The sequence below is a fragment of the Anomaloglossus baeobatrachus genome, chromosome 9 (assembly GCF_048569485.1).
Source record: "Anomaloglossus baeobatrachus isolate aAnoBae1 chromosome 9, aAnoBae1.hap1, whole genome shotgun sequence".
NCBI classification, from domain to species: domain Eukaryota; kingdom Metazoa; phylum Chordata; class Amphibia; order Anura; family Aromobatidae; genus Anomaloglossus; species Anomaloglossus baeobatrachus.
Genome location: NC_134361.1, coordinates 191,674,572 through 191,746,660, shown reverse-complemented (window position 1 = coordinate 191,746,660; position 72,089 = coordinate 191,674,572).

Below are 72,089 nucleotides of genomic sequence, written 5' to 3'. Positions count from 1 at the left end.
GCGAAAAGAATGGACATGTGAGCGAGGACTTGGGCAGAATTTATAACCATTGGGTTTCCTCATTTGGAAGAAAACAGGCTGTTTTTAATTAGTGTGCTGAATCTGATTTTCGTCAGTGTAGTGCCGGAGTCCCTGGAGAGACGCCTACTTACTTACCGTGCCGGCCGGGTCACGTCCTCCCCCGCACTCTCCCGGCCATCCACATGTGCTCCTGCTTCCTTCCCCTCCCGGGGCCTGTGCATACAGCCCAGGTCTCCTGGGAGTGTGCTTAGGGCATGCGCATACTAGCGTGCTATTTCCAGGAAATGCCTCTCAGCCATAGGCTGAGACGTACTATGTATTTAAGGCACCTTCCCATTAGGGTAGGTGCCTGCGTAACGCCTTAGTTATTCAGTTTACCAGACTGTCTAGCTAGTTGTCAGGTGCTGAGCTCCTGTCCCGTTATCCCTGTGTCCATCACTTACACCTGCCTTCCCATGCCCATCTATCTCTGCCGTGCCTCCCATGCATACCTGTCCGAACCCGCCAACTTGTCTGCCCCAGCCATCCCGCTTGAACGCTCCTGACTATACCTGAGTCCATCTCCTGTCCTGGGACTCAGCTGCCACATTCTCGGTCACAGCCCTGGGAGTGGTATCTGGCATCTGCCTCACGGTAGGTGCTTAGTTATGCCTCTACCACTAAAGGGTAAGCCTGAGTCCCCCCTCTGTGATCGAGTGAGTCCACTAATCCCGCTTGCTGCCCCTACACTAGCCGCGAGCATTACAGACAGATTTTAATATCTATGTGTCATCCGTTTTTCCTGCATGCAACAAAATAACTAATGGAGGATTCCCAAGCTTCTAATACTAAATAGTCAGTAAAAAATTAAAAAACACCATGTAGATGCCACTTTTGTTTTTTGGAATGTGATGAGCCTTTAGTAGGTGTCAGTCCTCACTGCAGTTTTGGCATTCTGCTCATGGATTTGTGACGCCCTGGCCTATCAGGTCGTCACAGGGTATTGTGCAATCTGCCCTTGTGCATGATATCCAATCCTCCTTGGTTACGGATCCCTAGCCTGTGGTGTTGCTAAAACCAAGCTAATCAAAATCCTAGAAACACTCTGCACCACACCCACCAGACACACCAGTGGACACCCTGAAGGGAATAGGGCTGGACACTTGGGGGGTTGGTAAGGGGAGGTTAGGAGTGTCAGGAGTAGTCAGTCAAGTGGTGACTCTCGAGAGGAGAGGTCACAAGTCAGTTGGAGGAGGTCAGGAGCTGGGCTCCTCAGTTACTAGGTGGCAGACGTTGGTCTATGCCTGGTAGGAGCTGGAACCCCGGTCACAGGGGATCGTGTCAAGGGGCACGGAACTGCCGAGCAGGGCAGCCGGCGGCCTTGGGCCATCTCCGGGCAGGGGCTTGGGCACGGCGGGGTACGTGGACCCTAAGCCGGGAAGTAGCTTCACGCGTCCTGGTAATTTACCCGACGATGGCGAAGACTTCACGATTCGTCCTCCACCTGCTTCAAAATCAGGGTACTAGCGCAACGCGGGGGATAGGACTTTCCCGAAATACAGTCCAGAAAATCCCAAGCGTGAACCCTGAGAGCAAGCTCACTCCGTTACCCATACGGGTGAGCGGGACCCGTTCAGTTTCAAGCTGAAAGGGACCAACTGTAGAACAAGGTGCCAAGGTCAAGGTAACAGGCTAACAGGAAACACCATTGGGCACAGGATCCCTGCGTGCTCCCTCCCTGCTACAGAGGTGCTACGAATTCTGGTTTACAAGTTGTCTGTGTCAGCGTTATTGGACTGAGTGAGTACGTAGTGCCCCTTTCCTCCCCAATGGTGCTCCCCTCTCACCATCACCAAGCCCCGGGGCCTCTCCCCCTACCCACGGAGGGGTTAAACATCTGGCTGCCATTCCACCGCCACTGGGCGCTCCCAACAGCAGCGGTGGTATCCCACCTTACCACACACCGCGGCTGACGTCACAAACTCTAACCACAAAATCCCCTGTAAATACCCCCCTTTTAGTTCGAGTGTTTGCGCGACCCCACTCGGGTCCGGAGACCCCTCGAGCCACCCCGGATCCGGATCCGAGCGGCGACGTTGCTGCTGGCGCTGGGGCGGTACAGATTAGGGAACAAAGGGTGAAAAATGTCTGACCTAAATATAGGAGCATTTATAAGTGCAACATTAAGAGAAATACTTTTTGTTTATGAAACTTGCTTTTCAAAATGACTGGGTCGTTGGCAATAACCCGTGGTTCTTCCAATTATTGCAGTGACATTTCATGTTGCTTTAAAGCCGGCTTCACAGCATAAAGGTTTAAAAATAATTTCGGATCATATTTGCATTATATTTTATTATACTTTTTTCATATAAAGAAGTCGATCATGTCTCCTGACACAGGGTGTTAAACATAGAAATCTTTTATTATTTTTTTCGCTTTTTTTCCTTTTTTTTTTCGGAAAGTCCTGACACACAGCGCCTTTCAGGCGTCCTTGCTGGTGACAGAGCAGCGGAAGAAAATGTGCTTTTTGATACCATATCTGGAGATTCAGAACGAGCTTCAAGGTCGAGAGTAATGCCATGGTTCATAAAGAAAAAAAAAATCCCAAAGATGCGTTTTAAAAGCCAAGCCACGGAGAGCGCCTAAAAAGAATTCACTCTCCATTTATATTTTCCATTTTTTGAAAGCAGGCGTTAAATCATACACTGTGGACATCAGATAAGAGAAGGAGGCATCGGAACATTTTAATGCTTGTCTTAATACAAAAATATACCCGCAGCTTCCGCTCCAACATCTGCCATAAAAAGTTTTGGAACATGGTATAAAATAGGACTTTGGAGCAGCTGTTTTACAGTCTCAAGGTCATGATTGCAGAAGAGCTGCAAGAAGCTGGAAAACACTAGACGGATAGAAAAAGGGGCAAGATATATAGAAAAAGAAAACAGGAGAAACAATTACTGAGGACAATGGATGACTTGTGCCGAAATAGAATGAGGGGACCGTTTTTAATCGTCATATCTTCCATTGTTAGATGAAAACATGAGCAATAAAATTGCTTGAAAATCAAGTTATCTGAATTTGAAAATATTTGTATACTGGATTGGGACTCCTCATTTTGGGATAGTGTAGAGGCTGGACTAGCCCCTGTACTGTTTATGCCATGTATTTCATGTGTATATCAATTGTATATGCTAAGATGTTATACTGCTAGCCGAGTGCAGGTTCTCGGTACAGTGGAGCAGGATTGTCACCAAAGGTGAGCTGAGATAGCGGCAGAATGGAAGAGATGGACGAGATAGGGTGAAAGGGGAAGTGACAGATGCAGAAAAGAGGACAGATCGGAGCTCAAAAGAGGAAATAGTGTAGAATATGGTTCAAGAGTGAGAAGACGTGGCCTGAGGGCGAGGGCCAGTCAGGGAAGCTGAGGTAATCTCAAGAGGTCTGGAGCCTACGGCTCACCCCGACGGGCTTAGAGAGTTGTCCAATTAGAGAGCCAAGGGTGAAGGAATCAGGTTTGAAGGAGACACAGACCCCGAAGATTGATGAAGAGATCTAAGATAGTGGAGGGGAACAGGTCAAGGAGTAGTACACCAAACTGAGAGGAAGGAAGGAAAAGAAGGCCATGTCTGTCAGAATGGTGTTTCTGATTGGCTAACCGAGCTCCGGTGTTGCATATGTTACTGACTGTCGATGACTACTGCCAGCAGGGTGATGGACACCAGCCTGAAGATATCAAAAGGAACCTGAAGACCCACCTCTTCCGACAAGCCTACAACCTGCCGTAACAGTCTGTCTGATACAGCGCCGCACAATCAGCTCTACCCTCACCTACTGTATCCTCACCTATCCCTTGTAGACTGTGAGCCCTCGCGGGCAGGGACCGCTATCCTCCTGTACCAGTCTGTCCCTTGTATTGTTTATGATTATTGTACTTGTCCCTATTATGTATACCCCTTTCACATGTAAAACGCCATGGAATTAATGGTGCTATAATAATAAATAATAATAGTAGTAATAATAATAATAATAATAATAATAATAATAATAAAGTGTCATGCACCCTACCCAAAGTCACATTCGCACACAGAGTTCCCTTGGCGAAGAAGTGCGGCGCACGTTTGGCCTGGGGCCTGTAACTTTCTTCCAAAGCATTACTTACCATTGTGATTCAGCATAAAAAAGACTATAAAGAGACATTTCACGTGTTGAACTTAAGATCCTTAGAGAAAATTTACAGGATCATTCATCGTTACATAACTTATGGCCTATCCACTGTTTAAAGGAAAATGGAAATTTCATCAATTTTTTGTCCTTGTTTCCATTTTATCATCAATGTGTAAAATGGATTGATGACAAAAAAATCAATGAAAATTGGATCCAGGGCACCGACAAAAACATAAAAACCATCCTGTTTTTCCTTTTCTGCACAAAAAAAGACATCTAAATAAGACCTTACTTCGACTTTACATATTAGTGGTTTTTCTCATGTGCAAAAAATGTAATTATTAAATCGGTGTGGGTCCCTGTTACGGTTCGGGGTTCTCCTGAGCCTCGAGCTGCTCCTGCTCTGTCTTCATCCCCTGCTGGGGTGCCGCTGGCATTCTTGCGCCACCTGTCCAACGCTTCAGTCGCCTGGTTGCTAGGTGTCCAGGATCATTGTGAGTTCTGACGCCCTGTTTTGCCCTACCGTGCATGCACGGGTTCCCACTGCCTCTCCTGGCTCTAAGTGCGGGATTCGCGGTACTGTGCATGCCCGTGACATTACTAGTGACGCGGCGGCTTCTGAATGGCCGTCTCTGACGTCATTGGTGATGTGGCGGTCCCTCATTGGCCGCTGATGACATCACTGATGATGTGGCAGTCTCTGATTGGCCACTGCCAGTGCCATTGCCATTTGGTGCTTGGCTTGTGGCAGGGCTAAAGGGTACTTTACACACAACGATATTGCTAATATATCGTCGGGGTCACGTCGTTAGTTACGCACATCTGACGCCGTTAGCGATATCGTTGTGTGTGACACCAAGGAGCGACAATCAACGATCGCAAAAATGTCATAAATCATTGATCGTTGACACATCGCTCCTTTTCATAATATCGATGGTGGTGCATGCCGCTGTTTTGTTCGTTGTTCCTGCGGCATCACACATCGCTATGTGTGACACCGCAGGAACGACGAACATCTCCTTACCTGCATCCACCGGCAATGAGGAAGGAAGGAGATGGGCGGCATGTTCCGGCCACTCATCTCCGCCCCTCCTCTGTTATTGGGCGGCCACTTAGTGCCGCCGAACGAACCGCCCCCTTAGAAAGGAGGCGGTTCGCTGGTCACAGCGACGTTGCTAGCCAGGTAAGTCCGTGTGATGGGTATTAGCGATGTTGTGCGCCATGGGCAGCGATTTGCCCGTGACATACAACCGACGGGGGCGCGTACGCTCGCTAGCGATATCGATAGCGATATTGCAGCGTGTAAAGTGCCCTTAAGTTTTAAAGATCCTGGACGATGCACATGGCTGCACGTGCATCACATATGCTCTGTGGAGTGGTTCAGAGCTGTGCAGCCATACTGCAGCATTAGTTCCATTACAGTCTGAAAGCAGTAGACAGGGTTAGGCGGCCATACCCGTCACGCTAAGGTCATGTGGTGATCTACTTTTAGAGTCAGTCACTCCGCTTCTCCTCCACCAATCCAGTCCTTCAGTGGCAGCTCAGTGGTGTCAACTGAGCCGCACCTTCTGTCCTGGTGTGATCCGTTCGGCCACAGACAGCCACCTTCAGGATTTTTTTGTGCAGTTAACAAGGGAGGTCCTGTTTCCAGCGAGTGTGCAGTTAACACTGCCTAGTGTATTTATTTTTCTTTGAAGCTGTGTCATCTGTCTGCTTGTCCATCTGTAGCCTTATCACCTGCTCAGAGGACCTTGGAAGATGTTAGCGCTTATATCTTTTTGGGCTCTAACTGTCCTCCCGCGTAACAGGTCCCAACTATGGTATGCCCACCAATTGATCCAATAGGGTATTCGTGACCCCTATTTTCTCCTGGCTGCAACATCGCACATCGGGGAAAAGAGACACTAGTCATCTTATGTATCCTGACACTCCATTCTAAGGATATGGCACTAAAGATGTGACCATAGCCTAATGTAGGAACGGGCATACCATTGGTGCTACTGTTGGGCCCAAGAGGTAAAGGGACCCACTTTCACCGCTAAAGAAGGTGGAATTGTGCATTATGACGAGCTCTCAGACTGCAAAGTGTCCATATACTATTCTTACACAGAAGCCTTCTTCTGTCTCTGTCTGCTCCTGGTCTAATGCGATGTTCAATGTTTAATGTGTTCAGCCGGCTTCTAGGTGATATAGATTAAAAGAGGAGTGGTCGGGTATATGCACAACTGGCAATTCATTACAATGGAAGGCAGATGTGCAGTACCCAGCCGCGTCCGCTATCAGAAAACGGAGCAGCTCAGTAACTGAGCATTTCCGGGGCCTGCTGCCACCGTTGGGACCAGGAACAGCTAATCGGCGGAGGTGCGGGATGTCGGACCCCGGCCAATCAAACATTGATGACCTAACCTAAGGATAGGCCATCAATGTAAAAGTAGTGGAAAACCCCTTTAATTCCACAGCACTTTACAGACATCCTCACTATCCCCATTTGGGCTAACAATCTACATTCCCTATCAGTATGTCTTTGGAGTATGGGTTGAAACCGGAGAACCCGGAGGAAACCCACGCAAACACGTGAAGAACATACAGACTCCTTGCAGATATTGTCCATCATGGGATTTGAACCCTGGGCCACCGTGCTGCCAAACGAAGAAGAAAATAAGAAGACATGTCCATACAGTTGTAAGATCTCCCCATTCATAGTATAAAGTATACCGTAGTCAGCATTTTAGTGCTCAGTACTTTTTTTTTGTGAAGAATTAGTGTCTATATGATTGTGCTGCAGTTGTATTACTGTACTCAATGGCTGATTGTTATCAGCACCATGGACAGAGCCTGGAAGGCTGAAATGTGTTTTGTAAAATCTCTTCCACTTGTTCTTCTAAACAATACCTCAAGTCCTCTGTAGCTCCAATATGTGATTGTAACTAAAATGTAGTGTAGGAAAAAAAGTGTAAGAAAGTGGACCATAATGTCCAGTCTCAGAGATACTTATTTTGGGAAGAATTCACTGTGCATTTTCCGGCAGTCCTATACAGAAAGAACAAAGTGATGGTCGAACATGTGCACCCTCTGCTCCATTCATAATCGGACTGCCAAGCCCAGTTCTCCGGTTCCAGATCCTCGTTCTTGTCATCCAACTGTTGGGACCTTCAGTGATCAGTAACTTTTTTTCTCAATCCAATGGATGTGGCAGAGCCTCATATTTTGGGAATAACCTTTTAACACTTGAGGCATATCATGAGGATACATTGGTGGAGCAGCAGCATCTGTTATTGGTACACCCATTATAGTTCAGAAAACCAACCTCCTTGTACAGTTTTAGTTTTAGGTCATTTTGAGTTACTAGAGTGGATATTTTCTTTAGGGAGCTCATTTCTTGGCAAGAGTGGAATGCAGTTACAGTTTACAGTCAATCACGGGGGGTAACAGCAGGACATATTCTTATTGGACTCTTCGATCTTCAGGAATTGCTAAAAGTGAAAACCCTTTTATACCTGTGACCTCAATGACTTTTCTTGATGAGAGTTCAAAGTTACTGAGATCTTTAATCTAAATCAAAGAGGTCGGACCACCTCGTTGAAAGAACATTTTCAAAAAAAGGCTCATTTAGGATTTTATTTATACAAAATTAGTAAGGGAAGGTGGTAAAATAAAATTAATAACTTGTAATCACCTGGTAAATCCCTCACTAATTCTCCATTGCTGGTCTCCACCAGTGTTGTAGACTTCTCCTAAATTGGAGATCTTTAATCTAAACCAAATAGGTCAGACCACCTTGTTGAAAGAACATTTAAAAAAAAAAAAAAAAAAGGTAATTTAGGATTTTATTTATACAAAATTAGAAAGGGAAGGTGGTAAAATAAAATTAATAACTTATAATCACTTGGTAGATCCCTCGCTAATTCTCCGTTGCTGGTCTTCACCGGTGTTGTAGACTTGTCCTAAATTAGAAATCTTTAATCTAAACCAAATAGGTCAGACCACCTTGTTGAAAGAACATTTAAAAAAAAAAAAAAAAAAAATAGGTAATTTAGGATTTTATTTATACAAAATTAGAAAGGGAAGGTGGTAAAATAAAATTAATAACTTATACTCACCTGGTAAATCCCTCGCTAATTCTCCATTGTTGGTCTTTACTGGTGTTGTAAACTTGTCCTAAATTGGAAATTTTTAATCTAAACCAAAGAGGTCAAACCACCTTGTTGAAAGAACATCTTCAAAAAAAGGCTCATTTAGGATTTTATTTATACAAAATTAGTAAGGGAAGGTGGTAAAATAAAATTACTAACTTGTAATCACTTGGTAAATCCCTCGCTAATTCTCCGTTGCTGGTCTTCACCGGTGTTGTAGACTTGTCCTAAATTAGAAATCTTTAATCTAAACCAAAGAGTTCAGACCACTTCATTGAAAGAACATCTTAAAAAAAGGGTAATTTAGGATTTTATTTTTACAAAATTAGTAAGGGAAGGTGGAAAAGTAAAATTAATAACTTGTAATCACCTGGTAAATCCCTCGCTAACCCTCCATTGCTGGTTTCTACCAGTGTTGTTGACTTGTCCTAAATTGATGACATACGATACATGTGTAGGTGATCATGAGACTACAAAGGACAATGATTAGGCGCTACAGTGATGAAGATGAAGTTGTAGAGATAAGTAGAGCCTTTCACTGCTGAATTTTTTACATTTTTATTAGAGTTGGTGGCATTTATTCATACGACCCAGTTCATCAGCCTAGACAATGGTTTGGCTGCAGGAATGGGGGAGAGTGTGTCGCCTCTCACCTGCTCTTCTTTTGATTAGCTGGCCTGGTGTGACATCATTGTTGCCGCGTGATGTCGCACCAGGCCAAATAATCAAAAGAAGATCTGCAGGCTTCATCGGGTGAGAGGCGACACACCGTCTCCTCTTCCACCCACCACAGACCACTGTCAACGCCAATGAAAAGGAAAGTGGAAATGAATTCACACCAACTTTAATTTGAACCTTTTATGGCTTTAAGGAGATTTTCTAAAGTTTAAAAAAATCTGGAGAAAAAATGCCACACTTGTCCACAGGATGAGTGCGGTATTGTTGCTCAGTCTCATTTTCTCTACATTGCGAATTGCAACCTACGGACAGGTATGATGCTGTTTCTGGAAGAAATCATCCATTTTTTTTCTAATCCTCAACCACCCCATAACAGAGTGAGTAATGAAAAGATAAGAAAAGTTATAGCGCATTCTTAAAATTCAATTAACAAATAAAGAACTTCCACCGTATTTCAGCTCGGTGCATGATCCCCACAGCATCTGTAACTCATTTCTAGATACCTTGTATAGGCTGTAGAGAGAATGTAAAAGGATGCGGGGACGGATCACACACCCCCTATAAAAATGCTAAAGTTTAGCAGTATTTTTGTGTGTACCGTGAGTCTGTCAAAGTCTGAACTCTCCCTCACATTTCGGCTGTGGACAAATGCCCCGCTGTGGGCTTGAAATCCTCTCCCATGGAACAAGACAGTGTAATGAATTGTAAGCAGATGGCTCTATGGAGAGTTACAATTCATGCTTTGCTGATCTGTCTGCCTCAGTCAGAGGAGATATAACATACCAGATTTTACATGTCCGCTCTGTGAAACTTAACTCCCGAACTGCTGCACCGCTCGGCGCTGCTAGAATTATATACATTCAGCAACTCCTACAAAAATGGAAAAATTATTCTAAAGTACGTTACATAAATAAAGCATGTTTTACCATAAATGAAAATAATACATAGCTAAATTTGAAATAAATATATTATATATGTGTTTTATTTATACAACATACACTTACATTATTGCATATATATTATTATAGTATTTTTATATAAAATATATACGTTATTGCATAAATATATTACATATATATTATGGTGTGTGTGTGTGTATATATATATATATATATAGATATATATATAGATATATATATATATATATATATATATATATATACATGTATATTATGGTGTGTGTGTATATATATATATATATATATATATATATATGTATATATATATATATATATATATTTACATATATGTATATATATAATTATTTTTTTGTGTTCCCTATATTTTTTTTTATACACAACTAAATCTTTAAAACATATACAGCATTGCATAAATATATGACATTTATATGTTGGTATTTTATTTATATAAAAGGGGAAGAAAAGCGATTCCAGCAGCTAAATAGGAGAGGGTTCTTTACTGTTAGAGCAGTCAGACTGTGGAATGACAACCACAAGAGGTAGTAATGGCAGATACTATAAAAAAGGGCTGGATCATTTCCTCAGTACACAAAACATTGTTGGTTCTAAATGACTTAATGATAAAATCTATAATTGGTGGAGGAAGGTTCAGCTAGTTAAACCAGGGTCTTTTTTCAACCTATGTAGTTGTGTAACTATGTAAATCACACATTTTTGCATATTTATGTTTTTTTTTATATCAAACATATAGTTTTGCATAAATATATTATGGTATATTTATATAAAACATACATTACTGCATGTATATATTACTAGAAGGTGGCCCGATTCTAACGCATCGGATATTCTAGAATTTACGTATTGTGTAGTTAATGTATGATTTTTGTTTTATATATATATATATATATATATATATATATATATATATATAGATGTTGTTGTGTGTAGTTGCCAAGTGTTTGTGTAGGGCGCTGTAAATGTTCTGGGTGTTGTCTGGGTGGGGGGTGGTGAGAGCGGTGTTGTTTGTGTGTTGCGTTGTGTGTTGCATTGTTTGTGGAGCGCTGTGTGTCTGTAGCGTTGTGTGTGTGTGGTGCTGTGTGTGTTGCGCGGTTTGTGTGGGTGTGTGTGTGTGGGGTGCGTGTGTGTGTTTTGGGGGGAGGTGGGAGGTATGTTTTGTGCAATGTGTGTGTTGCGCGGTATGTGCATATATTTGTGTGGGCCGCAGTGTTTGTGTGTTGTGTGTGTGAAGCATTGTCTGTGTGTGTGTGGGTGTCTGTGTAGGGTGGTGTTTGTGGTTCCGCGTGTGGCGGTGTGTGTGTTTTAGGGGGAGGTGTGAACCCCTCATCGTGCTCCATCCCCCATGCTGCGCACCCCTCATCGTGCTCCATCCCCCATGCTGCGCACCTCCCATCGTGTTCCATCCCCCATGCTGCGCACCCCCATCATGTTCCATCCCCCATGCTGCGCACCCACATCATGCTTCATCCCCCATGCTGCGCACCCCCCATCGTGCTCCATCCCCCATGCTGCGCACCCCCTATTGTACTCCATCCCCCATGCTGCGCACCCCACATCGTGCTCCATCCGACATGCTGCGCACCCCCCATCGTGCTCCATCCCCCATGCTGCACACCCCCCATCGTGCTCCATCCCCCATGCTGCGCACCCCCCATCGTGCTCCATCCCCCATGCTGCACAACCCCCATCGTGCTCCATCCTCCATGCTGCACACCCCCCATTGTGCTCCATCCTCCATGCTGCGCACCCCCCATCGTGCTCCATCCCCCATGCTGCGCACCCCCCATCATGCTCCATCCCCCATGCTGCGCACCCCCATCATGCTTCATCCCCCATGCTGCGCACCCCCATCGTGCTCCATCCCCCATGCTGCGCACCCCCTATTGTACTCCATCCCTCATGCTGTGCACCCCCCATCGTGCTCCATCCCCCATGCTGCGCACCCCCCATTGTGTGCACCCCCCATCGTGCTCCATCCGACATGCTGCGCATCCCCCATCGTGCTCCATCACCCATGCTGTGCACCCCCCATCGTGCTCCATCCCCCATGCTGCGCACCCCCGATCGTGCTCCATCCCCCATGCTGCGCACCCCCCATCGTGCTCCATCCCCCCATGCTGCACACCCCCCATCGTGTTCCATCCTCCATGCTGCACACCCCCCATTGTGCTCCATCCTCCATGCTGCGCACCCCCCATCGTGCTCCATCCCCCCATGCTGCACACCCCCCATCGTGTTCCATCCTCCATGCTGCACACCCCCCATTGTGCTTCATCCTCCATGCTGCGCACCCCCCATCGTGCTCCATCCCCCATGCTGCACACCCCTCATCGTGCTCCATCCCCCATGCTGCGCACCCCTCATCGTGCTCCATCTCCCATGCTGCGCACCCCCCATCGTGCTCCATCCCCCATGCTGCGCACCCCCCATCGTGCTCCATCCCCCATGCTGCGCACCCCCCATCGTGCTCCATCCCCCATGCTGCGCACCCCTCATCGTGCTCCATCCCCCATGCTGCGCACCTCCCATCGTGTTCCATCCCCCATGCTGCGCACCTCCCATCGTGTTCCATCCCCCATGCTGCGCACCCCCATCATGCTTCATCCCCCATGCTGCGCACCCCCATCGTCACGATCCCAGCATCGCAAGGTTATGTCCGCTGGGGGCGGGGCCGAGTGTGCTAACGTGTGGCGGAGGTGAGCGGGCGAGGCGTCAGCGTATGCCGACTCCCTGCACATGTGTACCGGGAGCTGGTGTACGCTGGAGCGAGCGATGCGTGCAGAGGGCCGGGGCGAGCGGCCAATCCATGCGGGGGGCGGGGCCAGGCCGAGGCGAGCGGCCAATCCGTGGGGGGGCGGGGCCAGGCCGAGCCCAGCGGCCAATCCGACAGTTGTCACTGTAACGACACTGTCACGGTGACACAATTTTGGAGCAAGACAGACAGACAGACAGACTGACAGAATAAGGCAAATTATATATATAGATGCTACTTTTATAGCATAGACTTTTTTTCATAAATATATTACTTCATATATATTTTTTATAAAAAAAATATATATACCTATATTTGGTTTGTTAAAAAACAAACAAACATACGGTATACAGTATTATATATAGTACATGTATATTATGATATTTCATTTATATAAAACACATTATTGCATATTTATGTTGTTCTTTATATCAAACATACATTTTTGCATAAATATATTACATCATATACAGTATATGCTATATATATACGTATATATATATATATATATATATATATATATATACATACGTATATATATAGTGGTCAAAAAAGTAAAGGGAACACTTAAACCACAAAATGGTATTTTAGTGTTCCCTTTATTTTTTTGAGCAGTATATACAGTGTGTGTGTATATATATATATATACATATATAATGGTATTTTTATTTATACCATATATTGTGATCTGCTCCAAACTTGGCATTGTCATGTCAAAAAGCTGCTAAAATAGTGCGCTTCATATGCCCTCTTCAAAACAGCATCAAAATACTCTTCAAGAAACGGGACAGAACTGAAAACCCCATGAAAAATATATATAGATTTCTGATGCAAATTTATATATAAAACTCTGCTGAATTTGTCCACATTAAAAAAAAATCTGTGTCAGCATATTCGTAAGTTGTTTTTTTTTAAAAATAAAATAAAAAAAAAAAACAAAAAAAACCTAACTTTTGTTTTAGTTGGTTTTTTTATTTGATTATTGATCAGCCTTTGCAAAGTTATGAATATTTGAAATATACACCTTTTCCTTATCTTTTTCCCAAAATCCATGCTGAGAGAGCTGTTTAATCTCCCTTGTTCAGGCACTTCGAGTAGCTGTTTTGACCTGCAAGTCAAACAAATCTCTTAGCTCCTGTGTGGGCTTCTCTGCTCCTTCCCCCATGCTGAGCCAATATTTACAAACTCTTTACCTGGGAGACCTTAGGGAAGTAGAATCAACTAGGTCAGACTGGATTATGGATATTTGTTAAACCTGTAGTTCAAAACAACTGCTCTAAGTGCATAAACAAGGCAGATAAAACAGTCCTTTTAGCATGGAGCATGGGAGAAAAGGAAACAAGATAAAATAATGGAGTAAATTACAAAGATTCATAGCTTTGCAGATACTGATAAGTAACTAAATAAAATAAATGGTTTAGTTATTCTTTAAGGTTGTGATAGCCAATATGTACGCCCCTCAAACACTTGCAAGTTAGTTGTCAATCCCTCGAAAAGCTGTAATGGCAAACCTATTAGTTATCATGTATCTTTAAAGGGGTTGTTGTCACAATGTTACTTTGGGATAGCAATTGGCAGAGGGCTCGTATGCTGTCCCTTATGCTAGGGAACCCTAGGTTATCCCTCACATCTAAATTACTCCTAATGGTGGAGACACCAGAGTCCTGTGCCTTTCTATACTCCTCAGAAATACTACTCTAGTACTCTAATACCCAGGGAGGGACAGTGCAGGAGCGAGATGGCAAACAGATAAGGACAGACAAGGGAAATCCAAAACTCTGACACACTGCACACACACACACAGGAATAGACAAAGAGAGACCAAGGGAAAAAACAAGAGCAGGAAGTAAGCAACAAAAAGGCAATGAGAGTAAAGTCCACAACCTCACACAGCAACAGGTATCACACCAGATAGTCTGGATCACCACACCTCCCCAGACCAACTAAGATAAATTATAGTTGGCATATGTGGAAGGATCCAGCCAGCATATATAGGAGGGGAGCAGATGTGATTGGCTCCCTACAGCAGGTGATGAAAGGAGACTAACAAGCAGACTAGTGGAGATTAACCCCTGCTAGCCTGCCTCTGAATTAACACTATGCAGGTTGATGCCCGAGTCTGCCTGCCTAGATCACCAACACCAGAGGAGTTCTCAGGCTCAGTGTTGGAATCTGTAGTCTGAATAGAACCCCAAGCCGCCATGACAGACAAAATATAGACAAAATCAACCTAATTTTTATGTGACATTTATGTATACACTAAAGTACAGAGGTAGCAAAGCATTTTTTGTATATATACTGTATATTTTCTTTAGCATTTCACAGCAGACCTGCTTTATGATGTCCTATATGCATGCATATCTTGGTGGTTTCTAACGTTAAGGGATCTGACAAGTTCCCTTTAAGCAATGTCAGTGGAATGCCATAAAGGGGTTGTTCAGAAAATATATTATTAGCAAAAATAATCCAACCACTGTGCCTAGCAGAGAATTGGCCAAAGACACAATGCAATTTGATTTCAGGCACCTTTTTTTTTAGGTCATAAACCCCTTAAATGGAATCTGTCAGCAGGTATTTGTTATGCAAGCTGAAGCCAGCATGCTGCAAGGGTTACACAGGAAATTCAGGCATGCCTGTCTTGTCACAGTCCTACTTGTTGTTTATTTGCTATGTTTGTTTAAGCAGCAAGACCCTCATCATTACTCGGACTACATGCGCACAATAGTCTGACACACCCCCTCCTCTGATTGACACCTTACTGTCACTGTACAATCTCTATAGAGAGGCTCTCAGCTCTGCTATATGTCTAAAGCTAAAAATTCTGATTGTGTGAGAATGGCAGCACCCACTAATCTAAATGATACATTGTTGGATTCAGAATCTCTTTGCCTACATCATGCTGCTCTCAGATGAGGTAGTAAAAACCTGCTGACAGATTCCCTTTAATACATGTCTAAAGCTGAAAATTCTGATTGTGTGAGAACAGCTCCACCCACTAATCTAAGTGATACATTGTTGGATTCAGAATCTCTTTGCCTACATCATGCTGCTCTCAGATGAGGTAGTAAAAACCTGCTGACAGATTCCCTTTAACACATGTCTAAAGCTAAAAATTCTGATTGTGTGAGAACGGCTCCACCCACTAATCTAAGTGATACATTGTTGGATTCAGAATCTCTTTGCCTACATCATGCTGCTCTCAGATGAGGTAGTAAAAACCTGCTGACAGATTCCCTTTAACACATGTCTAAAGCTAAAAATTCTGATTGTGTGAGAACGGCTCCACCCACTAATCTAAGTGATACATTGTTGGATTCAGAATCTCTTTGCCTACATCATGCTGCGCTCAGATGAGGTAGTAAAAACCTGCTGACAGATTCCCTTCAATACATGTCTAAAGCTGAAAATTCTGATTGTGTGAGAACAGCTCCACCCACTAATCTAAGTGATACATTGTTGGATTCAGAATCTCTTTGCCTACATCATGCAGCTCTCAGATGAGGTAGTAAAAACCTGCTGACAGATTCCCTTTAACACATGTCTAAAGCTAAAAATTCTGATTGTGTGAGAACGGCTCCACCCACTGATCTAAGTGATACATTGTTGGATTCAGAATCTCTTTGCCTACATCGTGCTGCTCTCAGATGAGGTAGCAAAAACCTGCTGACAGATTCCCTTTAAACCTCTAGAAAGTGACCATACAACATCCAAGCTGTCCGATAATTTCTATGGTAAGTGCCTGGCAGCTCCCAGTGTTTCTGGACCATATAGAACTGAATATAGGGTATGGCACAAAGGGAAGAAACATTCCACTACTCATATTGTAACAGACAACGTCGTACTTCTGCCTGACTTGTGCCGACTTTCCGAGCTTTGCATGTAAAAGGCTGATCTGACGTCTTGTGAAATTTATTTAACAGAACAGGTCATTGATTTGCCTCAGTCCTGACTCACATCTCCTTGTATCCCAGGGCAGATTATATTTACAAGTGATGGTGATGAATTTGCTGCTTGAAATATATTACCATAATTTTACATATTAAAAGGTCCTGTCTCTTACTGTCATATTGTGCGCTGAGGTTCAATATAAATGGAAAGATGGAGTGCTGCAGTATACACAGGGGAATGCCGGCGAGGTTTTCTCCGCATCGTAGGCAACCATATCATATTGTCCATGGCAAGCAGAAGTCTAAGGATAAGTTCACACTCGGCAGATGAGGATTTTTTTTAATTTTGGATTTGCAGGTGAAAAAATCTGGCAGCAAAAAGGATAAGATTTTAACAAATCTCATCCATATTCTCCGGAAATTGAACAATGGCACAGATTGTAAATGTTAATTACTCTCATTGCAATACACTATGTGCAGAATTATTAGGCAAATGAGTATTGTGATCACCTGATAATTTTTATACATGTCGTCCTACTCCAAGCTGTATAGGCTGAGAGCCAACTACCAATTAAGTAAATCAGGTGATGTGCATCTCTGTAATGAGGAGGGGTGCGGTGTAATGACATCAACACCCTATATAAGGGGTGCTTAATTATTAGGCAACTTCCTTTCCTTTGGCAAAATGGGTCAGAAGAGAGATTTGACGGGCTCTGACAGCTCCAAAATTGTGAGATGTCTTGCAGAGGGATGCAGCAGTCTTGAAATTGCCAAACTTTTGAAGTGTGATCACTGAACAATCAAGTGTTTCATGGCAAATAGCCAACAGGGTCGCAAGAAGCGTGTTGGGCAAAAAAGGCGCAAAATAACTGCCCATGAATTGAGGAAACTCAAGCGTGAAGCTGCCAAGATGCCATTTGCCACCAGTTTGGCCATATTTCAGAGCTGCAACGTTACTAAAGTATCAACCAGCCCAAGGTGTGCCATACTCAGGGACATGGCCAAGGTGAGGAAGGCTGAAAAACCACCACCTTTGAACAAGAAACATAAGATAAAACGTCAAGACTGGGCCAAGAAATATCTAAAGACTGATTTTTCCAAGGTTTTATGGACTGATGAAATGAGAGTGACTCTTGATGGGCCAGATGGATGGGCCAGAGGCTGGATCAGTAAAGGGCAGAGAGCTCCACTCCGACTCAGACACCAGCAAGGTGGAGGTGGGGACTGGTATGGGCTGGGATCATCAAAGATCAACTTGTGGGACCTTTTCGGGTTGAGGATGGAGTGAAGCTCAACTCCCAGACCTACTGCCAGTTTCTGGAAGACAACTTCTTCAAGCAGTGGTACAGGAAAAAGTTGGTATCGTTCACGAAAAACATGATTTTCATGCAGGACAATAATGCTCCATCACATGCATCCAACTACTCCACAGCGTGGCTGGCTAGTAAGGGTCTAAAAGATGAAAAATAATGACATGGCCCCCTTGTTCACCTGATCTGAACCCCATAGAGAACCTGTGGTCCCTCATAAAATATAAGATCTACAGGGAGGGAAAACAGTACACCTCTCGGAACAGTGTCTGGAGGCTGTGGTGGCTGCTGCACGCAATGTTGATCATAAAAAGATCAAGCAACTGACAGAATCTATGGATGGTCGGCTGCTGAGTGTCATCAGAAAGAAAGGGGGCTATATTGGTCACTAATTTTTTTGGGGGTGTTGTTTTTGCATGTCAGAAATATTTATTTCTACATTTTGTGCAGTTATATTGGTTTACCTAATGAAAATAAAGTGAGAATGAAAACAAGTGAGATGGTAATATATTTGGTTTTTATTAAGTTGCCTAATAATTCTGCACAGTAATAGTTACCTGCACAAACAGATATCCTCCTAAGATAGCCAAATCTAAAAAAAAAACACTCCAACTTCCAAAAATATTAAGCTTTGATATTTATGAGACTTTTGGGTTGATTGAGAACATAGTTGTTGATCAATAATAAAAAAAATCCTCTAAAATACAACTTGCCGAATAATTCTGCACGCAGTGTATATGTAAAATCTGCATCCAAATTCGTATAGGAAACCATGCCATGGACTCGCTGCGAATTGCACCTTGACACAAAGTTTTTGAAGACGTTTTTCTAAAGCTGTTCCGCTCCAATAACTGCCTGAAAAATTGCTAACAAAAAGCTTCAAAGACTCTTCCTATCCATGGTCATTGTGATATTGTAAATCCAGTTTCCTGTTCATATGTTCAGTCCTTTGATCGTTTTCTTTTTTCAATTTTGATCTTGAAACATATCTGGTAGGGAGTCAAGAGGTTCCAAACTTGGTACTGTTCTATCAAAAGGCAGCAAAAAAACCAAACTTTTCAAAACTGGTCAAGGAATGGCTTAAGGAAAAAGAAACCATCTCCAAAATGTTTTCCTGTAGTAGTTTTTGTTAGAAAAGTTTCAGTTTTTGTCCGCATCAAAAAAATCTGTGTGCACATGTTACGATGGAGAGTGATCCCTTCTATTTCTGCTGTCAGGAGATCACAGAGCAGGGCTTCATATACAATTGCTCAAGTTAATACCGCTGGCTGTACATATTCTACTTTTTCCAGTAAATCTTCTGGTCTCCTCAACTCTGAATGAAAGCTATAGCCAGCTGTTCTCTATTGCTAATTAGATCTGCTATAAAACTTACCTCCTAGCTTAGGCAATTGCTGCTGATATATTCTGGTTAGCTTGCCTCTAGAGTGAACCTGTGAGCTGTAGACCAGGAAGACTTTCAGAAAACATTGCTGTGTGAAAGCTATGTTGAGTTTTTCCCTTCATTAGTTGTTTTTTGTTTTTCCCCTCTGGTGCGTTCCTCATTGTTACCTCCTGTTGGGAGTGCTTTGTATAATTACTGTTTATTTTACCCTTGCCTGTCTAATCCTCTCTGTGTCTCTAACCTAGAGCAGGACTAGCGTTCCCGCTGCCCTTTGCACTATACAGGGCTGAGTCCAGGGAAAGATAGGGATAGGCACGTGATTGTTGACTAGGTGAAAGGACCCAAATAGGGACATTAGGGAGTGTAGGCATCAGCATCAGATGAGTTTAGGAGGTGACTCTGCTCCCTTTTCCCTAGCGCCATGGCCCACCATTGTATCGTGTACCATGTGTGTTGCCGCACTCACTAGGGGTTACCGTGTACCTGGTGAAACCCCGGTAGTCACAGTACATTATCCACCAATAAATTTGAAGATGAAAAATCCGCTGCTAACCACCATTTTGTGGCACGCTGTATTGCATGACATATTATTTATTCTTCCGCGAAAGCATTACAAATAGTAAATTTGCCATTTTTCCTAATGATCCCTTTCTCAACTAATGGTCTGGTGGCTGTATGCTAAATTTTTGTATGCTAAAGATGAGTTTTGTTTATGTCACAGTCAAAATTTTCAACTAGTTTCTTAAAAAGAAAGCAAGTCGTTGCATGCCTCTTGTGGCTAAGTCTTGCATTCAATACCAGGTGGGTATGTTAAATCCCACATAGATGAAAAACTTAAAAAAAAACCCTTGATTTTATTAAGATAAACTTGATTTTAATAAGATAAAAATTATGTTGCTGTTCAATGCATTTCGGTAAGTTGCCCCTCATCAGTGCAAAGCAAGTTATTTGATTTACCCACTCAGAGGCCTCTCATCCAGCCAAATCAGAAATGTTGCTTTGCACTGATGATAGGCCTACACCTCGAAACACGTGTCTGAAAATAGTGTCTGGTATGGCTTTTGTTCTAATTTATGTTGCAAGCGTCTATATTGATTTTTAAGATTATTACTTCTAATTGGTGTCACTAGAATTCAAGTCCGTTTCCTCTCTGTAGAGGCAATTTGCATATTTTATTTCCTAGAAGAGTATTTCATGACCTCATAAGTCTTGTTACACAAGCTGGCAGTCTCCACGAGAGACGTTACCTCTTTGAAAACTGTCAGAGGCTTCTGATCGAACCAAATCAGATCTTTTGCTTTGCACTGATGAGGGGAAAACACCCAGAAACACGTCTCTGCAAATACTGTCTAGTTTAGATTTTATAGTAATTCATGTGGCGAGACACGTTAACCCCAAAATGTGACAGCACTATTTAAATGGCCGCGGCAGGGAAATCGCCTTTCCCCGCCACCATCGGATGCCCCGTGACACGATCACAGGGAGCCTATTGTTACCATAGTAGCAACGGGTCATTTGATGACTCATGTCGCTATCATGACGTAGTTCCTGTTACAGCTGACAGAGCGCTGGCTGTAACAAGAACGCAGCATTTCTGTTGATCAGAATGGTGCTGCTCTGATCAGCAGAAATGAATGAGTGATCAAACTGCTGATCCTTATAGTCCCCTAGGGGGACTAGTAAAATAAAAAAAAGTAAAAGAGAAAAAGTTTAAAAAAAAACACCCAAAAACTAAAAGTTCAAATCACCCCCTCACCCCATTGAAAATTAAAGGGTTACATTTTTTTAAAAAAAATACACACATTTAGTATCGCCGCGATATATCAAAATATAAAATGAATTAATCTGATCAGTAAACGACGTAGCGCCAAAAAAATTCAAACGCCAAAATTAAGGTTTGTGGTCGTCTCAAATTTTGCGCAAAATGCAATAACAGGCGATCAAAACATAGCATCTGTGCAAAAATAGTACCATTAAAAACGTCATCTCGAGATGCAAAAAATAAGCCATCACTGAGCCATAGATCCCAAAACATAAGAACACTACGGGTTGCGGAAAATGGCACAAAAAGTGTGCCACTCTTTTGGGACAAATTCTTAATTTTTTTTAACCCCTTAGATAAAAGTAAATGTACCGCCCTGGGGCTCGGCCGGCTGCCGAGCCGCTCGGATCCGTGCTCATCGGTGGGTGGCTCGAGCTCTCCACGGACCCGGGGGTCACGTTGCTCTGAAAGGGGTTTTGGCGCTGCACGTAGGGACTTTGGTGAGGAGGTCCACGGCCGGGGCCGCGGTGGTTTGTAGGGTATTTTAAGTTCGTGACACCACCCAGGGGTTGTGGTGAATGGATGGACACCACCGCTGCCGTTGACTAGGCTCTCGGGGACGGTGTTGCGCAGCTTGGTGTTGACCCCCTCCGTGGGTAGGGGGGATGATGGTCCCGGGGGTCCGAGGGAGGTGCTGAGGCGAGGGGACGGATGCGTGCTGGGGTGTCGGTGCGGTGCGGTGGGCAGCCCGAAGGCACTGTTGTACTCACTATGAGAAAATACGCTGGAGTCTCTGGTAAACCAAACAAGATGGTGAACGGTGTCCGCAGCCGGCTGCAGTTTCCCCTTAACAGGTTGGTGGTTTCCGCCTTTCTCCTGCACCTCTCTTGTGTGAAAGTTATGACTCTTATGCCTAAGCAACGGTAGTCCGCTCCCCGGCTTGCTATTTGTCGGGAGAGCCCTGTTTTCCCGCAGACGCTGGCCCCTTGGGTCTCTATGCCTTATCGGTGGCTTTACCCTAATCGTTGGGCTGTTGTCGAGTCTTGTGTGGCAAAGGTCCTAAAGTCCAGTCCTCAAGCAGTTGATTTGACTTAGCCTAGTTGTTTCTCGGCCTTGTACTGGGTCTGAGTACCCCTCCTGGTGCTCCGGTTTCCAATCGGTTCCCTGGTTCGGTACCGGCGGGACACCGCCCGTCCCCGGTCCCTACGGTTCCACCGGCGGTAATCCCAGCTCCTGCAGGCGGCCACCACTGTCTGCCTCTTTGCCAGAGGTGACTGGGTTCCAACCCAGACACCTGGTGTAGACTTTGGCAGGCCTGAGCACAGGTCTGCCCTTGAACCTGACTCCACTTCACTCCACTGTCAAGACTAATCTAGACTTTTTCCCGCCTCCGGGCCTGTGAACTCCTCGGTGGGCGGAGCCAGCTGCCTGGCTCCGCCCCCCTGGTGTGAACGTCAAACCCGAAGGGAGGTGACAAAGGTTTGTAGTTTGGCTGCTGTCACCTTACTAAGGAAGGGGGGGGGGGGTGCATGGGACTACCTGGGACGACCTGACTAGTCCAGGGCGTCACATAAATCTATACGTGTTTCGTGTCTACGAACTCACACCGACCTGAGCCATCACACCGACACATCAATTTTACCATATAGTGAACACTGTGAATAAAATATTCCTAAAACAATCGTGCAATCACACTTTTTCCGCACTTGGATATTTTTTTTGCCATTTTCCAGTACACTATATGGTAAAAGTTATGGTTTAATTTAAAAGTACAACTCGTCCCACAAAAAAAAAAACCCTCATATGGCAATAATGACGGGAAAATAAAAAAGTTAAAGCTCTCGGAAGAAGGGGTGCCAAAAAAAAAAACAAACGAAAAGCGGAAAATCACCCTGGGTGAAGGGGGTAAAGGGTTAATATTGACTTTTAGGATTACTACTTCCAATGGGTGTGAGCATTAGACTTCAAGTCCTCTTGATCTCCGAAAAGGCAATTTGCTATAGTGCCTATAGTTTTTGTGATTTCCCCTGATTTTGAAGGAGTGCAATTTTGGAGCCAAGTACAGTCCCACCTGAATTTTTATATTACCAGCAGTAATTTATTTTTCCTTAACTAAATGAATGTTATTGACCTATTTAAGAAAAAATAGGAAAAATATGCAGTAAAAAAAAAAAAAAAGACTGGGATTTAATGATTTATTAGGGATATTGCTGAGGGCTGTCTGTCACAATGCTTAGTGACACTGCTGCCACTTCTCTCTGTAAGTGAGTGATCCTACCGGGTGCAGCCATTATAGCAATTCTCATCTGGACTGTCATTCCACCCTCATTCCTTACTATATTTTATTTAGTTTTTCCCATAATAAAATGATGCGAGGCTGACATTGATTGTCCTTCCAAGAAAGGAATTTCTCAAACTTACATAGGGTTAATATTGAATTCAATACCGGTGGCAAAAATGCATGAAATATAATATGTATATTTTATGGTGTATTAATTATTTATACCAATTAGAATAGTGTTTCGCATTATACCATGTTGCTCTCATTAACCCAGTCCATATCTGCCACATTAGACTGCAGCTCGTATCAGCAGAATCAGTAATGCAACAGACTTTTCTAACCCAATTCCATTCATTGAAAATTTGACTTTTCCAGACTTAAGGCCATGACTACCTGTTCTGTGGATGAATGGCAAAATTAGCACATAATTGTCACGCGAGTGACAACTAAAGGTATAGTGTACAACACGACAGTCAACAAAACAAGGGGTAGACTGGGGACACTTTAACAAAGGTGGGCCCAGTACCTTACTATCCTAGCCAGTCCTTATACATGTTCCGCACCTGTCACTGAACAGGATACCTGAGACTCTGGCAGACCCTGTAATAGCCCTGGCTAGTGAGCTAATAGGTGAGGGACTTTAGCCCTCTTGCTATACTAATAAAACACCAGGGGAAGGAAAGACAGGCAGGGGAAACACAGCAACGGACAGCTGTGGTCAGCACCAGGACTGCAGCTTATACAGCTAATTGGAGAAGGGGCTACACCAGCTTTTTCAACGCGAGTGACAACTAAAGGTATAGCGTACAACAGGACAGTTAAAACAAGGGGTAGACTGGGGACACTTTAACAAAGGTGGGCCCTGTACCTTACTCTCCTAGCCAGTCCCTATAGATGTTACACACCTGTCACTGAACAAGATACCTGAGACTCTGGCAGACCCTGTAATAGCCCTGGCTAGTGAGCTGACGGGTGAGGGACATTAGGCCAACTGCTATACTAATAAAACACCAGGGGAAGGAAAGACAGACAGAGATAACACAGCAACGGACAGCTGTGGTCAGCACCAGGTCTGCAGCTTACACAGCAAATTGCAGAAGGGGCTACACCAGCTTCTTCAACGCGAGTGACAACTAAAGGTATAGCGTACAACACGACAGTCAACAAAACAAGGGGTAGACTGGGGACACTTTAACAAAGGTGGGCCCTGTACCTTACTCTCCTAGTCATTCCCCCTATACATGTTCCGCATCTGTCACTGAACAGGATATCTGAGACTCTGGCAGACCCTGTAATAGCCCTGGCTAGTGAGCTGACAGGTGAGGGACATTAGCCCCACTGCTATACTAATAAAACACCAGGGGAAGGAAAGACAGACAGAGATAACACAGCAACGGACAGCTGTGGTCAGCACCAGGTCTGCAGCTTACACAGCAAATTGCAGAAGGGGCTACACCAGCTTCTTCAACGCGAGTGACAACTAAAGGTATAGCGTACAACACGACAGTCAACAAAACAAGGGGTAGACTGGGGACACTTTAGCAAAGGTGGGCCCTGTACCTTACTCTCCTAGTCATTCCCCCTATACATGTTCCGCATCTGTCACTGAACAGGATATCTGAGACTCTGGCAGACCCTGTAATAGCCCTGGCTAGTGAGCTGACAGGTGAGGGACATTAGCCCCACTGCTATACTAATAAAACACCAGGGGAAGGAAAGACAGGCAGGGGAAACACAACAACAGACAGCTGCAGTCAGCACCAGGACTGCAGCCTAGACAGCAACTTGCATAGGGGCCTCCACCATCTCCTTCCACCTCCAGGCCAAGCATCCAAATGAATAAGAATAATCGGCACCCTCTACTGGGAGCAGAGGGTATACAGGTACTGGGAGGGGTCCAAACCGGAAACACCTGGGAAGGCAAGGAATACTGACATTAACCATCTCCTCCCCAACGGAAAGGGAATATATTTAATCTGCAGAGTCTCATAAGGCAAAGAAACTCTGGCCCAGAACCTGTCACTAGTCTCTTACTACAGAGAGACGACCGTGACAATAATGACATTGCATAATGATTCCACCATTACCTTAGCATTTCGTAGTGTATAAGGGTATTCGTATATAACCCGGATTCACACATCCAACACTCACAGTTCCAAAACGGACCTTTGAGTTCTGATGGGCCACAGGCCTCTTGACCCAAACCTAACAGCTTCATATATGCCTACAAGTTCTGGTCAGGAGATCCATGGTTAGTCTGGACTTCAACCTAATACAATTTAGGCTCAGTTCACACAGAGGTTTTCTTTTGGAGCAGATTCACTTTGAAATCCACATCAAAGCGTTGTCAATGAAAATCTAGAGGATTTTGAAGTGTTTTTGCTTCAGTATCCACATCCAAAAATTATTTGTGAACCTAGTGATAGCGCTAAAATAATATTATGCAAAAGAAAGTGGACAGTCTACAAATCCTTCTCTCACCTGCAACTGTACCTTACACTCCTAGACAGTCCCTATACAGATTCCTCATCTGTCGCCGAACAGGATACCTGAGACCCTGGCAGAACTTGTAATAGCCCTGGCTAGTGACCTGGCAGGTGAGGGACGCTAGCCCCACTGTTGCACTAATAAAACACTAAAGGAAGGAAGGGAAGGAAAGACGAACAGGGGAAACAAAACAACAGACAGCTGCAGTCAACACATATTTTCTTATGTGGATTTTGAAGTGTATTTGCTTCAATATCTACATCCAAAAACTATTTGTTAACCTAGTGATAGTGCTAAAATAATATTATGCAAAAGAAAGTGAAGGACAGCTTAGAAATGTATCATACATGTACCGAAATACCTCTAAAAGTATATGTTATAATAAGAAGAAAAGAATACAACAAAACCTAATAGCACATTAAACTTATAAAATATTTTCCAATGCACAATAACACATAATGCAAATACAAATACAATTGTAAAGGGGCAGATTTACAAATGTGAGCACGCCTTCTGGCGCAAATCTAGTTTTAAACCTAATTATTATGTTTTTAAACTACTGTTTTGCTTCTCACTTAAAAAAATGGGAGGCAGGGGCTGGCACACACACTTCAGCCTGGGGGGCAATCATAAGGCAGTGGCCCTCGAATTGCAGCAGCATCATTTTTATCTAGCTTATCTCTGGCCTCTGCATTAAAATAGCAGAGAACACAGGCTATAAAAACATGCTAGTACATAGACATGGGAACAGAATGAAGCTTGCAGCATATATACAGGAGCAGAACCGAGCTTGCTGCCTACATAGATACTGCAACAGAAGCAAGCTGACTACATAGATATAGAAAGTGAACTGACTACATAGATACAAGAATGTAACTAAGATCACTACATAGATATGGTAACTGAAAGGAGCTTACTACATAGATAAGGGAGCAGAACTGAGATAAGGTGCAGAATCGGGCTTACTACATAGATACAGGGACAAACAAACTTAGTACCTAGAGACGAGAAAAGAACCAAGCTTACTACATTAATACGGGAGCAGAATTGTGCTTGCTAAGTGTACAAGATAGATACAACAACAGAACCAAGCCTCCTACATAGATACGGGAATAGAACTAAGCTAACTGCATACATAGTACCAGAATCCAGATTACGAGATAGATACTGTAACAAAGCCAAGCATACTACATGGATGTGGTAAGAGAATCAAGCTAACTGCTTAGATACGGTACTATAACTGAGCATTATAGATTGGAACATAACCAAGCTGTTACGGGGGGCAGTCTGATAATAAAACCGAAAGGAATGTCAGACAGTCAGGGTCCACCGTGCAAAGACTCTGCTGCAGACTATGGCAGAGTATTAGGGGTATATAAGTGTGCCACTGTAAAAAATAATAGCACAAGTGCAGAGTGCAATACCTCTGTTAAATTCACAGAGGAATATAATTAGAAAATAAAGCAATTCCTCCCATACTTGGAGGGTGTGTGGAATGGTCTCTGTTAAAGATCACAGAGACAAAAGCAGTGAGTGCGAAATGGCACCTACCTAGGTCCGTTCCTCTAGTGGTGCCAGGAGATGGACAGCAGCGTAAGCCGCACAAAGCTCCTACCTGCGTTCGCTCCACTAGTGTGCGAGGACACGAACCACTAGATATGGCACCTGCCTGGGTCCGCTCCACTAGTGGTGCAAAAGAGACGGACAGCAGCATAAGCCGCACAAAGCTCCTACCTCTGTTCGCTCCCCTAGTGTGCGAGGATACAAACAACTGCCAGAAGCAGTATAAGGAACGTTACCCTAGCGGCAACGTCCACCTACGAGTAGAATCACAAGGCCCAGCCGGACCATGTGCCTCAGGCACCTGCCTATGTCCGCTCCACTAAGAGATAAGGATACGGACCGCAGCCGAAGCTATAAGGTATAAGAACCCTGCCGGTAGCGCTCACCTAACATAGACAGAGAGATGCCTAGAGGGACGTGCACAGGGCGTCTACCCTCATGCATGAACCAAGAGGACTGAGCGCCGGGCGGTGTGCGTCAGGGTCTTATATAGACTCTGTGCCTCATCCAAGATGGAGGACATCAGAGCCAATCCACTGCCAGAATGACAGCAATGACGTCACGCTGGCCTATCACCGAGCAAAGCGTCACAAGCACATGACCAGCGACCAATCGGCATAGAAGGTGTCAGAGACATGTGACCACGTGTCACAAGCACATGACCAGTGGCCAATCAGCTTAGAAGGTGTCAGAGACATGTGACCTCGTGTCAGCGATGATGTCACCCGCACATGTGCAATGGCTCCAAGATAGGACTAAAGGCTACTTTACACACTGCGATATCGGTCCCGATATCGCTAGTGTGCGCACCCGCCCCCATCTGTTGCGCGACACGGGCATATCGCTGCCCGTGCCGCACAACATCGCCCAGAGCCGTCACACATACTTACCTGTCCGGCGACGTCGCTGTGACCGGCGAACCGCCTCCTTTCTAAGGGGGCGGTCCGTGCGGCGTCACAGCGACGTCACTGAAACGTCACTGAACCGCCGCCCAATAGCAGCGGAGGGGCGGAGATGAGCGGGACGTAACATCCCGCCCACCTCCTTCCTTCTGCATAGCAGCCGGGAGGCAGGTAAGGGGAGCTTCCTCGTTCCTGCGGCGTCACACGCAGCGATGTGTGCTGCCGCAGGAACGAGGAACAACTTCGTTACTGCTGAAGTAACGATTTCTGAGAATGGACCCCCGTGTAGCCGATTAGCGATTTTGCACGTTTTTGCAACGATGCAAAATCGCTAAACGGTGTCACACGCAACGGCATCGCTAATGCGGCCGGATGTGCGTCACAAAATCCGTGACCCCAACGACTCCGCATTAGCGATGTCGCAGCGTGTAAAGCCCGCTTTAGTCTCCAGCGCTTGCACATGTGCAGTAGCAAGAAATCCAGACATAGTCTCCAGAGCCACAGCAACCGTAACACAAGCTTTCTGCATAGATACAGGAGCAAAACCAAGATCACTATTTAGATACAGGACCATAACCAAGCTCATTACATATACAAAAGTTACCTAGTGACTTTTGAACATCATTTTTAAAAAAATAAATAAATCCTTTTGGAAACTTTATTTTCACCTTCAAAAAATATTTTCAGATTTTGTTTTAGGGTATGGCTGTTTACATACTCTCTGCGCTCGTCACATCACTGCTCCATATGCAGTTTTCATAGAAACAATCATATGCCAACCTCTTTGTCTTCTGATGAACCCAATTGAAACAATGGGAGAAGCAGAAAAGAAAGTTCTTGGCAAGTGCTTGTTTCTATAAAAATTGCGTATAGAGCGGTGCTGTGATGAGCGCAGAGTGTAAAACCAGATGAATCCTAATAGTACATTACACATTGTAAAGAGTCAGAGTAAAATTCTACAAATGTTCTAGATACCTCTTTAAAGGCAACTTGTCACCTTGAGAAACAGTATTTAGCTGTAGATGTAAGGTTAATCTGCAGATATATAGTGTTTAAAGCCTGGTTAGTCAGCTTACTAGTAATATGTTGGCTACAGGGAGAAAATTAACTTTTATTATCCCTGCAGCCACCAGTTATAGTGGCAGTTTAGGAGCTATTCTAGTCACTGTTCACTACAAAGTGAGCATGTTGTAATAACTTCTTTACTTTGATTGTGACTAGTGAAGAGTGAGCACTACCATGCTTGGGTGCTTGGTACTTGTAACGTACAATCAGACAATCAGACAAGCTTGACTCGTGTACCAAGTATAATGGAAGCCAGTCGGGAAGATCTTGTGTAAAAATGCTCAAGTTCCCAATTGACTTCTATTATAATCGGTACACGAGTGTCTCACCCAGTCTGGGCCCCACCTCTTTGCATCATCTCACCTGACCCCTTACAACAGGAATGCCTTGATGGCTACCTTCCTGCCTGCTGTGACCGGTGCCATTCTTCGCTGGCACAGAGCGGTCACTGTCGACTCCTGCCTACGACATAGTAGCTTCTGCTGACATCACATCAACAGAGTAGTGGCTTCTTTTCTTCTCTGCTCTGTTGACATTGCGGGACTACTGACATCATGCTGATTGACAGACAGCTCCCCCAGTTAAGCAACTTAGGGGTACTTTGCACACTACAACATCGCAGCTACGATGTCGGTGGGGTCAAATCGAAAGTGACGCACATCCGGCGTCGCTGTCGATATCGTAGTGTGTAAATCCTTTTTGATACGATTAACGAGCGCAAAAGCGTCGTAATCGTATTATGGGAGTAGTGTCCGACATTTTCATAATTTTGCTGCAACGACGGTACGATGTTGTTCCTCGTTCCCCTGCGGCAGCACACATCGCTGTGTGAGAAGCCGCAGGAGCGAGGAACATCAGCTTACCTGTGTCACCGCGGCTCACGCCGGCTATGCGGAAGGACGGAGGTGGGCGGGATGTTTACGTCCCGCTCATCTCCGCCCCTCCGCTTCTATTGGCCGCCTGCCATGTGACGTCGCTATGACGCCGCACGACCCGCCTCCTTGGGAAGGAGGCAGGTCGCCAGCCAGAGCGACGTCGCAGGGCAGGTGAGTGCGTCTCACACTGTCGTAGCGATAATGTTCGCTACGGCAGCTATCACAAGATATCGCTGCTGCGACGGGGGTGGGGACTATCGCGCTCGGCATCGCAAGCATCGGCTTGCGATGTCGTAGTGTGCAAAGAACCCCTTAGAGCCGGCTGTCAATCAGCATGATATCGGCAGTCTACCCTGTCAACAGAGCCGCTCTGTTGATGTGACATCAATGGAAGCTGCTGAATCGCAAGCAGAAGCAGACTGTGACCACTCTGTGCCGGAGAAGAACGATGCCAGGCACAACAGGCAGGTAGGTACCTACTACCGGCTTGTTAGTGTTTAGGCACATTATTTTTTCCATTTTTTTTCTCAAAGTCCTCGATAGCTGCTTTAAAACAGCTAAAACAGAGGTGAGATGCAGATGCCGGTTATGTATACAAGCCAACATCTGCTCAGTACAAAGCGGATTCAGCTCCTGAAACTGCTACATACAATGGCAACCTTAGGCCCTTTTCCCACGTCTGTGTACAAAACATGTGGCACAGTCCATTTTGACCACCCCTTTAATACTTTTTATCACCCATCCATGTGTACGTTTTTAAAAACGTGTGTCATTCGTGTTTTTCTGGTATGAATATAGAACATTAAATTACAAAGCTTCTCCTTTACTTTCAATGTTGAAACAAGGATGGTACATGGATGGCATCCATGTGCTGTATATGTTTTTAACGGACTTGTATTGGCCCTGGTCATACGTGCTGCTGGGGGAAAAAAATAGGCATCTCCCTGTGTGGACATGTGAGAAGCACCCTAGGTTATAATTTGGTACATGTAGCATCTGAGAAAAAATGGATGCCACACGTACTGGAAACACAAGCATATGAAGTAGGCCTTATAGTAACTTAGCTACGTCACAGTGCAGGAAGGAGTTAATTTCCCTTGGCTTTTCCTAACGATGGAATTCCCTAACATATATGTCAATGAGTGCTCATAGATTTAGTAATTGTGCCCTAAACCTACTAATGTTTTACACATATACCATAACATATTATTACGGTATATACACACATTTTACAAACATACATACAGCTCCAGAGACACAAACATGTAAATGATGCGGAGAAGCCCTATCTTGGCCGAGAGTTACTCACTCCCCCGCTTCACTCAGTGTGCGTTAAGTTCCCATATAGAGCATTTGTACTCCGAACCTAAGCCCTGTTTTTTTAAGTTGGTGTTTGGTTCAAACCTCTACTAACTACCACTGACACCCCACTCCTGCCTACTTGGTCCTTAGTTACACTACACTAAAACATCCTATCTATAACCCTATATCTACAGTACTCCTGGCTCTCTACACTATGTCTCTCACCTGACACAACACGAGGGGCTAGCACCTTACATTATACATTATTTACAATAAAACATATGAAATTTGCAGTCGCTAGATGGCGCCATCTACCCCCTGCGCCTGTCCAGCTCTGCTACATTGCGGACACAGCAGCGTACGTCTGCAGACATCTTCTACTAAATACAATACACTTTCATATACATTATATATATAATACAATAATACTTCCCCGTACAAGTGGACATGACTCGAATTCCTCCTATATAAATATACAGTATTCGAACATGTACACATACACATACATATACAAAGGCACGTACACAGATATATAAAAATACAGGCATATACATATTTCAAGACATATACACAAACATAAATATATACATGTCTCCAGCGCTGTTGTCCCTTGCTTCAGGGCCCACTCATTATGCTCATGAATATTCACTGCACCGTGGACCTGGAAGTAACAGCGCCAGAGAAAGCAGCGCCAGAGACATTAGTACCAAGGACAGCAGCACCAGGGACTGGTGAGTAAAAAGATCACAGATAGCACACGGAGATCAGTAACTTTTTCTCACCTGTCCCGGGCGCTGCTGTCCTTGGTACAGATGTCTCTGGTGCTGCTGTCTCTGGCATTGTTACTTCCAGGTCCGCAGTGCAGTGAATATTCATGAGCATAATAAGCGGGCCCTGAAGCAAGGGACAACAGCACTGGAGACAGGTGAGTATAGAAAATCATTTTATTTCAAAGACGTGTTTTCTCCGGTACGTGTCACACGGATCACATCACTGTGTAGTCCATGTGACATCAGTGCTGCTGGAGAAAAACGGACTTGTCTCCATGCGGAACACACAGACGGTCCGAGAGATATCACTGATATGTGTGCAGACCCATTGATTTTAATGGGTCTGCGTATAGCGGGCTTTACACACTGCGATATCGGTCCCGATATCGCTAGTGTGGGTACCCGCCCCCATCTGTTGCGCGACACGGGCAAATCGCTGCCCGTGCCGCACAACATCGCCCAGACCCGTCACACATACTTACCTGCCCGGCGACGTCGCTGTGACCGGCGAACCGCCTCCTTTCTAAGGGGACGGTCCGTGCGGCGTCACAGCGACGTCACTGAGCGGCCGCCCAATAGCAGTGGAGGGGCGGAGCTGAGCGGGACGTAACATCCTGCCCACCTTCTTCCTTCCGCATAGCGGCTGGGAGGCAGGTAAGGAGAGCTTCCTCGTTCCTGCGGTGTCACACTGAGCGATGTGTGCTGCCGCAGGAACGAGGAACAACCTCGTTACTGCTGCAGTAATGATTTTTGAGAATGGACCCCCATGTCACCGATGAGCGATTTTGCAAGTTTTGCAACGATGCAAAATCGCTCATCGGTGTCACGCAACGGCATCGCTAATGTGGCCGGATGTGCGTCACAAATTCCGTGACTCCAACGAGTTCGCATTAGCGATGTCGTAGCGTGTAAAGCCCCCTTATGTCCGTGATTCCGGTATCTATAAAAACGGTGTCAAACATACCAGTATCACTGATGTGTGAAGGGGGCCTAAGGGTGAGGAAGGTTGGAGATCCCTTTTTTTAACCTGTCATCTCACATTTTGAGTTTCGATGGAGCCAACATATAGAATGCATAATAATTACTATGGTGCCACAATTGCATGCCTACAATTTCATAGGAGGCTTAATTTAGCTGGATTTTGTAGTACGGTCCCGTACGGAGGTACACAGGACTCCCCGTGAGCAGCCAGAGAGGTCTACGTCCGGGCATAGATGGAAACCAAAAAGTCTGAATACATTCAGTTCATTCCGAGCGAGGAGAGTGACAATATTGATATACAGCACAGATCTTTGCAAATTGGAATCATCATTATGAAAGCTATAAAGCACATTAGCACTATAACCATTTGCAAAAAAAAAAAAATAAAGCATCTGTAAGTCGAGGAGATTTCCGTAATTGAAGCTTTACATGCTCGGTGCATCTCAACCAGCGAAACGGGTTAATGACAGCGGAGTGTGGCGAAAGAGCTTTCCAGTATGACTGTGTTTTGTAAGTCCCCGATCTCTTTCAGCTTCCCAGGTGTCTCTGGGACCATCTGTTTCAAGAGCATCTTTTTTTTTTTTTTCGTAGCATTCAGCATTTTACCAGTCCCCGCAGACAGCACTCGCCATGTCTTCCTATTGTCTTTGGTGATTCTGAATTTGCTGAGCTTGGCCTAGAGGGAGTAGGTGCCACTGGTGGGTGGTGGGGGGGTTGAGCATGTGGAGGGGTGATCTTCTGCACTGAGCAAAGTCACAGATCTGTAGACAAAATATATCTGTAAAGAAGCGCTCAATATATTCCATCTCTAAATATAACTAGGGATGTGCTCCGTGTATGAATACCTGCAGAATTTACCCAATCCTTAGGGGCACTTTGCACACTACGACATCGCAGGTGCGATGTCGGTGGGGTCAAATCGAAAGTGACGCACATCCGGCGTCGCTGTTGATATCGGAGTGTGTAAATCGTTTTTTATACGATTAACAAGCGCAAAAGCGTCGAAATCGTATCATCGGTGTAGCGTCGGTCATTTCCATAATTTCAGAAGGACCGATGTTACGATGTTGTTCCTCGTTCCTGCGGCAGCACACATCGCTGTGTGTGAAGCCGCAGGAGCGAGGAACATCTCCTACCTGCGTCCTGCGGCTCACGCCGGCTATGCGGAAGGAAGGAGGTGGGCGGGATGTTTACGTCCCGCTCATCTCCGCCCCTCCGCTTCTATTGGCCGCCTGCCGTGTGACGTCGCTGTGACACCGCACGACCCGCCCCCTTAGGAAGGAGGCGGGTCGCCGGACAGAGCGATGTCGCAGGGGAGGTAAGTCCATGTAAAGCTGCCGTAGTGATAATGTTCGCTACGGCAGCTATCACAAGATATCACAGCTGCGACGGGGGCGGGAACTATCGCGCTCGGCATCGCAAGCATCGGCTTGCGATGTCGTAGTGTGCAAAGTACCCCTTTTTCTTTTAAATTCCCATTGCCTCCAAAAGATTGTTACATTGGCCAATGAACGTCTCGATTTCTGTGGCTTAGATTAGTTAATTTGCTAAGGAAGTATACTTTTAGTGTTGGTACATGAGTGTAGAATAAAAATATAGTGAGATCTCTGAGACCTTTCACTGGGTTTTTATATTTATTCAAAGTACCTCCTCCAATTAGCGCTGCTTCACTGATTCTGGAACATTTTTTCTTTTTTTTCTGTGCCGCTCCGTTCCAAAACTATGCCACCTGATAACAAGGATGAAACTTCTCTGTGGGCATTTGTGTCACGATGAAACCTGGGCTCCTAAGGTGTCCCTCAAGATAGAGTCTATTCTCAGGCATACTCTTAATGGTGGAGAGACCGGAGTCTCCTTCCTGGCCCTGCTCCTGACCAGTCCTGATCTAATTCTGTGCAGAGCTGCCGCCTCACCACCGCGCGGAGCTGCCGCCTCACCACCGTGCGGAGATGCCGCCTCACCACCGCGCTGAGCTGCCATCTCACCATCGCACGGAGCTGCCGCCTCACCACCGTGCGGAGCTGCCTCCTCACCACCACGCTGTGCTGCCGCCTCACCACGGTACAGAGCTGCCGCCCAACCTACATCCCACCTACTGTCTCCTCCCCAAAATCCTATAGAATGTAAGCCCGCAAGGGCAGGGTCCTCTTTCCTCTGTTCTAGTCTGTCTATTGTAACTTGTATATGTATTCTGTATGTAACCCCCTTCTCATGTACAGCACTATGGAATCAATGGTGCTCTATAAATAAATATTATTATTAATAATAATAATTTTATTCATTTATATAGCGCTATTAATTCCACAGCACTTTACATACATTGGCAACACCGTCCCCATTGGGGCTCACAATCTAGAGTCCCTATCTGTATGTCTTTGGAGTGTGGAAAGAAACCAGAGAATCCAGAGGAAACCCACGCAAACACAGGAAGAACATACAAACTCCTTGCAGATGGTGTCCTTGGTGGGATTTGAACCCAGGACCCAAGTGCTGCAAGAATGCAGTGCTAACCACTGAGCCACCAGGCCGCCATAATAATAATAATAATAATAACAATAATTCCCCCTCTCCCAGGGAGGGATGGGACAGGAGTGTCTTCAAACCACAGAAAAAGACAGACAAGCGAAAAAACATAACTCTGTCACACAGCACGCACAGAGGATAAGACAATAAGAGATTCAGGAGGAAAACAAAAGCAGGAAGGAAGCGTAAAACAACATACAACAGTATACAACAGGGGTAAACTTCACAATCGCATCAATCAAAAAGCACAACTAAGCACAACTTTCACTAGAGTGAGTCTGGGACACCACACCTTATATACCAACACAGAATAAACTATAGCTGGAATGGGTAGAAGGATTCCAACAGTATAAATAGGAAGGGAGCAGATGTTATAGGTCTCCCCACAACATGTGATTAACGGAGTAAGCAGACTAGCAGAGAATAAAGGCCGCTTTACACGCAGCGACATCGCTAAAGCTAAATTCGTGACGCACATCTGGCCGCGTTAGTGATGTCGTTGCGTGTGACACCTACGTGCAATCAAAAAAGGTCGCAAAATCGTTAATTGTTGACATGCTCCCCTATTCCCAAATATCGTTGCAGCTGCAGGTATGATGCTGTTCGTCGTTCCTGCGGCAGCACACATTGCTATGTGTGACACCGCAGGAACGAGGAACCTCAACTTACCTGCGGCCACCGGCAATAAGGAAGGAAGGAGGTGGGCGGGATGTTCGTCCCCCTCATCTCCGCCCCTCCGCTTCGATTGGGTGGCCACTTAGTGTCGTTGCTGTGACCCCTTCGCTGTGATTTGCAATCTGAACAGAGTCCAATGCCGCCATGACGGTCGGCAAAGTTTGTGCAAAACTCCGTGTGACAGTTATCTTTTTCACCTCTGGGATTGACCAATCAAAACACAGCATGTCATAGAGGGGGAAAAGCAAACTTCCACTTGGAAGGTCAAAGTTACAGCTTGTCCATGTGTCTTTTGATTCCACAGTCCTGCTTTTGAAACATTGGAGTACAGGAGAGCAGCAGCGCCGGGCCTGATTGCATTACTGGCGATGTACTGCGTTGCTTTTCTCCTGTGATTCTCTAGAGCTGCTGCTCCAATAGCGGAAAGGGATGCCAGAACCGCGGAATGTGAACATGCGGAGTCAGGCTGTAGCTGTATTCTTCTCTGTAGGCGTTTGGTTTTCCCCTTTATGATATAACAATGTTTTGATTGGCACTCACTGTAGCACACGCCCAGTTGACTGAACGGAAATTTTTTATCTTTATTACCCAGGGACATAACTTTGTTGTTTTTTTTAGGCGCTGTAACTCAGACAGTCTTAACATTTTCTATGGTTTTCTGTTCTTTGCCCATTCAGTGGACTCGAAACATTTTCACACACACACACACAAAAAAAAATTTCCTTAAGGCCTCTTTCACACGTCCGTGAAAAACCACACGTTTTTCACGGACGTGTCAGAGGTGCGTATTGCCCTCCGTGAGCCGTGTTTATGGCCTACGTGTGTTCTCCGTGTGTTATCCGTGATAACACACGGAGAACGGGAACTTTCTGCTCACCTGTCCCTGGCGTCGCTGTCCGTGGTGCTGATATTCGGTCTCCGGTCCTGCTGCCTCCCCGCTGCTGCTTCCTGCCGCAGTGAAGTGAATATGCAATGAGCATAATGAGCGGTGGTCGGAAGCAAGTGACAGCAGCGGCAGAGACAGGAGGGCTGGAGAGGGGTGAGTAAAGTTTTTTTTTTCTCAAACACGTGTGTTTTCTCCGGCACGTGTCACACGGAACACCTCCGTGTGGTCCGTTTGCGTTCCGTGTGACACCCATGATGCCGGAGAAAAACGGAAATGTTGACGTGTGGAGCACACGTACACACAGTCCATGGCAGAACACGTACATGAGCGCAGACCCATTGATTTTAATGGGTCTACGTGTGCCCGTGTCTCCGGTACGTGAGGAAACGGACCAAAGACGTACCGGAGACACGGACGTGTGAAAGAGGGCTTAGGAAATGGAAAACTCCTCCATGAACTCCCCAACAATGAGCAATTCCTGAAGCAGCTTCCCTTTGAAATGCTACTCACTTTTGAACAGCAGTGTGAACATAGTCCAACAGGATTCTCACTATTCTGGGATATGGACATCATAAAGGAAGGTCCGCCGGTCAGTCCTATATCTATCAGCCAGGACACAGCGTTTCGGGTCTGACCGCAATAAGACAGAGCGAAGTGTTCCTGCGCGAGCCTGGAATATGTTTGCGCAGGCGCAACATTTTGCCCGCCTATGTGGATGGCACCTGAGGCGTCATCCACGTCAATCAGCACAGAATGATGGCGAAAGGAGGAACAGGAGGTGCAGATTAGGACGCCCATCGGACCGGACCAAACAATTTACATACAGGGCGAGAAATTTTATAAAGGTATTTGTGGGGTCTACAGGAGGAGCTCAGGGGGTAGCGTGCACCTTTATAGAATACATCACAGGCGCTGCTTAAGGTGCTAGTTTTAGTTTAGAAGGCCAAAATCTGGTGACAAGTTCCCTTTATGGCATTGCTTGAAAATAATGGTGTCCACACAAAATACCGTGCTTCCTTGAAAATAAGACAGGGTCTTATATTATTGTTTGGATAAAGGTGAGAATAAAGGATGACCGCACTCTGTCCGCTGTGAAGGATTTTCTTTTATTCAAACACGTGCATAGTAGAAAGCCGGAGGCACACTGTGAGCTGGCTCCTCAAGACTGGACGACGGCCGTTTCGCCCACAAATTGGGCTTCCACGGGTCCCGTGGACCCGTGGAAGCCCAATTTGTGGGCAAAACGGCCGTCGTCCAGTCTTGAGGAGCCAGCTCACAGTGTGCCTCCGGCTTTCTACTATGCACGTGTTTGAATAAAAGAAAATCCTTCACAGCGGACAGAGTGCGGTCATCCTTTATTCTCACCTTTATCCATGGATTTTGTTCTATGACGAGCACCCCGCTTCTGGATTGTCGGACTTTCTAGGCTCTCCACCCGGACTCGGGCACAGGCGATACCGCAGACGTTACTGCAGGTAATGTGCAGTGGTGCAGGACTTAATTATCTCCCTTTGCTTATATTATTGTTTGCTCCGAAAGAGCTAGGGCTTATATCAGGGGATGTTTTATATTTTCCCATGAACAACGATCCACATTCTTGAACGAACAATCAACATTTATTCAATTGTAATCCTGTCATCACATTCTAGAACATCAACATTTTGTGTTATCCTATTACTGGTAAGATGCACATTTTGTTATCTGATCTGCTATTCTCGTGGTGCAGAACCTGTCCTATAGTGGTGGGCACAGACTATATTTAAATTACCTGCTTAAATGTATTATTCTCAATGTACTACTAAGTTTACCCCCAAAAGAAAGCAGACACCCCTTAAAAGAATCGCACTTACCAGACCCAAACAATAAAAATTGGCAAGTGAATGGGCTCTCACATACAAATCTGTCAGGTACCCATGCATTTTAGAAATGGTTGACTTCCTTTGGTGAATGGAAGCAGTATCACTCGAGTAGAGTGATACCGGTACCCAATGTGTGTGTGTGTGAGAGCTGCAGTGCAATGTAGCTGGAACGGTGAGGAACCTGATAGCATCGTAGATCTCTGTGTGAGAGCCCATCCACCATCACCACTTGCCAACTGTAACTATTTGTGAGTGCAATTTTTTTTTATTATTATTATTATTATTATTATTAATTTATTTGTCTTTATTTTTTTGAGGGGGGATATGCTTTTTGGGGGGAGAGGGTCTGTGTTTCTTTTAGGGGGACCTGCTTTCTTTGATGAAGAGTTATGCTGTATCCTTTAACTTTTTTAGCTGCTTGAACTCTTCCTTATGGAACTATAACAAGAGCTTATTTTTGAAGTAGGGCTTATATTTTAAGCATACTCAAAAAGGCCTCAAAAATCCTACTGGGACTTATTTTTGGGGTAGGTCATATTTTCTGGGAAACAAGGTATTGACACTTCGGGCACATTTTGGCTTTTTTCACTTAGGGGTGTACTTACTTTTTGTCTCCAGCGGTTTAGACATTAGTGGTTATTTAGAGGCAACCACATTTACACTGTTACACTGTACGCTTTTGTGAAATATGCTATGTATTACAGTTTAGATATCATAAAACAGCCATGTGTGTCTTCCGAAGATGACGTTCCTGCACGACTATATGGGAAGAATCCTAAAAAAAAGACAAATCCCAATAATAAGACTGTAAGACGTTTTCTATTTCTTGTATTTCCCTATTGAATTCTCACAGGTTCATGGAGATAAACCCACATTTCAAGGCTTAATATGGAGAAAACTCTTCAAAAACATTGATTCTGGTCTGACAATGTTCAACTGTAGTTTCAAAAAGTGCTATCAAATACTTCACTTTTAAAAAAAAAAAATCACTCGGGTTCATGGTTTAATGAATTTGGTCCTCCGAGGATCATAGTAGAGTTAACACCGTACTGAAGTCCACCGAACATTGTTCTGAGTCCCTTCAAATGGCTACTGAAGAAATGTCTATTGTATAGCGGCGGGTGTATGTTAGGGATTGGTAGCTGACTACTGCCATCCAGAGGCCAGAGTCAGTATCACACTTCCAATTGTTAATTTGAACCGTCTTTGGTAAAATTGAACCGGATCCGATAACAAAGATGTTTTTACCTATATGTGGGATAGGGAAGTTATCATTGGAGGTTCAACTACCGGGACCCCCAGTGATCCCAAGAACTGGTGCTCTCAAGAGCCTTCTTTGAATGGTGTGGTAGTCAACCATGCACATAACATGCCATTCATTCTTAATCGGACCGTTGGAGATAGCCGAATACTGCTAAGAATGAATGGAGCAACTGTGCATATGGTCAACTTCTGCTTCAGTCACTTGAGACACGGGATCAGGACCCTAATAACTTCTAAACTTAAGAGTACTCCTTTAATAAGACTCCATTGGTGCACCAAATATTTACTTGGACCATTAGTATTTTGCAAATCCACTTTTGACTTTCAACACTGCCTGAATCCTTCCAAGCATGCTGTCGATCAGATACAAGCATGTCCTGTCCAAAGTCTGATCCCAGGTCTTTTCTCCACGTCCCCAATGTTGGTGGATACTGGTCACCTCTCTTGGGGATGTATAAAGCTTTTTCTTCACCTTCAACCACAAGTGTTGGATTGGGTTGAGGTCTGGGGACTTTGGGGACAATCCAGCACCTCTACTTCATTGTAATTGAACCATGCTTCAGGTCGTTGTCCTGATGGAACACTGTGTCGTCCTTTTCATACCCATAGTACTCGAGTGTATGAAGTAACTCGTCTTGTAGGACACTAACATATAGCTCAGCATTGAGACCAGCATCCATCCTAGTAAAGTATCCAACGCCTTTGGCTGTGAAACACCCCGATATCATCAGGCTTCCTCCACTGAACCTGACAGCTCATTCAATTTCTCTATCTGTTAGCTCCTTTTCCCTTTTTATCTTCCAGACTCATTTGTCCCATCAGAGTCGTTTATTGATTTTATCTTATCTCTTCAAATCACCCGTTTCCATTCTTCTACTTTTTCTTACTTTTTTTGCAATTTCGAGCCGTTGCTTCTTATGACGATATTGAAGTTGAGGCCTCTTCCCATTTTTTCAGGCCGCCATTCCAGACTTGTGTAACGTGCGTATCCCGGTGCTTGTATGGATGTCTGTGATCTCACAATTACGGAGCATAAAAGCCGCCTCCACTGCCGTGTTTGTCGCACCAGAACTGATAGACCTTGTGATGAGCCGACTTGCTGACTCTGATATTTTGCCTGGACGTCACCTCTTGTATTTTGAATAGATGGACGGACTTTTCATATTCTTCCATCTGTCATGGCGTCACATGATGCAGTTTGGCAATTTTTTTGGCCGAGAGACCGCTATCGATGAGCTGGATGATGTTGTTTCTTGGGAAATATTTTTCATGGCTGTTGCTGGATTCGAACCAGTGCCTTATCGCTTGGGAATCAACCTAATAAGTCATTGAGCTATTAGGGAATCTGAGGACAGGTTGTAATTTGTAGTATACAGGAAGAAAAAGATTTTTCAAACACCAGAAGCAAAACAGTAACAATGCAGCGACATGACAAGAATCTGCATAACTAATCATATGCTAAATAGCTGCAAGTCACATTTATGTATGAGATAGCCAAGATGATTGTCTATAAAATGAAGGCCGTTTTTCTTTCTAAGTTGTAGTGGATGGTGAGATATGGAGCCTGAAAGTCAGAAGTTCAAAACTTTGTTAGCCTTTGCACATCAGTGTATAAGAGGGGCTGCTGATAAGTCTTTGTCTTTGTGATCTTCTTTTGTTTCTATGGTAACAAATTTTACATCACATGAAAGCCTTATGTGTCTAATATGTATTTTCAAAATTTTGTGTTTGTTGCTTATGGCAACAGTGTTCTACGCACGCGGGAAAACAAAGTGGCGGAGTCTAATGCGATATTCACAGCAACTGAGAGCAGAGGAGTGATAAAATTCTTATTTCTGCAAGGAAAGTCAGAGAAGGATATTCATGGTGATATGTCGCAGACATTGGGGGATCAATGCCCTTCATATTCCACAGGTAAGAACTGGGTTGCCAAATTTAAAACGGGCCACTTCAGCACCAATGATGAGGAACGTCCTGGATGACCGAGAGTGGTTGTTGTTCCGGAGATTGTCGATGCTGTGCACAACCTCATACTGGAGAATCCACGAATTTCAGCTAAAGCAATAGCAGACATCATGGGGATTTCCCGTGAACGTGTTTGTGTCATTATCCAAGAACATTTGGACATGAGGAAGCGATCTGCAAAGTGGGTCCCCAAATGTTTGACAACAGATCAGAGAAGCATGCGTGTGACAACTTCCCGGTCCAGTTGTCAGCGTTTCCGTACTGTTAAGAACTTCCTGGATCGACTGGTCACTATGGATGAGACCTGGATTTATTTGTATGACCCTGAAAACAAGGAGCAGTCAAAAGAGTGGAGGCACAGGGGTTCTTCTCATCCAAAGAAGTTCAGGGTGAAAAAATCAACCACTGAAGGTGATGGCGTCTGTGTTCTGGGATAAGTAGGGCGTGCTGCTAGTGGACTACCTTCAAAAGGGTTCCACCATCAATGCAAGGTATTGCATTGAACTTTTGGACCAATTGAAGGCAGTTCTGAAGGCCAAAAGGTGTGGCAAGCTGTCCAAAGGAATCTTGTTCCTGCAAGACAACGTCTCCGCTCATACTGCACAATGGACCACGGCAAAACTGGCAGAGCTGGGCTTCCAGCTGGTTGACCACTCACCTTATTCACCAGATCTAGCTTCTTCTGACTGCACCATTTCTGATGCCATGGCTGCTATGGATGCCTGGTTTGAGGCACAACTGAAATCCTTCTTTTTGCTAGGCTTACAGAACTTGGAATACCGATGTAAGAAGTGTGTTGTCATCAGTGGAGAGTATGTGGAATAAATGTAAAGTTTCATCATCCTATCTCGTTTATTTCTGGGTAAAGCCAAAGACTTATCCGCAGCCCTTTGTACATGTGTTTATATACATACTGTATGTACTCACACATATGCATACACAAACACAAAGTACCCTACAAGTAACTGTCACCTTATCTGACATTTTTTATATAGTAATAGATTCTCCCTGAGTAACAATTCTAGAGCATCTCTTCTTGGAACTTTGAGTTCTGTTCCTCCCATTAGAAATGTAAGAATAAGTTGACAAATGGGTGGTACGATTCTAGTTGTCAAGGAGGCAGTGGTATAACTAGAGTCTGATAGGCCCCAAAATTTGTACCTTGTTTCCCCACACCTCTGCAGGTTGGTCAGATGTATGGGCCTTTGTAGCGTTTTAAATCCTAAAAAGACCATCTGTACTAATGTCCCCCATCCTGTGCCCCTTCCAGGTATATATGTCCCCCATCGTGGTATATATGTCTCCCATCCTGTGCCCCTTCCTGCTATATATCCCTCATCCTGGTATATATGTCTCCCTTCCTTGGCCCACTCCTGATATATATGTCCCCTTTCTGGTATATATGTCACCCATCCTGGTATATATGCCTCTGATCCTGTGCCTCTTCCTGGTATATATGTACCCCATCTTTGGCCCCCTCCTGGTATATATGTCCCCCGTTCTGCCGCTGTTCTTTTTATCTTCCTCCGTTCTCACAATGCACAGCATCCTCTTCTGTAGCCAGCGCAGTGGCCAACAGCTGACATTGGCGCGCCTTCTATGGGTGACGTATGACATCACTGCTATGCGTCACCTGTGATAGGCACACCAACGCCAGCTGACGGCCTTTGATTGACCATCGGCATGGGTTTCAAAGCCGAGAAGCACATATAGCTGAAATAGGCGCAGGCGACAGCGGCCTCCCCTCCTGCATGGACCTGGTTGTGGTTACAGATGGTTACGCCCCTGCAAAAAGGTATGTCCATACAAAGTCTTATATTGGCAGCAGTGATTGGAAAGTATCAGACTGTTGGGACACACCTCAAGCCTGTAGTATTTTGGCAGTAGGAGTAACTGAGGAACAGTACAAAATACCCCAGATTTGACGTATTATGGGGAAAAGTATAATTAACAACACACGTCAGGCCAGCAATCAGAGATTTTTTAATGCTCACCGTTATACACTTTGAAGAAACTACAGATATAGATGAAATGTAACACTACATAGGGGACATTCAGATAAGTAGCCAGGAATATAACAATCACATTTGCAGTGGGTGCGACCGCAACTCGAGCAGGAGGAGAGCTTGCTGATGACAACGGCATCGGCACCCTCAGGACGCAGATCCCGTTGAAGACTATGGCTGTATGGCTGACCTGAGTGCCAAAAACTTCACGCTCTTCCCCATAGGCCTGGAACAGAGGACATTAATGTCCCATCCCTATAAGTGCAATGATGTCACTGCATTACGTCACCAACAACAAGCAGTTAATTTTGTTTAGGTCCAAGTGGGCGTTACCAGAGAGATTTCACTGGGGGTGTGTTCTTCTTCCTCTTTCTGATGCTGACCAATCATAAGCAGGCAGCAACACACTAGGGAAAGAAGAACACGCCCCTTCAATAGCTTAAAACAGGCTGAGTGTGAGGCATGTATTGACAAACAGTCCACTTTCCTCACTGCTGAGTGATGACATGTTGGGTCACAGCAGACCTGAGTGTGATTAAAAGCTTTCAGTTCTTATCTCCATCAGTCAGTGTGGAGGAAAGAGCAATTCGGCAGAGTTAGCAGCACTCCACTGGCTTTGTCTATGCTAATGTGTATCCTGTCAATAAGGCTCATTTGAATTTGAGAGGAGAGATACCAGAAGTGTTTATAATGAGACTCAACATCTGCATCCTTGCCCGTCTCCCCCACACTTACCGCCAGTGGTGAGAGCTGAAATCTGGCAATCACACTCAATTCTACTGTATACCAGTACCTCCTCACTCTGCGGTGAGGAGAATAGACGGTTTGTCAATACATGTCTCAAACTGACCTTGTTCTAATCTATTGAAGGGGCGTGTTCTTCTTTCCCCAGTGTGTTGCTGCCTGCTTATGATTGGTCAGCATCCAACAGAGGAAGAAGTACACTCCCCCCAGTGAAATCTCTCTGGAATAGCCCACTTGGATGCAAACAAAATTAACTGTTTAGGTGCCAAATACATTGCTAATCACTCCACAACAGAGGCGAAATAAAAAAAAAAACAAAAACCCCAAACATTTATTCTTCTCTGCAGCACCTATTACATCGTGTGTTCATTTCAACGTGAATAATTTGGTGAAAGGTTATATTTAACTGTGTATGAGTGTTATTCAGAAACATATTGTCATATATTTTAAAAGGGGTAAACATAACTTTATAGATGTCATGCTAAGTATGGGGAATTACCAAGCGAACGGTGAAAGGGAAGGGAAACCCTGTGTCTAGGGAAAGGGAAGATGGTGACCCCTGACCAAACCTACTGCTGGTCCCTGGAGTCCCTCACCACCCTATATAGGTTCCGCACCTATGCGCCGAGCCAGATACCTGACCCTATCTATCCCTAGTGCTGAGCCCTAATTAGGGAACGGATGGGATGCGATCTTCATCAACCCATCTAAACAGTATAGACGACACAAGGAGGACACACGGGGGGGAAATGCATAAACTACTTATCTACAGATGACTCCGGTAGAAGTTCAGCAAATACAACAGAGGAGTACAAGCCACCTGCTTGCAACTAATGCTTGAATGAACTGAAAATATCATCACCACCAGTCCAAGGAAGGAAGGGGTATTTAAGCACCAAGATAATCCTGATGATCAGCAGCTGAGTGGAATGCAAACTCCTGTTGGGTCCAAAAGGGGGAGAGATGAATCCAGCAGGAAAGCTACCTATTATATTGAATACTGACAGGAGGAACAATGGGATGGGATGAGATCTTCATCAACTAACTAAACACTATAGACGACTCAAGGAGGACACACAGGGGGAAAATGCATGAACTACTTACAGTATCTACAGATGACTCAGGTAGAAGTTGAGCAAATGCAACAGAGTAATACAAGCTGGGAGGTTCTAATCATGCCCTATCCGGTGTGACCCATATGAAACTCCAAGCTATGACCATGTGGCTATTTGTTTGGACAGAGGAATACAAGCCACCTGCTTGCAACTAATGCTTGAATGAACTGAAAATATCATCAGCACCAGTCCAAGGAAGGGGTATTTAGGCACCAAGATAATCCTAATGATTAGCAGCTGGATGGAAGTCGGCTCCTGCTGGGTCCAAAAGGGGGAGAGATGAATCCAGCAGGAAAGCTACCTATACCAATGAATACTGACAGCAGGAACATTCTGTGCAGCCAAACACTGTGACCTTCTATGGCCAGGAACCACATGACTGTGTGTCACCCGTGGGTCCGTGCACCTGAGCTGATCTGTTCTGATTTGTAGCTTGCTGTCGACCCTTCTATCTGCCTATAATGTCCATGTGCCCTAATAAGACCTATGGACGGAGGTTATATTTATGATATGCCTCAATGTTTCCTGATTTTTAAGTTGCAGTTAATTGGGCATCAATGTCATGTATATATTTTTGCCACTTTGTTCATAGCTTCGGATTCTTCACCTTTTTCTATAACCTATTACTATTTTGCTGAAACAAGACACTTTATATGTAAAAGCAAGTGTTATGTGGTATGACCTGAGATGTGTACAGCCTCCGCACGCTTTATAAGTATCTTTGCCTTTCTGGTCTATGGATTTGTACTTTTATTTTGCCTTTTTTATTAAAATGCTAATTAATGATACAGGTCTTCAAACATATTTAAAGAAGTGACAGATTTTTCCAGAGGGATTAATTAGATTTTGAATCTTTATACTCTTTAATATTTGCAGAAGGGTGAACATACGCTACATGACACTATTACATTGAAAGATGCTATGTCGTAGATAAGCAATATGGCACTAGAGGTGTCATTTCTGTTTTCCCTGTGCTAATTGAGTTTTTGTTTAATTTGACTTCCCTTCTTTAATTTACCTGTAGTCTTTGAGGTGACTGAAAGGGGAGCGGGTAATTTATCGTGTCTGGTGTGAGCGGAATATATAAAAATCGCAATCACTTACGGAATGGGGAGGTGTAACCTACAAGACCCCTTTCCCATTTTGCCATTCCTACCATATGACATGCACATCAATGTTCGGAGTTACAAGTATCAGAGAAGATCTCTTTTTCGAATATCAACCATTTTTACCCTTTTTTTAACTAAAAAAATGTCAACTCTAGTGATGAGCGGACTCAAAGATACCCAGGATCGGTGGGTCCAAAAGGGTTTAACAAAAAAAAAAATAGTTGGGGCCCGGAATTAATCCCGAATATTTGGCCAGTCCCGATATACAGTACAGACCAAGAGTTTGGACACACCTTCTCATCTCTAGAACAACTGTTAAGAGGAGACTTTGTGCAGCAGCCTTCATGGTAAAATAGCTGCTAGGAAACCACTGCTAAGGACAGGCAACAAGCAGAAGAGACTGGTTTGGGCTAAAGAACACAAGGAATGGACATTAAACCAGTGGAAATCTGTGCTTTGGTCTGATGAGTCCAAATTTGAGATCTTTGGATCCAACCACCGTGTCTTTGTAGAAAAGGTGAACGGATGGACTCTACATGCCTGGTTCCCACCGTGAAGCATGGAGGAGGAGGTGTGATGGTGTGGGGGGGCTTTGCTGGTGACACTGTTGGGGATTTATTCAAAATTGAAGGCATACTGAACCAGCATGGCTACCATAGCATCTTGCAGCGGCGTGCTATTCCATCCGGTTTGCGTTTAGTTGGACCATCATTTATTTTTCAACAGGACAATGACCCCAAACACACCTCCAGGCTGTGTAAGGGCTATTTGACTAAGAAGGAGAGTGATGGGGTGCTACGCCAGATGACCTGGCCTCCACAGTCACCAGACCTGAACCCAATCGAGATGGTTTGGGGTGAGCTGGACCGCAGAGTGAAGGCAAAAGGGCCAACAAGTGCTAAGCATCTCTGGGAACTCCTTCAAGACTGTTGGAAAACCATTTCCGGTAACTACCTCTTGAAGCTCATCAAGAGAATGCCAAGAGTGTGCAAAGTAGTAATCAAAGCAAAAGGTGGCTACTTTGAAGAACCTAGAATATAAGACATATTTTCAGTTGTTTCACACTTTAAGTATTTCATTCCACATGTTTTAATTCATAGTTTTGATGCCTTCAATGTGAATCTACAATTTTTAGAGTCATGAAAATAAAGAAAACTCTTTGAATGAGAAGGTGTGTCCAAACTTATGGTCTGTACTGTAAGTCTATGGGGACCCAAACCAAGAGCTTAAAAATGGTGGTAGAAAGGATAGGGGGATTGGAGCAGGAGCGTTATACTTAAGCGGGCTTTACACCAGACGATAGATTGTGCGATATGTCGTTGGGGTCACGGTTTTCGTGACGCACATCCGGCATACCGCACGACGTGGTCTCGTGTAACACCTCCTAGCGACGCAGTATCGCTCACAAATCGTGAGTCGTGTACTCGTCGCTAGGTTTCATAAAATTGTTTAATTAAAATGGCGGCGGTTGTTCATCGTTTCCGTGGCATCACACGTTGCTCCGTGTGACACCACGGGAACAATGAACAGCAGCTTTACCTGCCTCCCGCGGCACCCGCCGGCTTAATGGAAGGAAGGAGGTGGGCGGGATGTTTACATCCTGCTCATCTGCGCCCCTCCGCTTCTATTGGCCGTCTGCCGTGTGACGTCGCTGTGACGCCGAACGTCCCACCCACTCCAGGAAGTGGACGTTCGTCGCCCACAGCGAGGTCGTCCGGAAGGTAAGTACGTGTGACGGGGGTTAAACGAGTTTGTGCGCCATGGGCAACTAATTGCCCGTGACGCAAAAACGACGGGGGCGGGTACGATCGATTGTGCTATCGCACAATCTATCGTCTCGTGTAAAGCAGGCTTTAGAGTCTCTCGCGCGGCTTTAACGCTACTTCTGGGGCTGCTCATTAACCTCATGCATATGTACTGCTTTACCTGCCTACCGGCAGTCCCCGTGTCTCCGATTGGTTGCAGTCAGACGCGATCCCTCCTTGTGTGACAGCATGTCTGACTGTTTTCAATCAACAGCACTGTGTGTGTGCGTCTCTATTGCTGTAAAAATAAATAAATTAAAAAATTGGCATAGGGTCCTTCCATATTGTGATACCCAGCACAGATAAAGCATATGGCTACAGGCTGCAGCCCCCAGCCATATGTGTATCAAAATAAGAGGGACCGCATTCAGCTTTTCAATTTTTTATTATTTAATAAATAATTTAAAAAACTAGCGTGCATCCCCCCAATTTTGATACCTAGCCATGATAAAGCCAACAGCTGGGAGCTGAACACCAGATGTGACCTCAGGTGAACTCATTGAACTCACCTCAGTGAACTAATTTAACTCAATGCCAGATTACGGGATTAGGCTATGTCCACTCGTTGAGTGTTTGGTTGGAAACAATTCTGCCCCAAATCTGCATTTCTTGGCAGAAAAACTCTTGGCGCAGTTTTTACATGTTTTTCTGCCAGGATATGCAGATTTGGTGCAGAAATGTCTACAACCAAATACTCAACATGCGGACATAGCCTAACCAGACAATCTGGCATTGAATTCAATGAGTTGATCTCATGGAGTTCAATTTCTTCACCTCAGGTGAGTTCACCTGAGGTCACAACTGGCAGTTCCCATGGTATCCCAGCTGTGACCTCAAGTGAACTCACCAGAAAGAGAAGAGAACTGTCTGAGGACTTGAGAACTAAAAATGTGGAAAAATGTCAACAATCTCAAGGTTACAAGTCTGTCCCCAGAGATCTTTTTTTGTCCACAGTGCACAACGTAGTCAAGAAATTTACAACCCATGGCACTGTAGCTAATCTTCTTGGACGTGAACAACATAGTAAAATTGTTGAAAGGTTGCAACACAAGATCGTTTGACTGAAGGATAAGCTGCCCCAATCAAGTTCTAAAGAAATTCAAGTTGTCCTGTAGGTTCAGAGTATTTCAGTGTCAGCACAAACTATCCGTCCATATTTGAATGAAAAGAAACCCTGAACAGGAGACTCAGGAGGACCCCACTGCTGACACAGAAACATGAAAAGCTAGACTGCAGTTTCCCAAAACGTACATGAGTAACCAAAATCCTTCTGGGAAACAGTTTTGTGGACAGATGAGATCAAGATAGAGCTTTTTGGTAAAGCACATCATTCTACTGTTTACGGAAACCGGAAAGAGGCTTACAAAGAAAAGAACACAGTACCTTAAGTCAATTATGGTGGAGGTTCAAAGATGTTTTGTGGTTGTTTTCACTGGGTGCCTTGACTTTGGGCAAAGCATCATGAAATCTGAACATTTATTAAAAGATTTTGGGTGGCAATGTAGTGCCTAGTGTCAGAAAGCTGGGTTTGTGTCTTGAGTCTTAGGTCTTACAGCATGACAATGACCCCAAACATACTTCAAGAAGCCCCGAGAAATGGGTGGAAATAAAGTGCTGTAGAGTCCTGAAGTGGCAGCAATGAATCCGGATATAAATCCCATTGACACCTGTGGAGAGATCTTACAAATGCCATTGGGTGAACAGAAGACGCCTTCAAATATGAGAGACTTGGAACAGTTTACAAAAGAAGAGTCCAAAATTCCAGGTGAGAGGAGTAGGAAGCTTGTTGCTGGTTATAGGGACCGATTGATTGCAGTTATTTATTCAGAAGGGTGTGCAACCAAATATTAAGTTGAGCATGCCAATAATTTTGTCCGGACCATTTTTGAAGTTTTGCGTGAAATTTTGTCCAATTTGCCTTTTTTTTGTGTTATTTCAATACACACAAAGGAAATAAACATGTAACGCTGCAATAATTATACTTATATTTTCTGAAACAGTTTTAAGGGTGCCAACACTTTTGGCCATGACCTGTACTTACCTTAATTTTTTTTTGCTTGTTAATGTTTGGAATAATAGTCACGTGGCTCTGATATGTTTCCATATACTCTATGTAGAGATGAAACTTACATAAATTGAATACAGTAAACTAAAAAAGATATTTAACGGATGCGGCATTATTAAAATTATACTTAAAAAAATAATAAAATTATACATAAAATTAAACTAGTTTGCAGTGAATAGAAATGGCTGGTAACATACGTACAGTGTAAAACGATGATAAGGAACATACATATAACACAGTAATTGCCATAGACTAAAGCATATTGGATTGTCAAGAGATACTTGATAGCCTATATATATAGTAAATTGCTGGTAGTCTATTAAAGCACAAGGCTGCTTGTAGCTATTCAGTAGCAGGGCATATTCTATGAGCAAACAGAAAGCAGAAAACCTGCCCTAAAGGCTACTTTACACGCTGCGATATCTGTCCCGATATCGCTAGCGTGGGTACCCGCCCCCATCTGTTGTGCGACACAGGCAAATCGCTGCCCGTGCCGCACAACATCGCGCAGACCCGTCACACATACTTACCTGCCCGGCGACGTCGCTGTGACCGGCGAACCGCCTCCTTTCTAAGGGGGCGGTCCGTGCGGCGTCACAGCGACGTCACTGAGCGGCCGCCCAATAGAAGCGGAGGGGCGGAGATGAGTGGCCGGAACATCCCGCCCACCTCCTTCCTTCCTCATAGCGGCCGGGAGGCAGGTAAGGAGAGGTTCCTCGTTCCTGCGGCGTCACACATAGCGATGTGTGCTGCCGCAGGAGCGATGAACTACATCGTTACTGCTGCAGTAACGATAATCGAGAATGGACCCCCATGGCACCGATGAGCGATTTTGCACATTTTTGCAACGATGCAAAATCGCTCAGTGTCACACGCAGCAACATCGCTAATGCGGCCAGATGTGCGTCACAAATTCCGTGACCCCAACGACTCCGCATTAGCGATGTCGCAGCGTGTAAAGCCCCCTTTAGAGTATCCGGTCGACCATCAGCTGAATCCGGAGACACAATAGTGCAATTGGGTCTTATCGGTAAGATGATGAAGATATTGCATACAGGGATTAGCTCACCTGGTTGGGTTATGTGGACACGGTTGCTGCAGACCCAGGTGTGCCAGCTCCTTGGGCTCAGCTACATAACTAAAGCTAAATATTCAGATTAAAACACCAAAAGTAGCACTAAAGCAAGCAATATGCAATGTACGTGTTTAAAAATATATCCTTTATTGAAAACATATATAAAATATCATGAATTATTAAATGGAACCACCCAGAAGACGGATGGAATTTTTACATGGGGGACACGGCACTTTGTGGTAAATAAGTCACACCACCATATACCACAGGGATGATAAAAAGGTATTATATATCAACGTATAGAATCACAGCCACTAATGGAAGTACAGGTGTATCACACATCGATTACTATATGTAAAGCAAGAGGCAGTGAAATAAAAGTTTGAAGAACATACACAATATTACCACAACTGGTATCAGTACAATGGCCCCCACCAACACTGACAAGCGTTTTGCAGCTCGTGTGCTTCGTCCAGGAGTGATAGTGATCTATTACTCCTGGACGAAGCACACGAGCTGCGAAACGCGCGTCAGTGTTGGTGGGGGCCGTTGTACTGATACCCGTTGTGAATATACCGTACTGTGGTAATATTGTGTATGTTCTTCAAACTGTTATTTCACTGCCTCTTGCTTTACATATAGTAATCGATGTGTGATACACCTGTACTTCCATTAGTGGCTGTGATTCTTACTTGTTTAACATACACTGATATATAATACCTTTTTATCATCCCTGTGGTATATGGTGGTGTCACTTATTTACCACAAAGTGCCGTGTCCCCCATGTAAAAATTCCATCCGTCTTCAGGGTGGTTCCATTTGATAATTCATGATATTTTGTATATATTTTCAAAAAAAGGTTATATTTTTAAAAACGTACATTGCATATTGCTTGCTTTAGTGCTACTTTTGGTGTTTTATAGTATATAAGCAAGCTTTTGATGTTCTTGTGATATTGGTGTTAAATATTCAGATTGTGTCAGAAGGGCTGCACCCAGTAATCTAAGGCTATGTGTCCACGGGAGAATGTTGCTACGGATTTTTCTGCATCAAAATCCGCGGCTTTCCCGCAAAATCCGCACATTTTCCGCAGCGTGGACACATAGCCTAAGTGATACATCATTGGATTCAGAATCTCCTTGCCTATATCGCACTGCTCTCACATGAAATAGCAAAAACCTGCTGGCAGAATCCCTTTAAGGCTATGTGTCCACGGGAGAATGTTGCTGCGGATTTTTCTGCATCAAAATCCGCGACTTTCCCGCAAAATCCGCACCTTTTCAAAGGTGCGGATTTGCCGCAGATTTACCACGGAATTGCCGCGGATTTTGGTGCGGATTTTTTTTTTCCCGAATTTTAAAGCCAAAATCCGGATCAAAATCCGCAACAATAATTGACATGTTGCAGATTTTTCCGGATCAAACTCCGCACCAAATCCGCCGCGGAAAAATCCGCAGCATGGGCACAGCATTTCCAAAATGCCATAAAAATGGCTGGGAAGTGCCGCTGCTGCACATTTTCGGGAAATCTGCAGCTTTTCCGCGAGAAATCCGCGGCAAAATCCGCAGCGTGGACACATAGCCTAAGGGGTTGGAAAAGTAACTTCAATAGTGAAGCCAAACTCTTTCACTGTTATGGTTGCAAACAGAAAGTAGTAGAAATGGGTTTTCCAAGGCCGCGCCAATGACCAAGGGATGATGGAAGTATAATATTAATGTTGCTTTTTTTCATGCTCAGGTTAACGCGTTTCCGGAGGCTCAGCTCCCTTCATCAGGACAAACAGGCAAAAGAACATCAAATCTTTTGCCTGTTTGTCCTGATGAAGGGAGCTGAGTCTCCTGAAAAGCGTTGACCTGAGCATGAAATAAAGCAATAAACCAACATTAATCTTATACTTCCATCGTCCCTTGGTCATTGGCGCGGCCTTGGAAAACCCATCTCTACTACTTTCTGTTATCAGCCATTGTGGGGACTGCTGCCGTGACCTGGAGTTACATGTTTTTATAGGAGTTGTAACTGTCACAACTTCCATTGGTGAGTTGAACTACTTCTTTCATAACCCCTTGGCTATTGGGGTAAGACCCTATTGCGCTTCTTTTTCCACAGTCTTCTATTTACTGTTATGGTTGCTGCATAGCTGACAATGGAAAATGAGGGTAATACTGCCCGGACTGCCACGTGGACAAAGAGATGAAATGTAGCCTAGAATGTGATTTATTCAACACGTTTCGGAGTGAAACTCCATCAGGAGTTCTGATTGTCCTGATGGAATCTCACTGCGAAACGCGTTGATTAAATCATATTCAAGGATACATTTCTTCTCTTTCCCCACATGGCAGCACGGATAGTACTACCGACATTTTTCATTGTCAGCTATGCAGCAACCAGAACAGTGAAAGAGGTTGGCTTCACTGTTGAAGTGACTTAGCCAATCCCTTAAAGGGAATCTGTCATCAGGTTTTTGCTATTTCATCTGAGAGCAGTATGATGTAGGCAAGGAGATTCTGAATCCAACGATGTATCACTTAGATTACTGAGTAAGTGTATTACTGTTCTGACACAATCTAAATATTTAGCTTTAGTTATGTAGCTGAGCCCAAGGAGCTGTCCCGCCCACAACAGGCTTATACATTGACAGTGAGGTATAAATCACAGTGGGGTGGTGTTGAACTTCTCTGCATATGAGTTTCTAGTCCTGCAATGATAAGGTTCCTGCTGCTTAAACAAAAATAACAAATAAACAAAAGATACCACTGTGACAAAAGAGGCATGCCTGAACTTTCTGTTAGCCCTTACAGCATGCTGGCTTGAGTCTACATAGCAAAAACCTGCTGACAGATTCCCTTTGATAAAATTTGCACTTTTGCGAAACCATCATCATCCTGTTTTCCATACCATACGGCTTACCATGTTTTGATCAATTCTCCCAATGGATTACCGCTTTCTGCTTGAGACACTGATACCAGTAGTGTGTGACTTACTGGTCTGCTTGCTGTCATTTTGATACTGTCACAATTTTCTCTGCTGCAGATCTAGCAGTTTTCCGACCACTGATTGGCAGCCTTCTATGTACACTGTACATTGACAAAAAGCTGCCAATCAGTGATGGGAGTGGGTTTACATAGAGCAATTGGGACTAGGAGGCACAAGACACATATTCCTGTAGTGATAATCTTCTGGTCTGATAAAACACTGATTTTATGGAAACTTCAACAGACAGCCTAGTAAGTGACACATCACTGGAATCAGGGTATCACCACCTACATCATACTGCTCTCAGATTACATAGCAGAAACCTGTGGATAAATTCCCTTTTTTTTTAAAAAAAAAAATCCTGCTGACAATCTGTCACTTGTCATTGTCACTTATGGTCCTTGATGAGTGTTGTCTCTCTTCTCTACTTTCTTAAAAACGTGCTGAGACTCTGATTCTAGTGATGTGTCACTTGCTGGTCATTTTGATACAATCCTTGTTTTTTTTTTCTGCTGTAGACCTAGCACTGCTACGAATGCTGAATCCTTTATAACCCCGCCCACACCACTGATTGGCAGCTTTTTATGTAAACTGTTAATTGGCAGAACGCTTCCAATCAGTAGTGGGGTGGGATTACACAGAGCAGTTTAACAGGAGGCACAAGACACCTAGTCGGGTAGTGATAATCTCCTACTGTTAAAACACTGATTTTATTGAAACAGCGACACAGTCTTGTAACTGACACATTGCTGGAATCAGAGTCTCAGGCCCTACATCATGCTGATTTCAGAATATATTGCAAAAAACATGATGACAGTAAGTGAAAAAAACATTGTTCTCAAAGTTAAACAACACTATATTATGATAGGTGGGGGTTTCAGTACCAATCATACATACCCTAAAAAATCATTCATATATCATCAATACTGTAAATAGGTAATAAATGTTGTTTATGTACTGTTAATCCGGTAATGTAAGGACCCATAAATGAAGGTGTCCCATTGAATACTGAATTTGTTGTGAAGTCCTAACATGAGCTGGCTACGGACTAAAGATTATTGGATCAATGGACATCAAGCAGAGTCCACGGCTCTAAGGAATGGGAACGTTTTCTAGCATGAAGCTCTGGTTACATCTGTGTCATTGTTGTGGTTTTTTAGATATTTTGTTGCTCTTCAGTTTAAGGTTCACAATGAAATTGTAATGGATCAGGAGGGGCACCGTGAGAGACACATATACATATAACATGCTCATGCAGACCCCGGAGACATGAGGCAGAGACGCACACATACCATGCTCATGCAGACCCCGGAGACATGAGGCAGAGACGCACACATACCATGCTCATGCAGACCCCGGAGACATGAGGCAGAGACGCACACATACCATGCTCATCCAGACCCCGGAGCCATGAGGCAGAGACGCACACATACCATGCTCATCCAGACCCCGGAGACATGAGGCAGAGACGTACACATACCATGCTCATCCAGATACCGGAGCCATGAGGCAGAGACGTACACATACCATGCTCATCCAGACCCCGGAGACATGAGGCAGAGACGTACACATACCATGCTCATCCAGACCCCGGAGACATGAGGCAGAGATGTACACATACCATGCTCATCCAGATACCAGAGCCATGAGGCAGAGATGTACACATACCATGCTCATCCAGACCCCGGAGACATGAGGCAGAGATGTACACATACCATGCTCATTCAGACCCCAGAGACATGAGGCAGAGATGTACACATCCCATGCTCATCCAGACCCCGGAGCCATGAGGCAGAGATGTACACATACCATGCTCATTCAGACCCCGGAGACATGAGGCAGAGATGCACACATACCATGCTCATCCAGACCCCGGAGCCATGAGGCAGAGATGTACACATACCATGCTCATCCAGACGCTGGAGCCATGAGGCAGAGATGTACACATACCATGCTCATCCAGACCCCGGAGCCATGAGGCAGAGACGTACACATACCATGCTCATCCAGACCCTGGAGCCATGAGGCAGAGACGTACATATACCATGCTCATCCAGACCCCGGAGTCATGAGGCAGAGATGTACACATACCATGCTCATTCAGACCCCGGAGACATGAGGCAGAGATGCACACATACCATGCTCATCCAGACCCCGGAGCCATGAGGCAGAGATGTACACATACCATGCTCATCCAGACGCTGGAGCCATGAGGCAGAGATGTACACATACCATGCTCATCCAGACCCCGGAGCCATGAGGCAGAGACGTACACATACCATGCTCATCCAGACCCTGGAGCCATGAGGCAGAGACGTACATATACCATGCTCATCCAGACCCCGGAGCCATGAGGCAGAGACGTACACATACCATGCTCATCCAGACCCCGCAGCCATGAGGCAGAGACGTACACATACCATGCTCATCCAGACCCCGGAGCCATGAGGCAGAGACGTACACATACCATGCTCATCCAGACCCCGGAGCCATGAGGCAGAGATGTACACATACCATGCTCATCCAGACGCTGGAGCCATGAGGCAGAGATGTACACATACCATGCTCATCCAGACCCCGGAGCCATGAGGCAGAGACGTACACATACCATGCTCATCCAGACCCTGGAGCCATGAGGCAGAGACGTACATATACCATGCTCATCCAGACCCCGGAGCCATGAGGCAGAGACGTACACATACCATGCTCATCCAGACCCCGAAGCCATGAGGCAGAGACGTACACATACCATGCTCATCCAGACCCCGGAGCCATGAGGCAGAGACGTACACATACCATGCTCATCCAGACCCCGGAGCCATGAGGCAGAGACGTACACATACCATGCTCATCCAGACCCCGGAGCCATGAGGCAGAGACGTACACATACCATACTCATCCAGACCCCGGAGCCATGAGGCAGAGACGTACATATACCATGCTCATCCAGACCCCGGAGCCATGAGGCAGAGACGTACACATACCATGCTCATCCAGACGCTGGAGCCATGAGGCAGAGACGTACACATACCATGCTCATCCAGACCCCGGAGCCATGAGGCAAAGACGTACATATACCATGCTCATCCAGACCCCGGAGCCATGAGGCAGAGATGCACACATACCATGCTCATCCAGACCCCGGAGCCATGAGGCAGAGACGTACACATACCATGCTCATCCAGACCCCGGAGCCATGAGGCAGAGACGTACACATACCATGCTCATCCAGACGCTGGAGCCATGAGGCAGAGACGTACACATCCCATGCTCATCCAGACCCCGGAGCCATGAGGCAGAGACACACACATACCATGCTCATCCAGACCCCGGAGCCATGAGGCAGAGATGCACACATATCATGCTCATCCAGACCCCGGAGCCATGAGGCAGAGACGTACACATACCATGCTCATCCAGACCCCGGAGCCATGAGACAGAGATGTACACATACCATGCTCATCCAGACCCCAGAGCCATGAGACAGAGATGTACACATACCATGCTCATCCAGATCCCGGAGCCATGAGGCAGAGACGTACACATACCATGCTCATCCAGACCCTGGAGCCATGAGGCAGAGATGTACACATACCATGCTCATCCAGACCCCGGAGCCATGAGGCAGAGACGTACACATACCATACTCATCCAGACCCCGGAGCCATGAGGCAGAGACGTACATATACCATGCTCATCCAGACCCCGGAGCCATGAGGCAGAGACGTACACATACCATGCTCATCCAGACGCTGGAGCCATGAGGCAGAGACGTACACATACCATGCTCATCCAGACCCCGGAGCCATGAGGCAAAGACGTACATATACCATGCTCATCCAGACCCCGGAGCCATGAGGCAGAGATGCACACATACCATGCTCATCCAGACCCCGGAGCCATGAGGCAGAGACGTACACATACCATGCTCATCCAGACCCCGGAGCCATGAGGCAGAGACGTACACATACCATGCTCATCCAGACGCTGGAGCCATGAGGCAGAGACGTACACATCCCATGCTCATCCAGACCCCGGAGCCATGAGGCAGAGACACACACATACCATGCTCATCCAGACCCCGGAGCCATGAGGCAGAGATGCACACATATCATGCTCATCCAGACCCCGGAGCCATGAGGCAGAGACGTACACATACCATGCTCATCCAGACCCCGGAGCCATGAGACAGAGATGTACACATACCATGCTCATCCAGACCCCGGAGCCATGAGACAGAGATGTACACATACCATGCTCATCCAGACCCCGGAGCCATGAGGCAGAGACGTACACATACCATGCTCATCCAGACCCTGGAGCCATGAGGCAGAGATGTACACATACCATGCTCATCCAGACCCCGGAGCCATGAGGCAGAGACGCACACATACCATGCTCATCCAGACCCCGGAGCCATGAGGCAGAGATGCACACATACCATGCTCATCCAGACCCCGGAGTCATGAGGCAGAGACGTACACATACCATGCTCATCCAGACCCTGGAGCCATGAGGCAGAGATGCACACATACCATGCTCATCCAGACCCCGCAGCCATGAGGCAGAGACGTACACATACCATACTCATCCAGACCCCGGAGCCATGAGGCAGAGACGTACACATACCATGATCATCCAGACCCTGGACCCATGAGGCAGAGATGCACACATACCATTCTCATCCAGACCCCGGAGCCATGAGGCAGAGACGTACACATACCATGCTCATCCAGACGCTGGAGCCATGAGGCAGAGACGTACACATACCATGATCATCCAAAGCCATGAGGCAGAGACATACACACACCATACTCATCCAGACCCCGGAGCCATGATGCAGACACGTATATATACCTTGCTCATCCAGACCCCGGAGCCATGAGGCAGATATGTACATATGCCATGCTCATCCAGACCCTGTTGCAATGAGGCAGAGACGTACACATACCATGCTCATTCAGACCCCGAGACATGAGGCAGAGACGTACATATACCATGATCATCCAGACCCTGGAGCCATGAAGCAGAGACGTACTCATACCATGATCATCCAAAGCCATGAGGCAGAGAAATACTCATACCATGCTCATCCAGATTCCATAGCCATGAGGCAGAGATGTACACATACCATGCTCATCCAGACCCTGGAGCCATGAGGCAGAGATGTACACATACCATGCTCATCCAGACCTCGGAGTCATGAGGCAGAGACGTACACATACCATGCTCATCCAGACCCCGGAGACATGAGGCAGAGATGTACACATACCATGATCATCCAGATACCGGAGCCATGAGGCAGAGACGTACACATACCATGATCATCCAAAGCCATGAGGCAGAGACATACACATACCATGCTCATAAAGACCCCAGAACCATGAGGCAGACACTTATATATACCTTGCTCATCCAGACCCCGGAGCCATGAGGCAGAGACGTAAATATACCATGCTCATCCAGACCCTGTTGCAATGAGGCAGAGACGTACTCATACCATGATCATCCAAAGCCATGAGGCAGAGATGTACACATACCATGCTCATTCAGACCCCGAGACATGAGGCAGAGACGTACATATACCATGCTCATCCAGACCCCGGAGCCATGAGGCAGAGATGTACACATACCATGATCATCCAAAGCCATGAGGCAGAGAAATACTCATACCATGCTCATCCAGATTCCGTAGCCATGAGGCAGAGATGTACACATACCATGCTCATCCAGACCCTGGAGCCATGAGGCAGAGACAAAAATATACCATGCTCATCCAGACCCCGGAACCATGAGGCAGAGATGTACACATACCGTGCTCATCCAGACCCTGGAGCCAAACACATGCCATGCTCATCTATCCAGACCCCATAACCATGAGGCAGAGACGTACATATACAATGCTCATCCAGATCCCGGAGCATTGAGGAAGAGATGTACACATCCCATGCTCATCCAGACCTCGGAGTCATGAGGAAGAGACGTACACATACCATGCTCATCCAGACCCTGAAGCTATGAGGCAGAGACATGCCAGATAGATGGTATGTACACAGAAGGCCAGGCATGAGATTGGTAATAAAAGTAAAGCAATCATTCCATTACTCTTGTTAGTGTCTCAGGGGCCTCAATTGTACCATTGATCTCCCAGCCACGAGTCCCATTATGTGGATGGTGATAGTAGACCCAGTGGTGCCGCCATCACAAGGGGTCTCACGTGCAGTCCAAGGTGAGGGTCTTGGCCTCAGGAAAATACCTCCACCAATGCATAGTTAGCATTGGGAGGTGTTTCCCGAGGGCTAGACTCGAATCCAGGGGGCGGCTTGGAGTAATTAGGATACTGACAAGAGGATGGTGGGTTGTTGCCGGCTAGAGCTGGATACATGCTCTACGGTCATGTAGACCGTTTGAGACTACAAACCATACCGGCAGGGATACAAAAGCTGTAGGCCATCCAAAAGTTGGAAGACGGTGGGTACGGGGGCAGTGGAACTACCGCTCACAGTATGGGATCTCGTGGACTGGGGGCATCTCGTTTTGTCCATCTACCCGGACTTGCTGTAAGACCATGGATGGAAGAATAAAAATAATTGCATCGTTAACCTGCCGGCGTGATTAATACAACCCACAACCTCAGATCTTCACAACGAGCATTGTCCATGTTTGAATTGAAAGCCAGAACGTTCCTTTTACAATGAGTGCAATTAGGAAGCGCAAAGCCATAAACCTGAGATTTTGTGATCACAGTTGACCATAAGCTTTTTATCGGCAGCCTCTTGGAACTGTCTCTTGTAGTTATTTTCGGCGTTAGCCTCATGCATATGCAAATGTTAGTTACAGGTTACATTCCGGTAACGATATCCGATCATACATACACGCCATTTACATGTTTACGGTCAAAGGTGCGCCAGTTCCTTCCCCCTGGAAATGCCGCTATAAGTTTACCCGCCCGTAATTCCAGTATAATACCAGTATATAAATACCCGTCCTTCCGCGTATACATACATATATCCAGGGAGGGAATGATTCTATTTACCAGAGCCTAATGCTTTTTATAATTGTTTTGAAAACAGATTTTGCTTGGTCCCAGGATGGCACCATCATTGTAAATTAAAGCATAATTAGCCTCTTCCCTTTTTATATTCATTAACTCTCCGGCGTTAATGATGCGGAGGGATGGAACGAGAAAGAGGGGAAAAAAAGGAGGAAAAAAAAACAATTTGGATTGGGGAGTCCAGGAATTAAAGCGGTGATTTAGATAACGTGCTGGATGTATTGCCGCTTACGCATAATTAAACAATTGCTCAATTTAAACTTGGAAACGGGAGTGAATGTTGATTATACGGATTTGAGCTTGTGGGCTATTAACCCCTTATGAGCTAGACAGGCCTGGGCAAATGCCTTCCCGTATTAGATAGGCGTAAAAGCAGAATCAGTAGATTCATTATACTCGTATTGCCATGGACTATCATTCTTATCATGTTTCACAGGTTATCTCTCTTATTACATGTAATTATGTATAGCCATAAGACTTCATAGTGATAGGCAAGCCAGCCAGTGACTAACGAAGACCTACGGTATCTCTTTGTTTGTATGCACTACCAGCCATGACCACCGGCAGTGTCTTACTTTCATAACTACCATGTGGCCACCAGACTGTGTCCTTCCACCACACAGCATATGTTTGTATTTCTAGTCTTGGGTTGTCTCAAGATTAATCTTTAGGAGCGCACCGCTCCTCCACCTCTAGGCTCCCTACTTTGCCAGGAACGATACGATCCTGAAGCTTAACAATTCAGATCAGCAGCATGATCTCGCCACTGAGCTGAACTGTGTTACCTCACAAGTTACTAGCAGAGGTAACGTTACCTCTGCAACATGGGGGATGCGCAGGAGGACTCAAGCTGCTCATCGATCCATCCAGCTTAAGAGCAGCATATCCACAGAGGTGGAGCGATCGCAGTTGCAGAGACCACAACCGGGCCCGGGGTTGCAGGGGGCCCGCCGGCCCCAGCCCCTGCTTCAGCTGGATGTTTGTCCGAAGCTGCACATCCAGTTGAAATACATTGTGGTGCAGAGACCAGTTGGGTCCCTGCACTGCGATACACATTGCCAGCCAAACAGAAGCTGGCAGCTTTCCTTGGCATCCCCGTGACTGAGGTGGCACATGACAATGACATCATGCATTGCCATAGCACGAACGCTGCTGAAAGCTGCCGGCCACTGTGGGCCAGCTGTAGAGGAGGATGCTACACGGCGTGGCAGCCGGGACGCTGGTGAGTACAGTATAACCAGGAGGGGGACAGTATATACCAGGAGGGGTCTAGGAGAGGAACATATATAGCAGGAGGGGGACCTTATACACCAGAAAGAGGACAGTATATTCCAGGAGCGACTCAGGAGAGGAATATATACACCAGGAGGGAGACAGTATATACCAGGAGGGGGACATTATATGCCAGAAAGGGGACAGTGCATTCCAGGAGGGGTCCAGGAGAGGAACATATACACCATAAGTGGAGCAGTATATTCGAGGAGGGGGAAAGTATATACAAGAAGCGGCCCAGGAGAGGAACGTATACACTAGAAGGGGGACAGATTATACCAGGAGGGGGACTGTATACACCAGGAAAGGGACAGTATATACCAGAATGGGGGACATATATACCAGGATGGGGGACATACCAGGATGGGGGGATATACATATACCAGGATGGGGACATATTTACAAGGAAGGAGCCCAGGATGGGGTACAATAGAACATGTAGGGGAACAATGCTACATAATGGGGGGAGGGCAACTCATATGTTAATATAGGACTTAAAGGTACTTTACACACAGCGATATCGCTACCGATATATCGTCGGGGTCACGGTGTTCGTGACGCACATCCGGCGCCGTTAGCGATATCATTGTGTGTGACTAAAAGGAGCGACGATCAACGGTCGCAAAAACGTCAAAAATCGTTGATCGTTGACACGTCGCTCCTTTTCCTAATATCGTTGGTGGTGCATGCCGCTGGTTGTTCGTCGTTCCTGCGGCATCACACATCGCTATGTGTGACACTGCAGGAACGACGAACATCTCCTTACCTGCGTCCACTGGCAATGAGGAAGGAAGGAGGTGGGCGGCATGTTCCGGCTGCTCATCTCCGTCCCTCCTCTGCTATTGGGCGGCCGCTTAGTGACGCCGCTGTGATGCCGCACAAACCTCCCCCTTAAAGGAGAGATTGTTCGGGGTCTCCAGCGACGTCGCTAAGCAGGTATGTGTGTGTGACGCTGCCATAGCTGCCATGTCGCTGTTTCATCATGGTGGTGATAGCTGCCGTAGCGAATAATATGTTCGCTACTGCAGCGATCACCACCATGACGAAACAGCGACATGGGCGGGTGCTATCGCCGGCGATGTCGCAGCGTGTAAAGCCCCCATTAGAACACCAAATGTATACATATACAAAGTCCAAATTTTGCATCGGTGACCATCAAACTCTAGTTACGCCGCTGCACATCCAGTTGGTAAAGCATAGAACCTGCTCATGCCACACACTCCTTTCCTAGGTAATCAGCCAGGCTAGGACTGCAAAGTGTTCAGTAAACTAGACGGCGAGCTATAAGGCCGCTTTACATGTTGCGACATCGCTAAAGCGATGTTGTTGGGGTCACAGAATTCGTGGCGCACATCCGGCCTCTTTAGCGATGTTGCTGCGTGTGACACCTATGAGTGATTTTGAATCGCCGCAAAAACGTTCAAAATTGCTAATCGGTGACATCACCCCTATTCCCAATTATTGTTGCTGCAGCATGTACGATGTTGTTCGTCGTTCCTGAGGCAGCACACATCGCTCCGTGTGACACCGCAGAAATGAGGAACCTCACCTTACCTGCGGCCGCCCGCAATGAGGAAGGAAGGAGGTGGGCGGGATGTTACGTCCCGCTCATCTCCGCCCCTCCACTTCTATTGGGCGGCTGCTTAGTGACGCCGCTGTGATGCCGCACAAACCACCCCCTTAGAAAGGAGGCGGTTCGCCGGCCACAGCGACGTCACTAGGCAGGTAAGTCCGTTTGACGGCTCCTAATGATATTGTGCGCCACAGGCAGCGATTTGCCCGTGACGCACAAACGACGGGGGCGGGTACGCTCGCTAGCGATATCGATATCGCAGCGTGTAAATCCCCCTTAAGAGTCTTCATCAATTTCAAGATCTAAGGCTTTCTAGTATCAACTCATCAGTCAATATAGAGTATCATAAGGAAATTATAAAATCCATAAGACATCTTTGAATAGGGGACATATCTACCCCCACATTGAACATATAGGATTAATTATAACTGGTGAAGCGAGTGTGAGAGCTGACACTTCAAGCTCCATTGAAGTAAGATCTTCTGGTGTGGACAGGTAATTGTAGCAGACAATTGCTTGGGAAAAAGACAGCAAGACAGAGATTCTTCAGCAATTCAAGATCTAAAGGCTGCTTTACACGGTACGACCGATTGTGCAATTTCACAATCGATCGTTCCCGCCCCCGTCCTTTTTGCGTCACGGGCAAATCGCTGCCCGTGTCGCACAAAGTCAGTAACCCCCGTCACACATACATACCTCTCGTGCGACCTCGCTGTGGGCGGCGAACGTCCACTTCCTGGAGTGGGAGGGACGTTCGGCGTCACAGCGACGTCACACGGCCGCCAGCCAATAGAAGCGGAGGGGCGGAGATGAGCAGGATGTAAACATCCCGCCCACCTCCTTCCTTCACATAGCCGGCGGCGGCCGCGTGACGCAGGTGAGCTGCTGTTCATCGTTCCCGGGGTGTCACACGGAGCGGCGTGTGCTACCCCGGAAACGATGAACAACTAAATTAAACGATATTATGGAACCTAGCGATCAGTACACGACTCACGATTTGTGAGCGATACTGCGTCGCTTGGAGGTGTCACACAGGCCGGCATCGCCAGCGATGCCGGATGTGCGTCACAAACACCGTGACCCCGACGATCTATCGCACGATAGCTTGTCTGGTGTAAAGCAGCCTTAAGGCTTTGTAGTATCAACTCTTCAGTCAATAGAGAGTATCATAAGGAAATTATAAAATCCATAAAACATCTTTGGATAGGGGACATATCCAACCCCACATCTAACATATGATATTAATTATAACTGCGGAAAAGAGAGGGAGAGCTGACACTGCAAGCTTCATTGAAGTAAGACCTCCTAGTGTGGACATGTACCGTAATTGCAGCAAAGAATTGCTTGGGAAAAAGACAGCAAGCCTAAGATTGGTTAACGCAGAGGTAAGCAATTAGGCTTCCTGAAATAAAATCTAAATGGCCGTACGGATAGGACAAACTTATGAAAACAAAGAAAACCTACAAATAGTATAATTATTCAGCTAAAATTAGATAAATATAGTATAGTAATCTTTATAAAAACCAGAAAATAGTTAAAAGATCGGAATATACACTAAGAAATTACACCTCAATCAAAAAGTTGCCCACATATAAAGAAACATTAGATCACTAGTGAAATGAAATCACATCAGATACATATTTTTTTTTCTTTTTATTTGTTAGAATTTTATTTCACTGGTGTTCTATTGCTTCTTTATATGTGGGCAACTTTTTGATTGAGGTGTAATTTCTTAGTGTATATCCCTATCTTTTAACTATTTTATGCTTTTTATTTTGTTGTTTGAATAAAGATTAATATATTTATCTAATTTTGGCTGAATACTCATATGACTTATAGGTTTTCTTGGTTGGTAGTGCCAGCAGCAGGTCAGCAAACTGGTAAAGCACTGAAATATAGCTAAGTGTCAGCAGCAGCACAATGGGACCTGAGAACTAGCAATGTTGGGAACTCGTTGCCCTTAAATACCTGAAACCTCTCAGTTGATCTGAAAGGCACTTCCGGGTCAGGATGCACTGGCCCTTTAAGAAAAGGGGCATGGCTGCGCACGCACGATACGGGTATTCCCAGGAGACCTGTGAGGTGTGTGCAGGCTCCAGGAGACAGCAGCACGATCCGAGGACAGAGCGAGCACCACAGGTTGGCCAGGCAGGTGAGAGAACCAACATTCTTGCCGAGGGAGAGGGGCAGTACAGCGCAGGGACGCCGGTATGGGCGTTACACTTCCTCTGATCAAAGCAGAATCAGGGTATTCTAAGCTAGCATAGAGTTTGAATATTGGGGTTTGCATCAATCCAATAATTATGGATGACACATTTTCTACATCGTGATTATGAGGGGAAACACATATTTTTCATACTTGTCAGGGCTGCCTCTGAGCTCAAAATTAATATTGTTCAGATGGATGATGCTATCTTTACTGCCAAGAGAGCAAGCTTTTGCCTGCAGAAAAAAAGCATTGTATTAAAATAGCCTAGTTGTTTGTTATGGGGATATCCCTATACCACACAGGGGCGTGATAATGGTAATTCTACAGTGTGTCCACACATATCCTGTCCACCGCCATTAACTTGAGAATGGCAGCAGCTTTAGGCATAGAAGTGGTGTCTAGGTATAGTAAAGTAGCCATGCATTACGCAATGAAACGACTTATAGCGCCACCTGGTGGAAAACAACGGAGTTAGCATTTTTATTTCGAAAACGGAACGAGATAGAAAAAAAGTGAATTACAAAGTTGTAGGGCATCATCAATTCAATACGAATCGACACCTTGCATACAGAAATGCTATGATAAGAACGTGTAAAACTCACAAGGCTGCGGACGTGAAGCGATACCTCGTGGAGACCTTCCTACAAGTCATTGGGTATGGTGGCTGTGTGGAGTGGCCTCCACACTCACCTGACCTGACCCCATTGGACTTCTTTCTGTGAGGTCACATCAAACAGCAGGTGTATGTGACCCCTCCACCAACATTGCAGGACCTATGACGACGTATCACAGATGCTTGTACAAACGTGTCACCTACCATATTGCACAACGTGCAGCAAGATACAGTATGCTGTCCAGAGTCCAGATGTGCATTGCAGCTGATGGTGGCCACTTTGAGTATCAAAGTTAAATGAGCGCCATATGCGCATTAAATGTTTTTGGGGGGGGTCATGGGTTTCATATCATAGCATTTCTGTATGCAAGGTGTCGATTCGTATTGAATTGATAATGCCCTACAACTTTGTAATTCACTTTTCTCTATCTCGTTCCGTTTTCGAGATAAAAATGCTAACTCCGTTGTTTTCCACCAGGTGGTGCTATAGGTGGTTTCATTGCTAGAAAAAAAACAAAGAGAAAAATTGTATGAAAAATACCTTGACTATGAACAAATAAATTGCAAGTGCTTAATAACAGGGTACTTAGTATATACATTTTTGCAAAAAAGGTAACAAGCTGTCTCACCTCGTCACGGTGTACCCATCTGGGACAGCCCCTAACCAACTAAAGTTAAAAACATTTTCTATACCTGGCTAGTGTCATATCAAAACTCCAATGTGAATGGTAACAAGTGGTCAGCTGGGTCCCAGATTAAATACACAGCAAAGTGGGAAGCAAATTGATTGCCCAGTCTCAGTATAAGGAGGGCTGCACCCCCATCTTGCGCCAAAGCACTGTTGTTTTCCACCAGGTGGCGCTATAGGCGGTTTCATTGCGTAGCGCATGGCTACTTTACTATACCTAGACACCACTTCTATGCCTATAGCTGTCGCCGTTCTCAAGTTAATGGTAGTGGACAGGATATGGGTGAACACACTGTACGTATATATTACTGATATATCTAATATATAAAGCTGAATGTGTGTGTGTGTGTGTGTGTGTATGTCCGGGATTGGCATCTGCACCGTCGCAGCTACAGCCACAAAATTTTGCACACTCACACTTCTGGACCCCGAGAGCGTCATAGGCTATGTTTTGAGGGGAAATTTTAACCCCGTGCTTTACAGTTATTCACCAAAAAACCTGCCTCCATTAAAGCGAATGGAGCTGGGAGCCACAGTGCAGCCAGAACTTCAGAAGAATGCGCAGCCACGCCCTTATATGGAATGTTGGCGTGTCACAATGCAGCCATGGAAAGAGACAGACACAGACAGGGAAAGAGGCAGACACCGACAGGGTAAGAAACAGACATAGACAGGGTAAGAGACAGACACAAAGAGACAGACACAGAAAAAGAGACAGAGGGAAGGAGGGAAAGAGACAGACAGGGAAAGAGAGGGAAAGAGACAGACAGGGAAAGAGAGGGAAAGAGACAGACAGGGAAAGAGACAGACAGGGAAAGAGAGAGAAAGAGACAGACAGGGAAAGTGACAGAGATAGATAGACAGACAGGAAAAGAGATAGATAGACAGACAGGGAAAGAGATTGAGACAGACAGAGACAGTCAGAGACAGACAGGGAAAGAGACAGACAGACAAAGAGAGAGAGAGAGAGACAGAGAGATATATACAGATGGGGAGACAGACATAATTACATTTCTATCTATTTGTTTTGTGGTTTTTGTGTGCAGAATACATTTTTGTTAATACATTCTATTTTGTTAACAGCAGTTATTAACGCGGGCGAAGCCGGGTAGTACAGCTAGTGTGTATGTATATATATATATATATATATATATATATATATAGTACAGACCAAAAGTTTGGACACACCTTCTCATTCAAAGAGTTCAACGTTAGTGGCGATGGACAGGATATGGGTGGACACACTGTATACATTGGAAAAAAATCTGTAAATACTTTTATGAAGATGGATAAATAAGTGACCGCACTTGGTTTCAAACTCCAGAACGGCTGCAATTTTGTATCACCTTGTCAACCATTATCATTGAAGGATGAAAAGAGCCAGGGGACATTCATGAGCAAATGTAAAATGTTAGAAATCGTTTGCAAATACAGATTCTGACAATAGAGTGAAATTTTATATATACTAATGAATATAACTATATACTCTGCAAGGCAGCGTTTTATGCGATTGTTTAGTAGAATCCTTGTTTCTGCATTTAAACTTTTACGGAATCCTTATTTGTGAATGTTTCACCACTGGCAGTAACTTCCCTTGTTATACCATCAGATTGGTAACTGCTCCATATAACTCATTCTGTTAATTCAATGTTGGCCATTGCTCATTGTGGAAGGCAGCAGGTTGCCAGGTATTAGGTCTGTAAGTAGATGTAATAATAATACCTATTTGCCTGCAAGCAAATCTGCCTGTTTATTGCACATTTCCAAACACTTTGTGCTTTCCTCCAGCCATAAAACAACTTCAGATTTCTCAGTTAAGGCTTTTCAGAATTTGCCAATCGCACAGACATTTAAAACAGAACTACAGACTTTTTTCCCGGCTGCCAAAACAAGATGAGAACATGTTCGGTTCTCAGAGCAATCAGCGCGAATGTTATAATCCCCATCTGTTTATGCCAACAAACAAATTTCTAGCCATGAACTTGTAAAAAAGGGAAATTTGGCTACTGTGACCCACATCAGTTTATTCCATAAAACTGCAACAGCCAAAGCAATTTAGCCGCTGAACACTTTACACCAAATTGTAACACATTCATTTCCTAAAACAATTACCCATTCTATGGATGAACTGGATCCGTGTAAGTAAGGAGCATTCTCAGGAACGGCTGTTCCTGCTTCAATCAAGAATGAAATATATAGTGTCCAAACAAAATAATGATAAATTAACATACGCGAAATACACTTTTATTAAAGGGAATCTGTCACCAGGTTTTTGCTATGTAGATGTGTGCCGCCCCCGTGCCAGCAGCCGGGCTGCTCGGATCCGGATCTGCGGTGGCTCGAGGGGTCTCTGGACCCGGAGGTCGTGCGGCCACTCAAATGTAGGGGGTATTTACAGGGGATTGTGTTAAAGTTCGTGACGCCACCCGTGGTATGTGGTAATGCGGAGTACCACTGCTGCAGTTGGAAGTACCCGGGGGCGATGGAGTGGGGCAGCCAGGGGTTAGAACCCTCCACGGTTAGGGGGAATGCCCCTGGACTCGGTGATGGTGTTGGGGAGTTCCGTTGGGTGCAGAGGAGTCACTTTCGTACTCACTCAGTCCATTAAGCTGACACCGACAACTGAATAAACCAAAGTTCTGCCGCTGAGGGGAGCTAGGTCGGGTCCCGTCCCCAATGGAGCTTCCTGGTGATCCGTGGCCTGCCTCCTGGCACTAAGTTTACTTCTCTGTTGGTCCCGGTAGTATGGAACTAGTCGGGTCCTGCTCCCCAGTGTGGCTAACTGTGGGAGCTTGCTCTCAGGGTTCACGCTTAAGATTTTCTGGACCGTTTTTGGTGGAAAGTCCTATCCCCCTCGTTGCGCTAATACCCCGATTTTGGAGCAGGTGCAGAGCGGATCTTGAAGGCTCTGTTCTCATCAGGTAAATTGTCAGGTTGCCTTAAGCTACTCCCTGATCTAGGGTCCACGTACCCCGTCGTGCACTGGTCCCAGGCCAGTGATGATGCAAGGCCGCCGACTGTCCTCCTCGACAGTTCCGTGCCCCTTGCCACGATCCCCTGCGACCGGGGGTCCAGCTCCTTCTAGGCCCAGACCACCGTCTGCTACCTAGATGGCTTCTTAGGAGCCCGGCTCCTGACCTCCTCTCTCCATCACTTCCAAACTCTTCTCCCTCCTCCTGACACTCCTGTCCTCCCCTCTCCAAACCGCTAAGTGGGCGACCCTATTCCACTCAGGCCGTCCACTGGTGTGTCTGGTGGGTGTGGTGCAGAATGTACCTAGGATTTTGATTAGCTGATGTAGGCAACACCATATAGTTTGGGACCCATAACCAAGAAGGAGGTGGATATTGCACGGGAGGGCAGATTGTATAATACCCTGTGAC